The sequence below is a fragment of the Zootoca vivipara genome, chromosome 3 (genome assembly GCF_965207765.1).
Source record: "Zootoca vivipara chromosome 3, rZooViv2.hap1.1, whole genome shotgun sequence".
Taxonomy (NCBI): domain Eukaryota; kingdom Metazoa; phylum Chordata; class Lepidosauria; order Squamata; family Lacertidae; genus Zootoca; species Zootoca vivipara.
The window spans coordinates 17,072,087-17,140,911 of record NC_142586.1 but is presented as its reverse complement, the minus strand read 5'-3'; the positions used below and the strand labels follow the sequence as shown (position 1 = coordinate 17,140,911).

The 68,825-nt window shown below is 44.5% G+C and overlaps 1 protein-coding gene across 1 annotated transcript; it reads left to right on the top strand.

Moving 5' to 3' along the window:
• Positions 1-9,129: 9,129 nt before the first annotated feature.
• SDC1 (syndecan 1) lies at positions 9,130-41,075 on the top strand. Its single transcript, XM_035110015.3, has 5 exons — positions 9,130-9,326; positions 35,303-35,384; positions 36,283-36,821; positions 37,060-37,207; positions 38,914-41,075. The coding sequence occupies exons 1-5, from the start codon at positions 9,258-9,260 to the stop codon at positions 39,078-39,080; spliced, it is 1,005 nt and encodes a 334-aa protein (XP_034965906.3). The 5' UTR covers positions 9,130-9,257; the 3' UTR covers positions 39,081-41,075.
• The last annotated feature ends 27,750 nt before the right edge of the window (positions 41,076-68,825 follow it).

Sequence of the window (68,825 nt, the reverse complement as noted above, 5' to 3'; positions counted from 1 at the left end):
GTGGACATGCCCTAAGATAAAAGGATTCTGGGAAATGATTTATAATGAAATGAAAAAGATTTATAAAAATACATTTCTGAAGAAACCGGAAGCCTTTCTACTTGGAATAGTAGGGGAAGAAATTCCCAAAGACGATGTTACTTTGTTCATGTACGCCACCACAGCTGCTAGGATTTTAATAGCAAAATATTGGAAAAAAGAGGAATTGCCCTCGTTACAGGAATGGCAAATGAAAATGCTGGACTATATGGAGCTGGCAGAATTGACAGGAAGACTCCGGGACCAAACAAGTGACAAAGCTGAAAAAGAATGGAGGAGGTTTAAAATATATATAGGGAAAGTATTTGATAATTAGGACTCTGAATATCCAGGGAAATAAAGAAGTTAAGGCAATAGGGAGAAAATATGAGGTTAAAAGTAGTAAATTTTGGTGGATGGTAGAAAGAAGAAAATAAGAAGAGTTAAAGGGATTATGCGATGGGTAAGAAAGATGAAATAGAAACTGCTACAGATGTATATAAAAAAGGAAAATCAGATAGTGGGGAATTGGGGAAGCCAAAAGACAATGAATATAAAAATGGATTGAAGAGGATATGTTTTTGTTTTGTTCTGTTTGATGTTGATGTATTTTTGTATTTTTGTATTTTTGTATTTCTATGTTTTTGTATTTTTATGTTTTTGAAAATTTGTGTTTTATAAAACAATTAATAAAAATATATATGAAAAAAAACAATCTCCTTTTCCCTTCCTCCCCCACAACAAACACTCTGTGAGGTGAGTGAGGCTGAGAGACTTCAGAGAGAAGTGTGACTAGCCCAAGGTCACCCAGTGCTCTGAAGACTCAAAATTATTATAAACCCCCAAAGTAGATTTACTCCCATGTCAGACTCTGGTTTACACCTCCTTCTTCCTAGTCCATCAACACCATCATTTGCCCTCTCTCCTCTTCATTCTCTGCCTCCCTATTCTTTAGCCTTCTGCCACCTCCATCTGGCCTCTTACATGACCATAGTCCTGCCCACACACTTTCCATTGTCTCCACCTCCTGCCTTACCTAACTCAACTTGAGCCAATGCCAAGGTGGTTCTATTGAGAGATGCACAGGAGTCTTGGCCTTCCTCATCCTTTTCACCCCACTCCACTCAGCCTTACAGAAAGGGCATTAGACAGATGACTCATTAGCGACAGGACAGTAGGCAGACTGCCTGCATGGTGATTAAGCTGCATTGTTTCAACAGGAAACGCGAAATGCACGTTCGCCTACCAGATGGGAGACTGCTGCTAGGCAGACTGAAGGTGAGAAATCCTAACAGGTTGCATAATTTGATAAGCCAAAGAAAGATGGAAAAATACAGTTTTGCAATGGACTGCGCTAGTACCTTCTCCTGCAAATGCAGTCAGCCACACACCCATCTGTCACCATGTTTAAATATACCGGTACCAGTTGCGGGGGTGCCTGCAATGTGAAAGGGCCATTGCCTTCCTCCCCTACTTGTAAATTTTCTGGGAATAATCTGGTTGACTTCTCTTGAAAGCCTGATGCTGAGATAGGTGGTCTGTTGTTCTGGTCCTGCAAGACCCTTTTTGTGTCTATTAGACACGGGCAAAAGGGAGAATGGAGTAGTAGTCTGAAACTTGTCTTTCTTTCCGAGTTGGATCCAGACTTTGCCTTCCATGGAGGGAAAGGTGCTTTCTATCTAGTGGATTTGACAGCGGGAGATAACATGATGTTTGCCAATTTGCCCTTCTCACTGCAGCCTCCAGCGACACCTCCCATGCTGTTCCAGAACGTTCCCTAAACTTTTGGGGAATAGTTTGGGATAGGGGGGGGGATATGCAAAACTCTCCTCTTCTCCTTCTGCCACCAGAATGGCTCTTGAGTCAAGGAGTGCTTACCTTAGCCAGTGTGGTGTAGTGGTTAAGAGCGGTGGACTCGTAATCTGGGGAACCGGGTTCGTGTCTCCACTCCTCCACATGCAGCTGCTGGGTGACCTTGGGCTAGTCACACTTCTCTGAAGTCTCTCAGCCCCACCTACCTCACAGGGTGTTTGTTGTGGGGGAGGAGGGGAAAGGAGATTGTTAGCCGCTTTGAGACTCCTTCGGGTAGTGATAAAGCGGGATATCAAATCCAAACTCTTCTTCTTCTTCTACCTAATGAACCTAGTTCCCCTTTCATGCTGGACCCAGACTAATTTACGACTTGCTTGCGGCTTATAATTTTGTACTCTGGTTCCGATATCACAAGTACGAAAGGTGTACAGCACAGGTGTCAAACACAAGGCCCGGGGGCCATATCCCGGCCCGCCAGACCTCGTCATGTGGCCCGCCGAGCGCCCCAGCCAGCGAGACCCAGCAGCGGGACCTTGCTGCTGAAGCGCCGCGCCGACAAAGCGCCGACAAACAGCTCTCCCCTCTTTCCTTGCTTCCTCTCTCCCTCCCACTCCCTCTTTTCTTCCTTCCTTCCTTCCTTCCTTCCTTCCTTCCTTCCTTCCTTCCTTCCTTCCTTCCTTCCTTCCTTCCTTCCTCCCCTCCCCTCCCCTCCCCTCCCCTCCCTCTCCTCAGAAACATAGGATCCTGCTTTATACTTCTGGCCCTTAAACCCTGGAACCAGGAGAGCAGCTCCAGTGAGTCAACCTCAGCCAGTCCCTTTGGTGAAGGGTGGTGGCTCACTGGCAGAACATCTGTCCTGCATGCAGAAAGACCCCAGCATATCCAGGTACTAGTAGCTCTGCAAAGGTCCTGCATGAAACCCTAGCGAGCCTCCACCACCCAGTGCAGTTACCAAAAATCATTTTTCAATAAATTGTACAATAATTGTACATTTGAATATCTACTTGCCATTATTCTATGTTTCTGCTTTCAGAGCTAGTTATTACTTACATTATTACAAAAAACAGTAATAATTGAATGCAGTGACAATAATTTATGATAATAAAGAGTGGACACATAGTCCTACAGATACAACCGGCCCTTTGAGGGTGACCAAACTGCTGATGCGGCCCCCGATGAATTTGAGTTTGACACCCCTGGTGTACAGTATCTCATTTCTGAAGAGCGCACAGGTGGATCTTTCAAATATGTATGAATAATGAGTCAGAAATTTGCATGTATTTTAAATGGAAAGTGGCAAGCCTCCGCCTTGTGTAGCTGGTTGTTGATACTGTAAGTACAAACTGTAAAAAGCAGTTTTTAGGTTTGTTAGTAATTCAGAATCAAGAGTCGAGGGCTTACTTTTTTTAATGCAAAACGAGTAACTGAGAGGCTCATATTTATTTATGTAGAATCACTGTTTCACATTAACGTGCCCTGGAAACAGAGTGAGCTGTATAAATCAAAACAAATACCGTTTGTTGTCCCAGTTTGCATGATGCAGAGGTATTTCTAGGTAAATTTGATGATCTCATAAAATTGACTATTAAGATGCAAAACCATGCTTATCTTTTGTAGGATTCTCATGCCACACCTCCTATTGGTTTGGCCGAGAAACAGAACCCACTAGCTCAACCCACTCAGAAAGGAAGGTTGCTCCTGCTGCTTTTCAATTGCAAAGAAGCAAACCTCCACTGGTGTTAAAGTCTGGAAAGAAGAATTTGAAGGAAGGAAAAGATAATTAAGAAGCAGGCCTTAAAACATAATGATAATGACACTTTTTTAAATGCACTGCGGAAAACATGTTGGCCATACACTTACGTACATGGCTTGGGCCATCCCTTATATTTTAGTTAGATTTGCTAAGTCATCATGAGCGTCAACAAGAAAGGAATGTGGAATGTTAGCACTCAAAATATTGTCAAAATACTATCATGTTATCTGTGACAAATAGTGGAGGAATGCTGTTCCTTTTCATGCCCAGCTTATCAGCTGCCAAGATGCATTTTGCCAGCTGCTACAGGACCAGATGCCCGCCCTTGGTTCAGTCCAACAGACTTCTTATGCTGTGAATGAACAATTTTTGATGGCAGTGTCAGTATTCATTTACTCAGTTTGACAACTTACAAGGCTTCATATACGCACTGTCCAAATTAAAGTATTCATGGGATGCCAACAGTACGCACAGGAATGTCTTATTTGGGATTTTGATTTCAAATGCAAAACTTTTCATTCAAAATGTCAAAGTCCGCTGCCTATCTTTCTTTTCTTTTTTTCACATCTTCATATCAGCGCTAACTGGATTGTATTTAGGCATATTCCTAAAATGTCTACTAGCACAAGTGTCTTGCAGAAACCAAAGCCATTACTTAGCCAGAGAGCCTTCCTCAGAGACAAGAGCATGCTGCACTGTGACTGATGGATATTTTGATCACTTGTTGGAGGGCATCTCCAGTGACTTTCCCATCTCCCCCAATCTGTCAATTTGTTGGGTTTCCTCCCTGCCACCCCCACTAGGCGGCCTGAACCACAAGGGTGATTATCTCCTGAAAGGGCTTTGTACAGGTATCCCCAAACTGCAGCCCTCCAGATGTTTTGGCCTTCAACTCCCATGATCCCTAGCTAACAGGACCAGTGGTCAGGGAAGATGGGAACTGTAGTCCAAAACATCTGGAGGGCCAAAGTTTGGGGGTGCCTGGCCTTGTATCTGCATACTAATTGCTCGAGGTAAAGGACTGGAGCAACTGATAGCCCTCCCTAAGCATATCTCTTTGAAGTAATTTACACTGGGATCAATGGGGCTGAGTAAAGGTATGCTGAGCAAAAATACAAAACCGCAGATTTGCAGCCTTCTGAGTACAGTGGTACCTCGGTTTATGAACACAATTGGTTCCGGAAGTCTGTTCATAAACTGAAGCGAACTTTCCCATTGAAAGTAATGGAAAGTGGATTAATATGTTCCAGACGGTCCGCGGAGTATTTAAACTGAAGCTAACTTCCCCATTGAAAGCAATGGAAAGTGGATTAATCCATTCCAGACGAGTCCGCAGAGTACTCAACCAGAAGTGTACTTAACCCGAAGCATGGGTGTAATTGGTTCCGGAAGTCTGTTCATAAACTGAAGCGAACTTTCTCATTGAAAGTAATGGAAAGTGAATTAATCCGTTCCAGATGGGTCCGCGGCGTTCGTAAACCGAAAATTCATAAACCGAGGTGTTCATAAACCGAGGTTCCACTGTAATCATAAATCACAGAACTGTAGAGTTGAAAGGGATCCCAAGGGATTCTCTAGTCCACCTCCTTGCAATACAGGAACCAGAGCTAAAGAAGCAGATAGCCATGCAACATGCCTGGTCAATAAACAACTGGGGGACAGTTTGGATTAAAATCTGTTGTTCAAAGTACAGTAATAATTTATTTTTTAATCTCCCTAGGCATGCCCACGCCTTGGGTCTTGTAGCTTGTTTGCTACACTTGTTAATACTGAACTATTTCAATACAGATTGCAAGCTTCCAATGTGTGAACCTAATGCTGTAAACCTATCTTACACATATTAGGGAGCAGGTTCTACTGAAACCAGGCTTCGTTGGGATGGGTAACCTGCGGCCCTTCAGATGTTGCTGGACTACAACTCACATCATCCTCAACTACTGGCCATACAGGTTGGGGCTGATGGGAGTTGGAGCCCCGCAACATCTGGAAGTCCACAGGTTCCCAACCAATACATTCATGATGCATAGCTGTACAACATTCCCCATCTCTCTTATTCTCTAACATAGTAAAAGGGGGGTGTAGCTATCCATACAGTCATACCTCGGGTTGCGAATGGTGCAGGTTACACATTTTTGGGTTGCCGACTGCGCCGAACCCGGAAGTACCAGAACGGGTTATTTCCAGGTTTTTGCGCTCGCGCAGAAGCACAAAATGACATCACACGCATGCACAGAAGTGCCGACTCATGTAATGCGTGTGCACAGACGCAGCGCTGCGGGTTGCGAACGCTGCAGGTTGCGGACGTGCCTCCTGCACGGATCACGTTCGCAACCCGAGGTATGACTGTAGTCAACTTGGAAAGAAAGCAACAGATTCTATAAGCCTATGCAGGATGTCTCACCCCCCATCTTCGTGCAGAGCATCACCAAACTATGGAAACTGATCCACCAGGAGGTAGTGATAGCCAAGCAGCTTTAAAAAAGGATCATTAGACAACTTAATGGAGGAGAGGGCTTGTGGGCAGTAATGCCTCTGAATACCAGTTGGCTGGATTCCACAGGAGGGGAAGAGTGCTTTTGTGCTTATGTTCTGCTTACTGGTTTCCCACAGGCATCTGGTCAGCCCCTGTGAGAACAGAATGCTGGACTAGATGGGCCATGTCTTATGTTCTTATCTGGAAGCAATAAAACTGCACCTGGAATTCCTGCCTAATAAATTTGGTGTAAGTGAAACTCCCATAGGTTTTCAGCTCAGTTTCTGAGCAAATATCTCCCCCCCCCACTTTGCCATTGTCAGTTTATTTTCATGCTACATTTTACACAAATATACTGCGCTCCAAGCCTTCACGGAAAAGAGGCAGCAATTTAAGTGCTTTTGACAGCGCAATTACCATAAATACACAATGAAAGCTATAAAGAATTTCAATATAAATACTGGGAATTCAACAAGGCATTAAAGTGAGCAGGTATTGTTGATTTGCAACTCTCACCGGCCCACACCCAGCATGGCCAAATGGCAAGGAATGATGGGAGTTGTAGTCCGGCAACATCTGGAGGGCCACAGGATCCCCCATCCCAGTAATTACTTGTAGTCCTGCCTTTTCGTTTAACTGTGTTTTTTATTTGTTGTTGTTGTTGTTTAGTCGTTTAGTCGTGTCCGACTCTTCGTGACCCCATGGACCATAGCACGCCAGGCACTCCTGTCTTGCACTGCCTCCCGCAGTTTGGTCAAACTCATGTTCGTAGCTTCGAGAACACTGTCCAACCAGTGTTTTTTTATTTAGTTTTGTATAAAAAAAGGCAACTAACAAATACAACCATACTTAAAAGTTTATTTGCATACCAGAAGTTTAATCACAAAACATGCCAATACTGTAGTTCAGTGAACAATACATAGCACCGATAATATCAACATTCCTTGTTTTTCCCCTGAAAAAGGTGCAGTGCTCCTTGAAAGAGTGTTAGAAACATATATAAGTAAGGTGCCGAATGGCTCCTTAAACCAAGGTGGCAGTCACCAAAACGGAATGACTACGGTAATTGCTATTTTGGGGCAAGCCGTCTCTAGCCTTATTTTCCAAATGATGGTCCACCTACGATTGATTCTCAGTTAAACAACTGGCTAGTTCAGATGACAATGTTGAGGAGGAGGAGGAGGAGGAGGAGGAGGAGGAGGAGGAGGAGGAGGAAGAAGAAGAAGAAGAAGAAGAAGAAGAAGAAGAAGAAGAAGAAGAAGAAGAAGAAGAAGAAGAGGAGGAGTTTGGATTTGATACCCCGCTTTATCACTACCCGAAGGAGTCTCAAAGCGGCTAACATTCTCCTTTCCCTTCCTCTCCCACAACAAACACTCTGTGAGGTGAGTGAGGCCAAGAGTCTTCAAAGAAGTGTGACTAGCCCAAGGTCACCCAGCAGCTGCATGTGGAGGAGCGGAGACGCGAACCCGGTTCCCCAGATTATGAGTCTCAGAGCTTTGCGAATTTAATTAAGAAAAGTCACTTGATCCAAGGACAGTCCACATATATATTGGCCGATTCCGACCTCTTAACCGATGACTACTCCTACTCAGACTGCACAGAAGAAGCATTTCAGTTCCAGAAATTCATACTGACTCTGCTAATAAAATATAACTGATAGAATTCTACAGGGTGGGGCATTAGTGTGTGAAAACAGCCCAGATCCTGGCACCCAGGCACCTTCACTTGGGCACAAGTGGTCGAAACCCAGGTGCAAAATGTGCCAATTTCGAACACTATTGAAGAATCATAGAATCGTACAGCATCAGGATTCCCGACTTTCGTAAATAAGCAGCTCACGCGAGACACAACAACTGCCATGCTTTATTTAGGAGCACTGAATATGCGCTGTTGCTGCCAATAACCTTACATCCATCTCTTAGCTCCAGTTATTTATCTGTTTGTTGCGCATTTAACAGTTACCTGACAGCTGAGCTGGCACAGCTTTCCTCACAATTTAACCTCCTATCCAAAGAGGCAGCTTTTCCCAAGCACAACACACTTGGCAGGCAACAACCACCACAACATGGCAACCTAGCAAGAGAGATTGTGTTACCATGAGATTTCTTCTCCTCCAGCCAGGTCTGGAGCTTCTGCACCTCTAGAAAATCCACTCTGCAGAGCATGGGAAGGCACCCAAAGAGATATAATTTGGCACTGAATATTTGGCTTTTTTTGAGTGCATCATAATTTGGAATATTTTAATGTGGTTTTTATTGGATTGTTAAAATGGAAAATTTAATAAATATTTTTTTTTTAAAAAAATAGAAAATTCACTTTGCAAGTCACCCAAACGAAGGGGAATGTTTGCAAAATCCACAAGCAAAGGACGCTGGAGCAGAAGCTGGAGGGGAGGAAGGAGCCGCCTCTTTTGCTAGACGTGACTTCGCCAGCTTTCAAAGCCCTCAGAAACCGGCCCGTCTTGTGGGGCCATTAAGGAAAGCGAACTCTCCAGTCGCGCATGGCAACAAGCCTCCGAGCTTGGTCTCACTTCAAAGTCCTCCTAAGCGCAGGAAACAAACGAGGGGCACCCCGAGTCGCGCGCCACAAACCTGAGGCGCCTGCAGCCTCCGAGGCGTCGAGGCTCCCTCGCTTTTCCTCCCGCCCTCAGTAACTCCCTGCTCTTTTGTTCGCTTCGCCTTATTGTTCCCAGGTGCTGGAGACCCACTCTTTTACCTTTAGCGTTTTTTGCAATTAATTGAACGCACACAGGGACCTAGGGACCGCGTAGCCGGGGCGGGAGGGGGCGGAGGGGACTTTGCACACATGCTCGTCCCAAGCTATTCTCCCCAAAATGCACGGAGCCGTCGGGGTTCGAAGCCAGGGTTCGGCGGCCCACGTGACCCGGCTGGAGGCGAAAGCGAGGAGGGAGGGGACCTCGGCGGGGCGAAGGAAGCTCTCCTTATGGTCCGAGAAGCACACAGGAGGGGGCGTGGCGGGCGGGCCGAGGGGCGGCGCCTCAGCCGGCCCGGGGGCGGGGCCTGGGCTCTAGGTGAAGGTTAGATTTATATCAGAAGGCAGAAGAAGCTCGTCCTGCTCCGTCTCGGTGCGTTTTGGTTCCGCAGCCGCCGGTGGCGAGAAGGCAGCGAGGAAGAAGCAGCAGCAGCCGAGGGTTTACCTGCCTTATCTACCTACCGACCTACCTACCTACCTACCTTCGCGATGGCAAAGGCGGTCAGCGCGGCGCGGCTGCTGTGCGCTTTGGTCTTTTGCTCGCAGGCGCTCTCGGCGGTGAGTAGGCAGCGCGGGAGGCGAGCGGAGCGTTTCCGAGCGCCGCCTGGGCTCCCCGGCAGGGAGGGAGGGAGGCAGGCGGGGATGCTTGGCTTGGCTACACGTGGTCGGCGGAGAGAAAGCCCAGAGCTCCGGTGGACTCGGGAGCACTTTCTTTTTCGCGGCTGCCCAGTCCTCCTCGTTCCCCTCTCTTGGCCTGAACTAAGAGGGAAACGCGGGACCTCCCCCTCCCCGCGCGCCTTTTCCTTCCTCTGCCCTGCGCTCCCGCGCCTGGAAAGCGGTTCCAGCTGGTGTCTTGGGAATGGTGGAAACACCGAAGCGCCTTTTGCCTCCTTCCTTACACATCCCCCTCCCCGCGCCGTCCGCCTCCCGGTGCGCCCTCTCCTTTCAACAGGTTCTGGGGCGCAGAGCCCTCTCGAAAAGCCCAGCTTAGCGGGGTTCAATAATAGCCTATTGTGTCGGCGGGGGGATTCCAGAGCCGCGGCTGCCCCTGAAGGCTTTAATTCAAACCAGACCATGGAGGCTCATAACCTGATTGGAATTTTTCTCCCCTCCACCTCAAAGCGCCTCTCTCTCTCTCTCTCTCTCTCTCTTTGCCGCCCTGCTCCTTCTTTCCCCCTCCTCCTCGTCCCTCTCCACCTCCCTGTTCTTAGCCGGATATTTGCCTTGCTCTGGGAAGCGGCCTGCCCGCTTTGCTCCCTGTTTTTTTTTTTGTGTGTGTGTGTGTTGCTGTTTTTTTTAACTCCGAAGGGCAGGTTGCAACTCGGCTACCTAAGCCAGGAGTTGGCACGCCTTGTCCCCCTTAACGGCGGCTCTCCCTCTCTCCCCTCCCCCAAATAGTTGTTCAATCATACTTTTTTTCTTTTTGGTGTGCAGAAGTCCCCGGTTCTCTTACAGGGGCTTCCTTGGAATAGGCTGCTAGCTGGAGAAGTAGCAAGCAGGCACGGCGGGCTGTGCCAGTTCACACGTTACAAAGCTTCTCTGTGGGAGGCGACTCTGGAGGCGCTGATGTGCCATCATGGGTGGGGAAGTTGAGACACATGGTAATCCTACAGATGATGTGTGAAGGACTTGAATTTTTTTCACATGGAGGGGAGCAAGGGTTTCTGGAACTGAGGCAGATGGGTGCAAATGCACTTTTGCTAATTCATGCCCCTGTAAGAACTGAAAGGATGAGGTTGCTTTTGGAGTAGGCAGACTTCTTCCTATATGGCCTGGGGGAAAGAGCGCTGACAGAGCCACCACAATTACTTAGTCTTGCCAAGTAGATCTTGGGAGATGTTTTGTGACCAAAGTCATCCACACAACTTTCTTGCATTTCCCTAGCCATTTGACCTGAGCTACCATTGGCTTTGTTCCCAAGCGGTGTAGAATCTTACACTTCTGAAATTATAATATTCCCAAGCAAAGTAGATGCCAAGGTTGCAGGTTCGATCCCTGTGTGGGACGACTGCATATTCCTGAATTGCAGGGAGTTGGACTAGAGGATCCTCAGGGGTCCCTTCCAACTGTACAATTTTATGCTTGTCCTCATGACTGATGGTGGGGTAAAAGAAGAGCTTCTCACATCCTTATTGAGATGCCTGGATCCTTAAGATGGAGCTTGAATTTTGTTTCAAGGGTCCAAATAACAAGGGGCAGGGCTCTGGTTTTCAAAATGCCTGAAACAGCGGAACTGCTCAACACCCAAGCTTGAAGGCAGAACACTAATAGGTCTTCAAAGAGATTCTCTTTCTCTCTCCCCCCACCTTTTGCTTGCACAAGCAAGAATTTTCTCTTTTATGCCTAAATGAAGTAATATCCCTCTCCCCCTCCTTTCTAAGATGGTTTAATCAAATAGTTCAAGTACCAGCTGATAAAATGACACTTAAAACTAGATTGCAGACAGGATAGTTCTCAAGAACACTTTTTTCCTAGTGTCGGACAGGATTAAACTTAATGATTATCTTGGTCCCACAAGTTATAATCAAAAGAGGGCATAGATAGTTGTTGGGTACCCGCAGCTTTCTGCACTGGTGGCTCTCGGCAGATGCAATACTGCATGACTTCAGAATCTGTTGGCTTCTTTCTGTGCCTCATGTGACTCTAAAAATCTGTTTCTATGGCTTGTGCAGTCAAAGCCTGTAACCTGGGTTTAAAAGCTTGAACGGACATCCCTATCTTCATAATACCTGATGCTTGCTGTTCCCTGTCATGGGCCACTTGACACCCCCTTTGCCTATTTACATTGCACAGAGAATTGCATCATCAAAAAGTTTTAAAATGGCACTATGTACTTTGAATTGAGCAAGCATAAAGTTCCAGGCAATCATTCTGGATACTTGTACAATTGCAACAAAACTAAAGACTTTTTTTTTTTTGGCGGCTATACATCCGAAGCAAAATAATGAGTTGTCTGCTTTGAAAATTACAACCACAGAACATTAGTGTGTAAGTGAAAACAGACAGTATTCAAACTCTAGAACCTAGAATAAATCTTAATACTATCTTCCCCCCCCCCTGAGCACTGCACCAGCAGATGTCGCTACTGAATAAACAATGCCCGTCTTGTGTCTGCCACTCCCATAGCGTCTACTTTGACAAATCTGGAAATTCACATGCTTGTACTTTTACAGCATGTCTGTGTCCTGTGCAAAATTTAATTTGTTTCGCTTGTACAATCTTAAAATTGATCTGTACCATTGCTCAACCAAGGCAGTAAGTACTGTAAAGAGAGAGAGAGTGAGTTTGGTGCGTGTGCTCTACTGACCTGCATGCAATAAAACACGAGAGCCAATGGTTGAGCACTGGTGGTGCAAATTTCAGTCTGAACATGACTCAGTGTAGGTGAGAGCACATTTTTCCTTCTACCATGGGTGGTGGCAGTGGCAAGGAAAGTGCCTCTCTAGCAGGCCTTTTTTTTTTGAAGTGGCTTTTAATTACCTAGCTAAGTGTTGCTTCGACAGTCTTGGAAGTCTGCTGCGTCAGTTTTGAATTAGGCATCGTAATGAGGAATCTGGAGCACTGTCTTTTCCATCTGTGCTGTGTCACTTTTGACTGAGGATGTGAGCAAGCTGCTTGGAGAAGTGTGGTCAACCACCCTCAACCTGCATTCTTGTCATCTTAGAAGTAGCTGATGGAGATTGACTGGGTCTAGAGGGTGAATAATGCATGACTGCAGGAATGGTAGGGTAGAGTTCTCCCTTGCAGAAGGAACTGGTGGGTCTTTTCCGTGAGCTGTTCCTTGGCCAGTGAGGTTCTCTTATCAGCTATCACACGTGTCACACAGTGGCGACTGTCCCCTTTGTGGTGGCAGCCCACCTTTGGGTATGCTTTGAGGAAACCGATTATCTTGGCCCATTTCAATTTAGTTTCTGACCTGGCCATGGCACTGAAACTGTCTTGGTTGATAATATTTGTTGGAACAGAGATGGAGGAATGTGACCTCCCTCCTTGTTCTTGACCTTCTTGAATGGTACTGAGAGGTGGGTGAAACTGCATTAAAGTGGTTCAGCTCCTGCCTTCAGGTCTCTTTTGAGAAAGGCCTGTTGTTCAGGGCAATGGGGATTGTCTCGTGACGTACTGCAGGGCTCCATCTTGCCCTCTATGCTACATAACATGCTCACATGTTCCCCATGGGAACCGGCATCAGATTTGCCATGTCAATCTATAGCTGGTTCATCAGCTTCGACTTCTTTTGAACTTCCTGCTAGATTATTGCAATAATGCTCTATCTTGGTCGGCCCTTGAGGACGATGCAGAAACTTCATTTGTTTCAAAACACGGCAGCCAGTTAATTGACCACAGTCCTATTTACAGTTCCTAAAACCAGCTGCACTGGTTGGTTGCTACTTTGTTTCTGGGCCTAATTCAAGAGGTTTACATTGTTGAGAGCATGAATTCTATATGTTCACATTTAGAGCCTTAAGTGACTTGTGTCCCAAATACTGTATCTGAAAAACCACCTTCCTACCTTGATGTTTTGACACCTGAGATAAATATATATAAGATGCACTCTGTTGAAATCAGTTAAAACAGTTTTTGATGATGATGATAATGATGTGTTGTAACCCCATGGGTAGCCAGCAGCATTAGCCAGATGTTGTTGAACTGCAAGTCCCGTTGTCCCTGACTGTGTGCTATGCTGGCTGGGGCTGAAGAGAGTTGGAATCAAATACTGTATCATCTTGCAATGCATTATACATAGGGCTACCTCTGAAAACGGTGCAGAAACTTCAGCTGGTGGGCAATTCAGCAGCCAGGGAAAGATGGTTTGAGCATATTACTGTACACTGCTGCCAATTAGTTTCTGGGCCCAATTCAAAGTGCTGGTTTTGACCTATAAAGCTGAGGAACCACAGTAGCCCAAGGACCACCTCTCCCCATGTGAACTACCCAGACTTTGCAATCACCATCTGAAGCCCTTCTTTGTGTGCTTCCTCCATGAGAGGTCCAGAAGGTGGCAACGCAAGAAAGTGCCTTTTCTGCAGTGGCTCCTTGTTTGTGCCATGCTGTCATGTTACGCATTTTGTATTCTCACTTTGCATCTTTCTGTTGTGAACAACCTTGGGATCTTGGGATGAAAGCACAGTATACAAATTTAATAAATAATAATAATAATTATAATAAAAACACCTGGAAGGCAACAGGGTTGGTTGCGTTAATTGATCCCTCTGTTTGCCATTTTGGCAGGTTGCATGAAATTTCTCTCTGCTGATCTGGCAGAGCAGGGTTCATTCACGCATGCAGCTCATGACTCAGCAGAGCAGGCCATTGTGATAAGAACACACATATGTTAACTAGCTCTTAGGATCATTGGTGCCAGTACTATTTACATCAAGTTAGAAGTAATAAATCTGGAGTCTTGCTGTCCCCAAACTGCTTCAAGGGTTAAGCTCTTGGCTTGTAGAATGCACATCTCGAACAAGTTCATCTGTCAGAGCCATGCCACTTGGCAACTGTGGGTTAAACCACATGTCTAGGGCTTGCCGATCAGAAGGTCGGTGGTTCGAATCCCTTCAACAGGGTGAGCTCCCGTTGATCGGTCCCAGCTCCTGCCAACCTAGCAGTTCAAAAGCACATCAAAGTGCAAGTAGATAAATAGGTACTACTACAGAGGGAAGGTAAACGGCATCTCCGTGTGCTGCTCTGGGTCACCAGAAGCGGCTTTGTCATGCTGGCCACATGACCTGAAAGCTGTACGCCGGCTCCCTCGGCCAATAACGTGAGATGAGTGCCGCAACCCCAGAGTCGGCCACGACTGGACCTAATGGTCAGGGGTCCCTTTAGCTTTACCTAGCTAGACTTGACTCACTTACAAATCATCCCCATTTTAAGTCGCCTAGTTTCAACTCTAGTTAGGCTTTATCAAAGAGCAGGGGATGATTTGCTGAAATATTGTGGAGGCTCCTTGAATGTGATCCTGCTTCTCACAGGAAGAGTCATGCCCACAGAAAGTTGACTTCCTCCTGCCCATTCAAGTGGACAGATAACCTGGCAAAAGGTCTTAATAAACGTACTGGAAGTTTAGTTGCTGCCAACCCTTCAGACTCCTCCTACTCAGTGTTGGGCAACAAACTTGCCTCATTTATTTACTGAGGGAGATAATACACCAACCTGTTCTTCCTTGATATTGTTTATATGTAACCTGGCATACTCATGGCTTGTCTTTAAAATACAGTATGTTTGTCTTTAAAATACAGTAAGTATGCCAGGATTGAGTTTTGGGCTCTGAATAATCTTTCCTGTGATCAATCAGTCTCTCTCTCTCCCCCATTTATATTTGCATTTGAACATTCCCACACTAAAATCCTTACTTGCTGCCAAGCAAGTCCATTGATTTCTCCAGTGAAGTGCCTTTCCTGTAGAGTGGCCTTGTTAAGAGTTGGGTTGTAAAAAAATAAAATGGGAAGTGGCTGTGAATCTCTCTCTCCCCCCCACTGCCCCCTGCATTCTGAGCTTCGTGGTGGTTTGAGTGAAGGTGAATTTAATTAGCAGAGGACCTTAGTAAGGAAAGGTGGTACTTTTCTAGTGGCACCATTACCTGGGTATTGGGTGTGGTGGAGGCCTCTTTAGACTTTGATCCATCTCTTTTACCCTTATGTAGGCCTATATAGCCTTTCCTTGTATTTCCCTTTAAAACATAATTTCGACTGTAGTGGTGACTAGACATTTTATAGCTGCCCAGCTATACAGACTGAGTAGTGTTTGAAACTGAAAGACTCCTTACTGCTGCAACCTTAATGAGTCTGAAATGGTTAGATCTGTTTTACCTGGGAGTCAACCAAGAAATCCAGTACAGTATTGCTTCCTTATGGACAGAAGAGATGAAGCAGTAAAGTTCTACCATTTTGGTAGAGAGGGAAACTGTCCTGGCGCTCTCTGGATGCAGAACGACAGCTTCCCCTATTCCTGACCAGGGTGGATTTGATTTAAATCAAATTTCTTTTTTTGCCCATAGGAACACATTAATTAAATTTCAATGCATTCCTATGAGAAACCGTGATTCGCAAGACGAATTTTTCGCAAGATGAATTCGTTTTGCGAGTCACCCTCAGATCGCAAGACGCATTCATCTTTGCGAAAAATTCGTCTTGCAGGGCATTCGTCTCGCAAGGTACCACTGTACGTATAATCTGTGGGTGCACCTGGGAAATTGAGTTTAATAATAATAATAATAATAATAATAATATATACCCCGCCCATCCGGCTGAGTTTCCCCAGCCACTCTGGGATCCCAATTGAGTGTTAAAAATAATACAGCATTAAATATTTAAAAACTTCCCTAAACGGGGCTGCCTTCAGATGTCTTTTAAAAATAGGATAGCTGCTTATTTCCTTGACATCTGATGGGAGGGCGTTCCACAGGGCGGGTGCCACTACCGAGAAGGCCCTCTGTCTGGTTCCCTGTAACCTCACTTCTCGCAATGAGGGAAGCGCTAGAAGGCCCCCGGCGCTGGATCTGAACGATGGGGGTGGAGACGCCCCTTCAGGTATACAGGACTGAGGCTGTTTGGTTGAAGCCAGTATGAGTTACCTTTGATTTGGGGGAGATCACTGGATAATAAACAGGACTTCTGAAAATCTGGATGAATATAATAGTGCAATGGAGAACATACTGCAAGGCTTGTCCATCAGTTTCAGTAGAATATTAAAGGTATCTCTATTAAACAGTACTCCAGTCCGCAGTGTTCCAGAAGCAGCAGGGGAAGAACTTGAAACACCCCATCAAATTCTGTTTCTTTAAAAAAACAAAACAGGTTCCTGTGTGGAATGTGGGTACAATAAATGACCAAATTGGTTATTCCCCTGTCTTCATGCCTCCTCAAAATTACCCCAATTCTCTACACTCTCAAGAAATGAACTCTTCCCTCATTCTTCAAACCTTTGTTGTTGTTTAGTCGTGTCTGACTCTTCGTGACCCCATGGACCAGAGCACGCCAGGCACTCCTGTCTTCCACTGCCTCCCGCAGTTTGGTCAGACTCATGTTGGTGGCTTTGAGAACACTGTCCAACCATCTCGTCCTCTGTCGTCCCCTTCTCCTTGTGCCCTCCATCTTTCCCAACATCAGGGTCTTTTCCAGGGAGTCTTCTCTTCTCATGAGGTGGCCAAAGTATTGGAGCCTCAGCTTCAGGATCTGTCCTTCCAGTGAGCACTCAGGGCTGATTTCCTTAAGAACTTTACAACTCCAGATTCTTCCAACCTTCTTCCTTATTTTGCCACAGTGCAATTGCAAACTTATAACAGCATAAAACCTTTTTAGCGATTGTAGAAATGGCAGTGGCATTGCACTTCTGCAACTTTCATGCTCGTTTAAAGGTTAATTTCCCAAGGGTTACAGACGGAGCCTAACTCGGTCAACAGTTAATTAGAGAAGAGATCGAAGCTGCTTAACTTAATTGGGAAAATAGTAGTTTAGGGAGTTCTGCACACTTGACATAATTCTGAGCCTTCATATATGCACCCGTCAGTGTATTATATTGTATTTGTGTGGTTAGCAACATGCCTGGCTGATTAAATGGTAACACACTCATGCTACTGTGTGGCCCAGGGTTTCCCAAACTTTTGCATCTCTAGCTGTTTTTGGCCTACAACTCCTACCACCATGAGCTAGCAGGACCAGTGCTCAGGGATGATGGGAACTGTAGTCCAAAAACAGCTGGAGACCCCAGTTTGGGAAACCCTGGCATTTTAAAGACTAGCTGATTGTATTATGGCATAAAAGCTTTGTGAACTATAGTCTGCTTCATCAGATGTGCCTGTGTGAAGTCTCGTCTTCAGTTGCAGGCATACAACTCGTAAGGGATGAGGGGAGATTTAAGTTGTAAGCAGTAGGACCAGAGGGAGCTGAAAGGCATGGAGTACAGATAATGATTATTCAATCAGAACTAGAATGTGTTCCTGTAAAATAAGGTCAGTGTCCTTTTGCAACAGCAGTGGCTAACTAGCAAATCAGTCAGTTTGGGATTTTCTGTGGTGGGAGGTGAAACAGTTGCCTTTATACAGACTCAAATAAATACAATTCAACTTTGCAATTTTGTGCTGATGTCTCCTTTTGAAATAAATTGCTTTGTTCAACTAAGATCAGTAGCAGAAATTCTCTCCTAGTCTATGATACATTATTTTTAATGTCAGATTTGTGTCTATGAATTCTTTTCTATAGAGACTATCCTGTTGTCCTGTGGAACACAAAAGGACACTGTTGGCAGGGGACCTAAACAGAAGCTGTCAAGAGTTGGTGAAAGGAACAGTTCAATTGATGAATGGACACTTTTAATTTAATGATTCTCTTAGTAATATCACTGTATGCCTGGCAAGCAGGCCCAAATTTTCTGAAGTGTGGGGTGTGTGTGTGTCTTGCATAGCATAACCCAGGTGCCTCAGAACAATAGGTAGAGGGTTACTTGGAGCTTGAAACACAAACACCAGCATGTACTTGGTGTCTTCCAGCCAACAAAATGGCATCATAAAATAATTACATCTTCATATGACAGTGTGGTAGAAACATACCAATCTAACAATGCTGGCTTTTGTGTTCCCCAGTAAAGTTGTGTAATTTGTGGATTGGATTAGCCTTTCTGTTACCTTGAGAAAATGTGCAAGACTAAAACTCTTGAGAAATCTCAGTATGGTAAGCAGAATTGCCACACGTTCTTGAGCTCCAGGAATGGGAGTTTCCTGTCCTGTGTAGATTGCCTTCATGCAGGCCTGTTTTTAGTACTATCATAGGGAGCCTGATTTTAGTAGCTGGGAGTCCCCGTGCTCCATGTTCTCCAAACATACCTCATAGTTGAAAGCAAATGTTGTAGGCTGTTGGCTAGGAATGAAGTTTAGCTCAGATTTGCACCTAGGTGAACTGGTTGCAAGACTTCGATCGCCCAAACTTTATTTTCTCAAATGCTCAAAAATTGAGCTTTTGGGAAAGGAAATCCAGCAGTGTATCTAAACTCATCTCATCTCCTGGGATTTATTTCAGCCTGGATGTTGTTCCATGTTTATGCATTTGTTTGCATTCTTTTTTTCCATCTTACAAGCCACCTTGGGGATGCTGACTTGCGCCGAAGGCTTTTATTAAAACAGTTTGATGGTTTGGTAACATGGGAAGAGAAAGACCACTGTCAATTACAGTCAAAGCTAACTAACTTCCTGGTTCAAACGTGGTGGCTATATGAATCATGGCTTAGCTAATCCTGCCCCCTGTCCATTTTTAATATGTAGGGAGGAGAAGAAAGCAACTCTGCCTGAATGCTTATGAATCTTGAAACTGTCTTTATAGTCCCATATAGATGAAGAGTCTGTCCAAAATACTGTGTGCAGGTAACACCAATGCATGCTGCTTAAATTATAAAGGGTTTGCCCCATCCTGTTTTGATGGGAGTGAATTCCTACATCAGGCATCCCCAAACTTTGGCCCTCCAGATGTTTTGGACTACAATTCCCATCATCCCTGACCACTGGTCCTGTTAGCTAGGGATCATGGGAGTTGTAGGCCAAAACATCTGGAGGGCTGCAGTTTGGGGATGCCTGTCCTACATAGTCTCCCATTAAAAAGTGTGATCTCCAGCTGCTCTTCCTCAAAACAGGAAAGCAAAAAGAAAAAGGATCAGGGATATGGTTTGTCTTCCCCTCCCGCACCCTTTTTCAGGAAACAATGTTTGATAGCTTCTAGTGAATGAAGTCTGATTAGTGAAAACTATAGAAAGCACAAGAGCAGCGACTTCTGAAACCACCTCTTTTTTGCTTGTTGTGACTGAGCACAATGCCTCTTATAAGGAGGGGAAATTCTTGGGAATATTGTGTGAACAGTTGAGAAGTAAAGCATATACTTCTGACTACCCTACTCTAGACACTTCCATTGGTATTTGCCTTTGTGTGATCTTCATAAGGTAGTGTGACTCTTTAGCATACTGCACAGCCAAAGCATACAGAGTGAGACATAAAATTGGGGGAGAGCACTCAAATGCAATCAATAAAGCTCCACGGAGCATCCTTTATCATGCTTCCTTAGTAATATGAAATGCTTACAGGAGCAAAAAATAAATTAGTAGTTGTTTTTAAAATTTGATATGGGGTATCTAAACCACAGAGCCTAGGGCCTGCCGATCAGAAGGTCAGCGGTGCGAATCCCAGCGACGGGGTGAGCTCCCGTTCTTCAGTCCCAGCTCCTGCCCACCTAGCAGTTCGAAAGCACGTCAAAGTGCAAGTAGATAAATAGGTACCACTATGCTGGGAAGGTAAACGGCGTTTCCATGTGCTGCTCTGGTTCGCCAGAAGCGGCTTAGTCATGCTGGCCATATGACCTGGAAGCTGTACGCCGGCTCCCTCAACCAATAAATCGAGATGAGCGCCGCAACCGCAAAGTCGTCCGTGACTGGACCTAATGGTCAGGGGTCCCTTTGTCTGAGAATTTGTCAGGGTTAAAGTCTTGCAAAGGAAACATTGGTCATGAAAGCACCATTTTAGTCCAAAGTTTAGGCTACTGTACTGAGCAAACTGATAATACCAGTTTCTACCAATAACCAAAAATCAGCTCTAGGCTGCAACACTCCCACAGTTGGAACTGCTAGGCATTGTGGGAGTTCAGCTGATCTAGTTTGGCATGAGATAACCCCTAAGGTGCTATTGGATGATCTAAAGATTGTCTAGCAGGCAGTGCTTGTTCTTTTCTGATGTAAGCCTGTTTAGACTCGATGGTGAAGCACCTTCTGGCTTCTAGGAACCTTTTGGCTAACTTGGCGTAGAGGCTTTCAACACATTTGATGGGAAGTGATTGATAAGAGGCCTTGCACTCTACCAATTCATCTGACAAAGCAGACTAATCTATAAGCATTCTAGCTGCAAAAGAGGAGTCTAAGGTGACACACAACTCCTTGTTATTGGAAAGTTCTCCTGCACAGTATAAAACTCTTGATGCCATTACAAATTCTGGACATGTACGGTATGAGAATGGGGAAGCTACTTGATTAGATATCAAAAAGTGCAGCTCTCCCATGCCATCTTAACTGTTGGTAAATGATAAGGAAGCGCTCAAGAGGACATTGCACTTTACCAAGTTTTACTTGAAGGGTCCTTACAGTTTTTCTATGAAGAGCCTTGGAGCCAGCTTTTTTCATTGGTTTTCTTCCACTTTTGTACAAAGGTGGGTGGGATTTCCAGCAAAGTGGGGAGGACTCATTGCTCAAAGCTGGATGACAGTGCAATCCTGTACATGTTGTCTTGGAAGTAAGTGTCCCTGAATTCAATGGAACTTGCTCCCAGGTAAGTTATGCACAGATTTGCAGACTAACCCCCCCCCAAAAAATCCTTTCTTACCCTACAGCTCTTTCCATCTCAAGCTTAACATGGTTTTTATTATTATTTAATGTCTGAGTATTCTGCAAATATTGCACCTTGTGAAATGTGAATGCAAGAATATATGGCGTTGAAAGGCAGAAGTAAGCTTTGCTGAAAAGGGCAGCACAGTGTTATAGTGGTGAGCTATACAATTTTGCAACACAGCTTCAAAGTTGTTCCAAGAGAGACTGTTGACTCCATAAGAGTAATGGGATATATGGTGGCTAACAGGGTAGAAGAGTCTCATAAACGGTTTCCACAGGTGAGAGTGCATGACCTCTTGTTTGCCTGAAAATACAGATATTGACCATAGATATCGGTAATACATGGAGGTTGCATTATAACAACAAAAAAAGGGGGGATAGCACTGAAAACTTGTCTTTTGTAGATTGCCTCAAGTGATTTGTAGGCTGACACATATTCCTGCTCAAAACGCCATGCATGCTCCAGAAGTAAATTCCATTGAACTCCATGGTATTTTCTTATGAATAAACAAGCATGCATAGGGTTGTCCTGTTAAGGGAATGGTAATGATGGGGAGTGAAACTTCACATGCACACTCGTTCCCGACTTTTGTAGTATTTTAGATTTACTTGGTCTGTGGTTATTCCTCCCCCCCCCCACTTTTAAAAACAGCTATTTGAATAGATTCCCCATGTGATGGCAGCAATTTCAGATATCTCACAGACGAAAGAACCTTGTTTGCAATTTCATATCAAACACTGGACCAAACTAGTGATGATATAAGAGTTCTTATCATCTGTCATGATTTTTTTAAACAGCTGCAGATTCTCCCCTGCCCCCAAATTGGAACTGTGAGGAGAGTTTCAGCCTCCCACATCTGTTTTGCAATGGGGACAATTTTAAGCCAGGGAAACATGAGGGGTGAATTATTAGCACTCAACACACACAGCCCCATCCTTACATATTAATTTAATGACATACAGTGCTAACTGCAGATACTGCATATCACGTATTGATATTTGGAAAAAAAAAACCCATCATCAATTTAGACAACAGAACAAGTATATTTACCAATGTGGTGCTTGGGTATAATGGATGTCTTTTAAAAATGAAATAAATAATGCTCCATAGTTGCATGAAGGCTGCATATTATGGGTAACCTACCGGTAGAAGAGAACGAGGGATTATAGTTAAGGATATTTGAGATTTAGATTCACTTCCCTATTGACCAATAGCAGAGAGTATTGAATGTTATTTCAAGTTCGTCTCCTTTAGTATTTTGTCAGTACCTGCAATTGTAGCTGCCTCAATGCCAAGTTTGGCCTCTTATGTTTTGGTTGCATCTGAAATTCCCAATTCTCGACCCCACCCTTCAATTGAGAAGCTTAGAGGCACAATGAATGTTGTACTCTTCTCTGCACTAAATTGAGGGCTTTACTCAATGAACTGTGGCTTAAAATGGCATGCTGAGGCATGACTAAATACACAATAGTCCTTCACAATGGAACTCATTTTTTATATACCTTAAGTCTATCAAAATGTCTTCTGACTCGAGGTTAAAACTAATTCAAGAGAAAATTGGCCTACATACTCAATCAGCACCGTGTTTAATTAAATTCAGGAGGGGTGTGTGAGTGAGTAGATGAGAATCTGTTTCAGACAGCCAGTCTGCAAGTGTCCAAAAAGTAATAAAAGTTTACCTTGGCAACACTTTGTATACTACCTGCTTCTTGGTGGGACTAACTGATTAGAATATCGCAAGGGAAAAGATTACGTGAGCTCTCAGAACAAGCACCGATGCCAAGCATGGAACCTATGCATGCAGCATGCTGAAGGTACTATCAGTGATACAAGGCAACATCTTGTTTATCATCTGAATCACTCCTCTAACATTTGAGTAACATTGCAGTTTGAAAGCTAAGTTGTATGCTAGACACTGAACTCTTAACCTGTCAGAAGCTTCCGACATGTTTGTAGACTGGATACAAGCAAGATGGTATCTTATTGAGGGTGGGCCTCAGGAGTAGCTTCTTATTTCGACGAGCCTCCCTCGGACCCTTGTATTGCAAGGCTTTGTACCCCAGTCCTATGCACTGTGCATGGTTAAAACTGGAATTTGCTGCCATAATTGTATGACTGTAAAAGGGGGTTAAAGAAATTCATGGAAGATGAGTTTAAGTTATTTCTGCCTCCAGTGTCAGAGGCAGCATGCCTCTGAATACCAGTTCCTGGGAATAACAAGTGAGGAAAAGTGGTGCTGCATAGAGACATAGGACCTAGGTCCTGCTTGGTGTCTTTCTACTCAGGCACCTGTTTGGCCACCGTGAGAACAGGATGCTAGACTTGATGGGTCGTTGGCAAGACTCTTCGTATGTTCCTCACTGTGCTAACAACTATGACCCAAAGCTCTCCTCTCCTCTCCTCTTATGGCCAGTTCAGACCCCATTAGCATATATGTGAAGTTAGGATTTTTATATTTGCATCCCAGTGTGCATCGCTTCACTTTTGCTTACACCGAGCAGCGTTTGCCATTTTTATTTCCCAACTAGCTGGCCCAGCCACGCGTTGCTGTGGGTTTTGTGTTAAATCAAACTTTTCCTGTTAAATTGACCTTCAAGTCTCCCTTCAGAGTCCCCTCATCTGCCCTGTCCCAACCCTGACTCCCCTACTGTAAGTTTCAAAAATAAGACTCCCCCACCCACACGTGTTCCTGAAAATGTCCCCACCCCCACTGCTTTTGCTGACTCAGGGTCCTACCTCCCCCCCCATGGCTATGTGTCCCCCCTCCCTTTGTTGTGCCATATCCCTGTGAGCCCCCTCCCTTTGTTGTGCCTCATCCCTGTGCCCCCCCCATTGTGAAAGGCCCTATTCTGTTTGTTTTTGCCTGTGGCTTACTGAATGCTGCAGCCTACTCAGTTTTCCCTGCTTGGCAATGCTGCGGCCTGTTGAAAAAAGCTGGGCCTTGTTGCTGCAAAAGGACTGTGTTCAGTTGGTTGCTGTGGAATTTTGTGATGTCATCTGGCAGTGCAGCTTTGGAGGCGACAGGGTGTGATCTGCCTTTCTATTGGATGCTGCTGGAGTTTTCAGAGCTTCTGGTGGTGACGTCTAATTTGGGCACCACTTTTTTGTGTTTAATCGTTATTTTAGGTGTGAAAGGTGTGGTTTTTAGGGAAAAAAATAATGCCAGATCCCTCCCTGATGGGCATGGAACATTGTGGCCAAATTTGTTACATTACGGTTCAGCAGTTATGGAGAAAGGCTGTGATCTCCGCGCGCGCAATGCCTACATTTATATATAGATAGATTCATCCAGTTTGGAGAGTTCCTTTTTGAATTCCTTGCAACTGCTTTACTTTTGTGCAGTTGGCCAGATTCTACATAAACTCACATGCCCCCTTGCTATCCTCTATCTAGGCAATCGAAAATAATTATCAGAGGTACAGACACATTCGTGCTTAAGTGTGTGAAGCAAGGCAAGTGAGGAATCTGGCCTGGAGAGAGACTCAAGGGTCAGGCAGAGGCCTGGAGGGCTTAATTGGGGCCCTGGAGTAGTTAAAAAGGATCCCAAATCCAGATCCTCCATCCCTCCATTGTAAGAACTGTCAGCTTTTTCCCGTTTCTTAACCAATTCCTGGTCCATAAGATCACCTGCCCTATTTTCCCATAACTGCTAAGCTCACTAAGGAGTTTCTGATGAGGACTTTGTCAAAAGCTTGTTGAAAGTTTAAGTACACAAACGAAATAAAACCAGAAGTCAAGTTCAAGCAAAATGGCAGCAGAAGAATTAGGAATTCCAGTGTGAGAGTTGTCTAATGTTCTCTTCATGCCCCAAAACCTGGAATGGTGCAGGAGAAACCTAGTAAGGGAATTCCATAGACAAAGTGCCATTACTGGAAAAGGTTGTTCTAGTTGCCACCCACATTACTTCTGATGGCAGGGGACTTGGAGAGCCTTCAGAATATAATATTAATGCACAGGTAGAATTGTGCAAGAGGAGGGTTATTATTATCCAGGCCACATACAGATGCGCTCAGGTTGTCGGCTTTCAGCTTATCCATTGTTTTGCGGGTCAGATCTGTTTCTCCCATAAGCATGATGGTGCCACATCAAGCTTGCAGAAGGTGGCTCCTTGTGAAATTGTTAGTTCCAGAGCCTTAGTTGTAGTAAGCCTTGGGGGTTGCTTGTGGAATACATCAGCAGAAGGTCCTTTGCCTACGTAAACAGGTCCCCAGACTGCTCAGTGCCATGCAGCTGGCTTTGCTGTGCTCAGATCAGAGATAACCTTCACAGCTCAGCAGGCCTCACAGAGCTGAAAGATAAGAGCATGTGGGTGTGTTTGTGTCTTCATCTGTGAGGGCTGATGGAAAAGACATCTGTATATGCTTTGTTCAGTAGAAAAGAATCAGCGGTCACCTCTGCTGGGAGGAGTCTTAAGGTAAAAAAATAATAGGTTACCTTGATGGGCTTAATGTGCTTTTCCAACCACAGAGGATAAGTGCAGCTTGTGATCGCCCTTTCAGCTCTGTCATAAAATTTGCTGCAAACCCTTAGCCAGTTTCGGTGTCTTTTCTGCTTCAGCCCTTGCTTTCTAAAAGTTGAATACTGGCCTAATTACCTCTGGGGTGGTGAAAGGGATTACTTATGTAATAAGGGGAGATGTTCACACATCACTTTTTGTAAGATTATGCCCCTAGTGATGTCTCTTTCATCCTTTTTACTCTAATTGAGTTTGTGTTAACTATTGGCCTTGATCCTCAGGTCACTAAGGGATAATTTTGTGGTGATTACTAATGCACTTCCTGTGAGCCAAAGATTCTGCCTGGTCCTCGGCATAATGGGACTTGCGTGCCAAGCACAAAAAGGGGAGGGAGGTAGCAGAATTAAATATTTGGACCTGACACGGGTCCAGGAGGCAAAAGGAATCTGGTTGGTTGAAGGAGTAAGGGGGACTAGTAGGCCCGGTGTCTCTCAAAGCTGGGTCCCCAGCTGTTTTTGGACGACAACTCTCATCATCCCTGACCACTGGTCCTGCTAGCTAAGGATGATGGGAGTTGTGGTCCAAAAATAGCTGGGGAAACGCTAGGATAAATCGGGCATGGGCAGACCTCAGGCTTGTCAGATACCCTTGTAATAGATCCACAAGAGCCAAGTGCAAAGGAAATGCAGTTTTAAAGATCAGGGTGCCTCTGAACACACTCTTGAATCTAGTGCAGGGGTCAGCAACCTTTTTCAGCCCTGGGCCGGTCCACCGTCCCTCAGACCATGTGGTGGGCCGGACTATATTTTGAAGGGAAAAAATGAACCAATTCCTATGCCCCACAAATAACTCAGAGATGCATTTTAAATAAAAGCACACATTCTACTCATGTAAAAACGCACTGATTCCTGGGCCATCCGTGGGCCGGATTGAGAAGACGATTGGGCCACATGTGGCCCACGGACCTTAGGTTGCCTACCCCGGTCTAGAGTTTTTCTTTCAGTACCAGAACTTAACTGAGGTCAGCATCCACATCATGCATTTAAAACATTGTTGTACCACTTCAGCAGTCATTGAGAATCCAGGGGACACTAGTGCAAGGATGCTAGCTCTGCGAAGTCAACAGCCTCAACAAACTGCAGTTCCCTGGATTCTTAGGGAGGAAGCCATGGCTGTTAGGTCACACTCACAACATACATTTAAAGCACTGAGTTGAGCTCCCAGCTATTTCACATGGGAGTCCTCTCCTCCTTAGCTTCCTTCATATCGGAAGCCTACTTTAGGGGAAAGTACTTCCGTTGCTTGCGGACCTACTGGAAATCATGCAGAGATCCATCAGTAGATCTGCCCCCTCCCCCTGGGTCAAATAGGCAATGACAAGGGGTAAATAGATGTCTCTGATTCAGGTGACAAAAAAACTCCAAACACTGCAAGACTTCATTTCTAGGTTGTCTAATACTTTTGTAGCCTGGCGTACACAAGAAGCAGGTGGTAGAAGACAATGCTTCAGATTGCAGGCAGGAATCCTGTGCTTATTATGGCACCCCATTATTATTCTAATATTACAATTAATTATCACCCATCCTTCAACCTAAGGTCCCGGGGTGGATTGCAGAAATTAAAACATGGTTAAACACGCTAAACACAACCCTGCCCAAAACCAAGCATAGCAAGAAGAGGACTCCTCTCTCAGCCCACTTCTTGCTGTGCTAGTTTTCTACTTGCATGGAATCTTTTATGCAAGGGAGCATTTGAAAACCACGACCGTCCCACCTGCAGTCTGAAGTGATATGCTACCTTCTCTCGTGCCATTTTGCAGCATCTGTAAATCATGACTCAACTCTTGTTTGAAATGCTTAACTGTCTTTTTCTCCTCTGGGCATACAAGCTCAGTGGGAGAGAGCAGAACTTGCTGTGAAGTTACACACACACACACACACACACACACACACACACACACACACACAGCACCCGAAAAACCATAATATATTTTATTGATGACTATATTGGGTTAAATTCAATTTCTGCCATCACTTAGCACATTATGTGGAATAGGCTATGTTACCTATTATTCCATTCATTCTTGGCTTGTGTTCAGGAGAAACTGGGAGGTCCGTCCATGTCTTGGTATATGTTTCTCAAAGAGCAGAGCTTATTTAACAGGCAAAACTATTAATGACTTTTGCTTCATTTTAGAAGATCATTTGCGAGGGTTGGGGGGCAGGGAGGTACTTAAATGCCACAGCTTTCAGAGGAACGAGTTATAATATGCCAAGTCCTTTCTTTGAGCTTTTCGAACACCCCAGATGGAGGTCTGCATAAGGAAATGGCACCTTTTAAAACTGTCTTTTTAAATGTACAGCTCCATCCTGCTGAAGCCAATGACTAGTATATGGTGCTTCCTTAACTGTAAGTAGGAACAGATGACTTTAAAAGGGGGAAATACTGTATGCCCACTGTAGAGCACTGGCAGTAGAGCATTGGCACTGTAGAGTTGGCTGGCAGACTTAGAACAGAGACTTGTACAATAGTCACACTCCTGGTCACCTGTGGTGAGTAAGAATTGCCTAGTTGTCATTGAAACCAGATACAACTGACGCTAGCATCTGTGGCCATGTGGGCTAGTTGAGATTCTTGGGAGCTAGTTAACTTGAAACTTCTTAACAAAGCTGTCATAATGTGTCCACCATGACACCTATCTATAACCTGATCTGAACTGTAACTATCAGTTTTGGAAACTTAAGCTAGGTGCCAAATGGCCCCTTAAATTGAGGTTAGTCACCAAAACAGAATGTCTAGTTGCCATTTTGGGGCAAGATAGCTCTAAAGTCTTATTTTTCAAATGAAGGACTGACTGTGATTGATTCTCAATTAAACATTTGGCTAGTTCAGATGACAACCTTGAGCTAGCTTAAGAACTTAGAGAACATAAAGAAGAAAGTCACTTGATCCTTGGCCTATTTCGACCTCTTTTTCTTAATGGTGACTACTCCTGCTCCAGCTGCACAGAAAAAGCAATTTGGTTCCAGAAATTCATTCTGATTGTGCAGATAAAATATCACTGATAGAATTCTACCGAGTGGGGTATTATGTGTGAAAACAGTCCAGATCCAATGATCTGGCGCCTGGCTAATTTCAAACACTGGTAACTACATTCTCAGGTTCCCAGGATAAAATATTGTTGACGTGCAAACTAGCATAAGGATAGGTCCTGGTTGGACCAAACTGGGCACTCAAATAAGTGAAAACAGGGCCTGGGAATAAGTGCAGGGCCTGGGAAATGGTGAGCTTCCAAGTAAGTAAATCTTTATTACGGTCACCGACCAGCTTCCAAGTATTCGTTAGTGGCACAATGAACTACAGTGTCTTGGTGAACAACCCCATGTTTGCAAGTAGTTGGAGTGTTCCCACTTGGCTTTTAACTTTGGATGACCTGGCACACTCTTGGCACTTGTGATCTCAACAGTCCATCTTGCCACCGGCCACGTGGTCTGTGCAACCACCAGAATGATAGCATGTGGAAATGTCGCAAGGAATAGGGTGGCTGCTCTCTTGTGTCTTGTGGGAAAAAGTGTGGGCTAACCTGCCTCTTCCGACATACTTTTTGTCATACTATAATTGTGCTGTACCATCTTGACCTATATAGCATCTTAATGGTGTACATAAAAGCTATGGCTTTAACGTACTGTTGGAAGAAATGGTGAATTATCCCAGTAAATTGCTTTTAAAAGTGTTTCCCTCTCACCTTTGAATGAAAGGAATGAAGATAGCTTAGTCGGTAGAGCATGAGACCCTTAATCTCAGGGCTGTGGGTTCAAGCCCCATGTTGGGCAAAAGATTCCTGCACTGCAAGACTCGATGACCCTCATGGTCCCTTCCAACTCTATAATTTTATGATTCCATGAATGGAAAACCTCATTGCATCAGCCTTGCTTACTCCTAGGTCATGCTTCCTGTTTGTTGCAATAAGTGGTGAGGTAAATCTTTCAGGTGGGAAATAATCTAAAGATTGAAAGTCATGGCCAAAGCTTGACTAGGAGGATGTGGGTGTTGTCTGAACATCCTAATCCATTGCCTTGATGGGCTTTGCTCACAAGAGGCCATATCTGCCAAAACATATCCTGATATCAAGTGTCCAGGCTTACCTTGCAGTGTCAGAGAGAGATAGCAATGAGTCAGCATGGAAACTGCGTGGTGTCTCCCTCTCAAGGACAACCTACTGTCTGGATCAGACACCTGCTAAAATGTTATTCACGTGGGAGGCAAGTCTAGCAGTGTCACAGCAAAGCAAGCAAGGACAACACAGTACAGTGGTACCTTGATCCGTTCCGGAAGTCTGTTCCAAAACCAAAGCATTCCAAAACCAAGGCGTGCTTTCCCATAGAAAGTAATGCAAAATGGATTAATTCATTTCAGACTTTTGATCCATAAAATGAAAGCGATAAACAATGTACAGTGGTACCTCGGTTTGCTGCCAAGGAGTGTGGTGGAGTCTCCTTCTTTGGAGGTCTTTAAGTAGAGGCTTGACAGGCATATGTCAAGAATGCTTTGATGGTGTTTCCTGCTTGGCCAGGGGGTTGGACTGGATGGCCCTTGTGGTCTCTTCCAACTCTATGATTCTATTCTATGATTCAAGCAAATTTAAACACTTTTAGATATAGTTAAATGAAAAAGGTGTAGTGCTGTCCACACTCTTCCAAGCCCAGCTAATGGAGTTTCTGGTATTCCTTCATCTACTAACTCAAGCTTGAGTTGACAGAAGCCACTCAAGCATGTTCAGTCTCCATACAAGATCTGAATGGTTTGTACATGTCACAAGATGTCTTTGGCCTAGCTTACAGTAATAGTTGATGGGATGATAAGATCGGTTTCTGGATAATGCCACATCAGACTACAGCTGCCAGATCTCATGGTTGAAGGCTCCTCTGTATTAAAGCAGCTGAGGCTAGAAAATTAGATACTGTGAAGAGTTCTCATCTAGCTTCTGCCTCCCGATGTGCAAGTACAGGATTCCACCTACCCCATGGGATGGCTTCTAACTATGCAATCTTCCTCAGGCAGTTTGAAGTGGTAGAGTCCAAGCACCGATGTGTCAGCTGCTTTCACCCAAAGGCAGCTTGTTGCTTCAGCCAAATAACTTTCTAGAACTTGTTTTCTTCAGAGTGGAATTATCAGCAGGCAGCTAAGGGAGGGTTAGAATTTCGAGATAATCTTGTTAGAACCCCAAATGACAATAGATCTTCTTGTTGTTTTTCCCCCCTTGAAGGCCAGCTGCTGCTTAATAAGCAACCCACATTAAGAGCCACCGATTGGTCTAAGCAGTTGGACCTGCTCTGCTTGAAGCCCAACAGGCTGTAGCTGAGCAAAGTGCATGGCACTATAGCTCATTAAGAACTTGCACGCTGAGTAAAACGAGCAGCTGCACAGTTTGCAAAGTGGTGAGTTAAAGTGGTGAAGCTTGCAAAGCTTTCTCAATCGCCTTCCTTGTTCTTGAACTTCAGAATCTTTTGAAAAGTTGGAGCAGCTAAAATTAGCAGATGGTGACCAACATCACCACACATACAGCTGTCCTTTATTGAAGCTCAGAGACAGCTGATCTCAATCTTAAATCCTACAAGATAATACTACAATATAATTTGCTGGTGTTTTTTTTTTAAAAAAAAGACTAAATTGAGAAGAGAATTTTGGTTGCATTGGTCTGAACGCCACAAGAGTTCTGGCTTGAACTCAATAGAATATATTCTTGGAACTCCAGTGATGGAGTTGGCACCAATCCAATATATTTTGGTGCCTGAAGCAGAGCCCTAGTTCCTAGGGCCAACACTCGTTTTTCTGTACCTTTTTGGACACCAGTTCTTTCCTTCAGTCAGCTCTCCACTTCATGGTGCTGTTTGAAATAGGTTCCTTGTGGTCAACCTCAAGGCATAATCCATGGCATAATGACCTACCCCAGATATTTAGTGTGTAGCCTGTAAAATATTAGACCACCACCCCCATTTCGATGTAAATACTATGGGCATAACTCAAGTTGATAATCCAGCTGTTTTAGGAAAGCATCAAGAAAAATCATGTGTGTCTTAAAATACTTCCCACACATGTCTCATTTGAAATAGGGTGGGGAAGAAGAGACTATTACTTTGTCTCCACCTGGAGAATATATATCCTTCCCATCCACTGCCCTCCAGTTGAGACATCCTTGAAATGCATGTATTCAGAGTGTCTTCATAAATGCTGCTGGAAGTACAGTATAGGGGGAACCCGGCAAAAACATGTGCTATACCAAAGACAGCATTCAGAGACTTGAATAGGAAATAGTTGTGTCAATCTCTTGTTATCAAAGAAACCCAGCCAGAGAGTAGAGATGTTCAAAGAACTTTCTGCAGATTTCAATTCAAAGAGGCTGGATCCACAACTCCTGCAATAATGTGCGTGTTGGGGTGTGCTGATCCTTTGGAATTCGTGCTTGGAAATTCAACATGTATTAACGGTTTCTGATAAAAATGTGATATAATTAATGTGTCTCTTATGTGAGTTACATATTAGTTCATGCTTTTCAAAATAATTTTAAAAAGTTGTCACCCCTCCCCCAATGAAAGCGGTGACTAGATAATCTGTTTTGGTGCCCACAACCTAGGTCCCAGGAACCATTGGGCTCCTAGCTTTTCTATCCCAGTTTCTAACACTGTTTGATATCTTGAGAGCCAAAATCATAGGACCTGTAACACTATATATTTTTTATTTTTAAAGGTATGCATTTGCAGTCAAATTGCCTGGAGGTGAAGAGTAACAAGCGCTTCTCACAAGTTCATGAGAAGAGTGTAGGGCTACCAGAAGTCTCCCCTGTGGCTATCTACCTCCAGTATAGAGATGCTTTTTTTATTTTAACAAACTGAACACCTGCATAGAACAAGCTTCTACAAGAAAGTGTTCAGAACAGCATCCACATTGCATGCTTTTGTATCACTGAAAAGTGTCTAGTATTTGAAACTTTTCACTTGATATCCACGAGATGAGGGAAATTATCCATGAGATAAGTTCTAAGAGAGCTTCCAATACTTCTCATTGGGAATGAAAACTGCCAAACATCCCAGGACTGTGTTTGGCTTCTCATCCTCAGGGGAACTTCCTCTTGATCTTCTGGGCAGATTTAGACCTCCAAAGCAATGATCCATAACTAGCTTTCTTCAATGCCAGCAGAATGGTTTGTGTATGCCGGCTTAAGCATTTGGTGCTGCTAGCCCAAATGTGAAAGGTTGCCTTTGTAAATCCTGTAGGGTTAAGGACATTAAAAAAAAAAACAATGCACAAAATCGGTTGCCTCCTAATCCTTGCCTCAGGTGTCAGCATTGTGATGCTGCAGTGGAGGTATGTGAAAGAGACAAAGTGCTATTTCAGAGGCCATGCATTGACACACAGGGTCTGTGATGTAGAACTCCTATGTGGGACATGATGCGGAAATCCTGTTTGAGGAGAGCCAAACGTGAGATCCAGAGCTGCCAAGACTGTTAACTGTACAGTGGTACCTCTACTTACGAATTTAATGCGTTCCAAACGCACATTTGTAAGTCGAAAAAAATTGTAAGTCGGATCCCATAGGAATGCATTGGGAGAAAAAAATCGTAAGTCGAAGCAACCCTATCTAAAAATTCGTAAGTGGAAAAAATCCTATCTAAACCGCATCCAAGATGGCGGACGGAGCTCCATTCGTAAGTAGAAACATTCGTAAGTAGAGTTATTTGTATGTAGAGGTACCACTGTATATGGAAACAACTTCATGCAGATAGGATCATCTGTCTTGGTGCTGGTGACAATTAATCCCAACTGATCCTTCCCTCCAGTGGGCAACCTTTTTTCCACTACCACCACCCAGCCTAATTTCATGTGGCCCTCCAGGTGTTGCAGGCCCACTTTGGCTTCCCAGACTACCCCTCTGGGAACCCTCTTTCTCACTGTGTGCCAGAGGGAAGGAGGGATTGCCAGAGGGAAGGAGGGATGTGGCGATGGCACGGAGTAGCACAGGGCTGCAAATTCTGCCCACTTTTTGCTCCGGCAGCCCCTGGCAGGATAGCCTGGAAGATATGCACCCCTCGAGAGTGAAAAGGTTCCCCAGCTCTGCTCTAAGCCTAGTTTGATATCCTCTTGAAGGCAGGAAGACTGCTGTTCCTTTAACAGTAGAAAGGATGCTTAAAAGGCATGCTGACATAGCTGGAACACAATGGAGAAATGCAATCAAACCATATACCGTAGATAAGATAGCCCTGCAGGACTGTCTCTCTCTCTCTCTCTCTCTCTCTCTCTCTCTCTCTCTCTCTCTCTCTGTGTGTGTGTGTGTGTGTGTATCTTGATCTTGATGTAGCAAAGAGTGCAGATAGGCACTCATACAAAGGGGAATATAACTGTTAAGTTTGCAGAAAATAGCCTTGCAGCACTCTAAATAGAGGATGAGCCCAACATACATGTGAAAAGCTGTCATTACCTACCTAACCTGTCTGCCCAAATGAGGACATGTTGTGTTTCTGTAGTGTCCAGTGTTTTGTGAAAAGGGACTTGGGGAAGGAGTTCATCTGATGCTCGATCTCATCATCAATAAAATGACCATCATTTAGCAAGGATTGTAGGCTTGTTTGTGGATAAGGAAGTTTGTGTTGAGGGCTCTCAGTTGGCCAAATGGCTTGAAAGGAATCTCTGTAATTTCTATATTTGATATAATGCAGCCAAAGAATTTAATGGCTTCAGGGGTATTCTGAACACACATTCACCACAAGCTCTAATATCAGAGTAGAGTTTCTGTGTGCCTTTTTCATGGCCCACAGGCAGTGATGCAGAGCAGAAAAGTTTCCAGTTCTTTTATTTTTCCACACACACACTCCCATGCATTTCTTAAACATGAAAAGATGGCAGTTGCAAGTATGATATTGGCCAATCTTCTCTGTTTCAAAGAAAGTAAACCTGCTAAATTAGATCACACTCTAGGGCATCAGAAAATTTTACATAGCAAACCAATATTTTTTTCTAATGAAAGTTGCTCTAAAATTTTCCAATTCTTACTTTCCCCCTGCTCTTACTTACTTTCTTATTTGACCATGTGTATCTGTTTAATTACACTAATTGCATCTCTTCCCTCGTGCCAATACTTTTCTAAACAAATAGTGGAATGAAATGATTCCGGTATTGCTTGTGTAAGTGTCTAAAAGACACATTGCAGAAAAGAATGTAAATTGGCACCCTTATACAAAACTTCCATGTGTGCCTTGCATGACTCTGAATCTTTGTGTCTTATTGCTATGCAAAAATGAATCATAATTATAAGTTCCTCTGTGGCTCTTCTAATCTCTGTTCTGCAGGTAATTATTATTCACTATGGCTGTGCAGCAAGCTTCATTTTTGTAGTTTACAGTATGGGTATATTCAGAAAGGAGTAGGGAGGTGGAATAAAGCAGTGCAGTTTACAGTGCAACTAACTGCCCTTTGTTCTCAATACTGAATGGTCCAGCTTTGCCAAGAAAGATCTATCAGGGTTTATACGTGTTTGTCTTTGTAAGGGTATTGCAGACACATACTGTGTCCTCTTGCCCTACCCGTAGCCCTAGCAGAATAAAAAGTATTCATCTATATGGCATCCCACCTAGCGTAACGATGGGGATTTTGCTAGGTTATAGTAATGTGTGCAGGAAACAATCAACGGGAGAATATTCTAAATGTACTTTGTTTTCTGTTCTGTAGCAGCCAGCAGACATCAGTTTCCCACCTGAAGACATGGATTCATCTGGTGATGATTATGACTCTTTTTCTGGTTCTGGAGCAGGTATGTTTGCTTCTGTGTCTGCTTAGCTACGAACAAAGCGCTTCCTGAACTCTTGGGTTCTGAACAGCTCTAACTCTGTACGCTTATAGTTAACTAAAGGCCAAATGCCACACTGCTTAGTGTTTATGGCTCTGCACACGCTTATTATTTTCACAACTCTGTGAGGTAGGTTAGGCTGAGAGAGAGAGAGAGAGAGTGATTCTGGTGAGCTTCAGGCTGAGTGGAGATTTGAATCTGGGTCTTTCCTGCTTCACAATCCATCCTGCCTCTCAGTGCTCCTTAGAGTAACTGTTGTGCCTTTATTGCCTATCAAGTTAGGCCGGGACTCAAGGCCGCCTAGTGAGTTTGACAGAGGCCATGTGGCAGGTCTGGGGAACTTCTGGCTTTCCAGATGTTGCCAAACTACTACAACTACCATCATCCCTGGCCCATTAGCCATGCTGCTGAGGTTGATGGGAGCTGTAGTTCAGCAACATTGGGATGGCCAAAGCCTCCCCACACCTATTAAATGGGGCCATCCAGATTTTGTAGTGCCTGCCGTAACCAGAATATAAAAATGGCTATTATAGTTAAATGGTGGCTAGTTCAGATTTCATTTAAAATTGACTGCATGTTAAAATCTTAAGACCCTGTAAGTAGGGATTTCATTTTTCTAGAAAGAACATTAACATAAATAATGAAAAAAGTACCCTGACAGAGACCAATATAGTCAACGTGTGTGTGTGTTTTCTACAACTGGAGAGGGGTGTCATAAATAGTTGGTCATGGGGTGGGCATTGGCTATTGAAGAGAGAGGGATTCCTCAGACTTCTTGAACCACTTGGATGAGCTTATGCAATTTTTGAGGCCTCCTGTGTACTGGCTAAAACGAATACTGATGCTTTGGGTTCTTTGTCAGGCCATCCTGCAACCTTCGATAAAGTTTCACTACAAGGAAGCACAAATATGTCGTCGTTGCCCGAATCCACAACTGACTTGGAATACAAGCAGCCTGAGGTACAGCAAACAGACAGCCCTACAGAAGACTATCCAGGAGGACCTGTATCCCAAACAAGCATACCTTTAGTCCCACTGATGGATCTGGTGACCGACAGTACAGCAGTAGCTACAGAATATGAGCTGGACTCATTTACTGAACAAGGAACAACAAGGTCTCCAGTCATAACGACTAGAATCCCTGCGACTCATCACATTTCCACAGTCAGAACCACAACGTCGCAAATTTCTAGCACACACTTCATTGAGGCAGAAGTCTCCCAAGATGTCCATCAAGGATCTAGCACTGATGATGCAACACCTGCTTTGGACTTTGTGCCGACTAGTGAGAGAAGTCTGGATACTGCAAGTCCCACTACAATACCCTCTGGTGACCAGAATGAAATCCCTTCTCTGCCCGATGACGGAGTCATCCTAATTGATGATGGTTCTGGAAGTAAGGTAAGAACGAGACGCTGTTCACCATGCTGCTACATAAATCAAACTCTTACGCTGAAATGCAATTAATTGCCCTGTGCTGTAGCTTGCAGACTGTTTAAATGCAGACTTCGAGCATATGTCATGATAGAACTTTGAGTAGCAACGGTGCCTCAGAAACTCTTGTGACTGTGTGAACAACATACATGCACTGAATCTGTGGAAGGGAAATTTAAAATGGCGTGGTTGTTCTTCTATGCAGGATGACTTTTCAATTGAGCTACAAGGAGAAAATTCAGTACTAGGAGTGGGACCTCAGCCCGGTGATAAAACAATAGATACAGAAACAAAGAATGCAAAATCTGCAGGAGCCGCCCAAGGAATAATGGACAGGAAAGAAGTTCTAGGAGGTATGTGAAAGTAGATGATCTCTCTCTTTCTCTCTCTTTCTCTCTCCTGGTCCCTCTCCCTCTCCCTCTTCCCCCCGCTTAGTTTAAACTACTTATTGTGCAACCTCTAGCACTATCTCAGTCAACTGTTACTGAGCTGCCATACTGTTTTCTGCACAGCAAAGCTGCAGTATGAACTGAGCCCTACATTTGTCACAACCTCAACAGCTGCTGCAGAGTAGCTGCTCACATTGGCATCACTGTGTGGTTAGTTATGCCCAGGGCAACCCAGTACTATGGCAAGCACCTTACGGGCTGAAGTTACTATACGGCTTTGTGACAACGGATGACAAAGCCTAAGCACAACTAGTGCATCCCCACTCTTGCTTCCTTAGCATGTGGAGGGTGAGCAGAGCCTTTGTGTAGAGGGCACATGACCGGGACCTTAAATACGTGTTCAGAAGGCTGTGCTCAATGGAGAATACTGTCATATGCCCCATTCTTAGCAGCTTGGAGGAAAAAGATTAGCCCCCAAAGGTGTACACTTGGATTGTTTCATCTGGACCAGAAATGGGGAATCTGTAGGCTCTCGGACCTTGTTGGGCTCTCAACTCCCAACCAACATGGCTGATGATGGGAATTTATAGACAAAACAATATCTGGAGGGCATCATGTTGTCTAGCCCTAATCCGGACTGTAGATTCCACAGAAACAACTCTCTTTGTAGCATACCTCAGGCTGGCTGTTCTTTTTACGAAGCGTTGGTCACTCTTGGAGGAACATAAGAAGCATCAATGGGCCCAACCAGATGCCTGTGGGGAACTCTCAAGCAGGGTCTGAGTACATGGGCATGCTTCCCTCCTGTGGTCTCCAGCAGCTGGTATTTGGAAGTGTTAGTGCCTCCAGTTGTGGAGGCAGACCATAGCCATCATGGATAGTTCTCCGAATGGAGAGATGGAGAAAGTAGAGTCCCTCAAGGATTGGTGTTGGGGCCTGTGCTTCTTTTAACTTGTTCATAAATAATCTAGAATTCGGGGTGAGCAGTGAGGTGGCCAGGTTTGCTGGGGGGGAATACTTTATCTTTTTTAAAAACATAATCTTTATCGTTATCACACATTAATGACATAAAACTCAACAGATATTACACAATACACAGTACATATATTTCATACAGTACCTACCCTCGTACCTTTACATTGGACATCACACCACACACATTTGACTTTGCACTTTCCTCTTAATGCTATGTTATCAATCTTAACTCAATACGCATGTCACAGTGGTTCTTCCACGTTTCCTTTTGTTTGTCTATACATATTTTACCATATCTTCCCTCTATTTCCACATTTAGTCTGAATCTGCTAGGAGATTTGCGTTGTCCATAGAGTTTTTAAGATATTCTTTAAAAATTAACCATACTTTATTAACTTTTTGAACAGTGTTTCATTTTACTCCCCCTGTTAGTTTTGCAAGATGTGAATATTCAATCATTTTAGCTAACCAGTCAGATTTGGTGGGGATTATGTTGCTTTTCCAATTTTTCGCTATGAGAATTATTGCCGCTGTGATGGCATACATAAAGAGTGGTCTACACATTTTCTTGATTTCTGAGGACATGATACTGAGCAGGAATGCTTCTGGGTTTTTTGCGTGTGGAAAAAAATACTTTATCACTTCGTTTATTTCTAATCTGAATATATCTAACTCGGCACTTGCTTTTTCCACAGGGGTCATCGCTGGTGGACTAGTAGGTCTGCTGTTTGCTGGATTCCTAGTTGGGTTCATGCTGTACAGAATGAAGAAAAAAGATGAAGGAAGCTACTCACTGGATGAGCCAAAACAGTCAAATGGAGGCTATCAGAAACCACAGAAACAAGAAGAATTCTACGCATGAACAAAGAAAGTTTAAAAGACATTTGGATGTCACCTGGGCATCATGAGTTCTCACTGCGTTTTAAAAAGGGGTGGGGGAAACTAAAAGCCATAGGACTGAGCTGAAGCCTCTGCCTCCTTGCCATTGGGAACGCCTCTATTTTTCCAAAGTCAATCTGGATTAAGTAAAACCATACCTGCTTTCTTGCACAAAGATTACCTTTAAGGTGGAACCTTAGCCCTTAGGACTCCTGGGGAAAAGATAAGGAACCGATTGTATATAGTCTTGACGTCCTAGGAACATGCACCAAGAAATTAGTAAGGTATAATGTGCGTGTGTGTATGCTAAAGACATTTCGGGGCCCCAACGCTTAGTAGCCATCCCTGTGTGCATTAGAGAATGTTCTTTTCTTTTTAAAATAATAATAATAAAACAGGTTATTATGTGGCTTTCAATGTTCCCACCCCTTTTTCAACGGTAACACTCGGTCACTCTATTGCAGCTGAATGGTGTGTGAAAGAAGACCCTCCTCCCCCCTCAAATTAAAAGGTCTGTCCAAAGTGTTGGAGTTCTTAAAAGTTAGGCGTATGACTCCTCTGGAATTCTAGTGGGAGAAATTTTATACACTGTGCTTTGTAAAAATATGAGGGAACGTAGAGGTGGAAGCATGTATTTGAGGTGTGCACACTTTTCCAGTTACTTCTGGTCCTACTGGCTGTAGTGTTGTCCTTGTTCACTGTGTACCAGGTCCACATAGTAGTCCCAGAGCCACCGTTTGTTATCTACCTCTTCTGCATTGCATTTTTTTTTTATAGTGGCTACTTCTCCACTGGATTTCCAAACTCCCTCTGCCACTCGGTACCTAAAACGCTGGGTGTGGCATTCAGCGTACAGGACGGAGCCTGTTAAGGGGTGATGAGAGCTCCTGTTGCTGCCAAGTCCCAGGGACTAGAATCATATTAGACTGGCGTTTGTAGTCGGCGTTCTGGGAGCGCAGGCTCAGCATGCAGAGCCTAAGGGAGTTAGCATCTATTAATGTACGTGGCTGGCTTTTATCTCGGTCCAACTTGTGTCAGAGCGTTAAGAGAGTTTGGAGAGCAAATGCCTTCAGGAGCTGTTCTGTGTAGAAGATGGGGTCAAAGATGGACAGGGTGCCTTTATCTCCTTTGCATGTCCAAAGTGTAAAGTTGGGGGTCTTGTTGGGATGTGTATCGATAGGACCAAACCGGTGAATGTCAGCACTTCCAAAGCAGTATTTAAATGTGTGTTAAGTTACACTGTGTGTGGAGGGAGGCGGAGCTCTCTTGAAAAACAGCTAGCTGGTGTAGAATAAGTATAAGTATATGATTTCTGTAATGTACAGGATGACATGGATGTGAATTATCTCTCTGCTGAACAGTTTTTTTGTGTTTTTTTTTGGTAAAGGCTTTGGGGTTTTTTAGCGGTGGGGGGAAAACCACATACATCACCGTTTTAGGCTCTTCTTTATTTCACCATTTACACTTGTTAGCTTGCAAGACGCTTCTGTAGGCAGAAGAATGAGTTGACACTAGGGCACTGTAAATACATACAGTAAAGTAAGAACCTTTCAAATAAAGCATAATTGTGAGTTTTCAACCAAACAATTGGTGCCTTCCATATATCACTGCCACAAAGATCTATATCTTTGATAGGCTAAACACTTTTTTTTCAGCGTTTGAAACCAGGCTGTCAACTCCTGACTTGCATTCAATACAACTCAGCTACCCATAAGTACCTTTTTACAATGAGGTTTTAAGTGATTGTGTGTCCCTTTTTTATGTACAAAAAGATATCACTGCCTGTCTCGGATCTAGGAAACACACTTCTTTTGGGCAAGATTTAAGTGATAAAATTGGCATGTGCATTTTTAACGGTCGAGCGGAAACTGGAATTCTGTAACTTGCAAATGGCTAATTTTGAAATGCAAGTCCTTCGGTTGGTTCTTTTTGTACTTCTCAAACAGAACACATGCAATAAAAAGGCAGTCTGCCAAAATAAGCTGTCTCATGTCATTACCTGAACCACCTGTCCATACCCAAATTTTTATTTTCAGCGGCTTCTTTTGAGTTGCAAGCCTCAGAAAATGGCACTAGAAACACAGGGTTGCAACTCTGTGTACTGAATGCAGCCTTGTCTTGCCCTCTTGGTTTACTTTTATCTTTTAAGACTTCTATATTGCCCTTCTATATTGCTTATTAATTCTCCTGGGCACCTGAACCTCAGAGTGTGTTGGCAAAGTATTTGGAGCTGGGAATGTCTGGCCCTACAGATGTTGTGTTTAGACTCCAACCCCCCTCAAGCCCAGGCAGCGTAGGGTTGGTGCAAATTGTATTCCAGCCATTTCTGGAGGCCCAGAGGTTGGCCATGCTATGCTTTGGCTGCTACTGAACATGCAGAATGTCAGTGACAATGAAGGTAGGGGAATGGGACAGAGACACACACAAAACACTGCCTGACCAGTCTATATCCAGACCACTGCTCTGCTATGAAGATGGAAGAACTGGTCTGAAACACATGGAGCCTGGACCTATCTATATTTGCTGTGCAGACAGACCTGCTGACCAGTTCAATAAGACCAGTAAGCATGCCTAGAATCTGCTGGGTAGCTCAGTTGGTTAGTGTGTGGTGCTGATAATGCCAAGGTTGCAGGTTCAATCCCCATATTGGACAGCAGCATTGCAAGGGGGTTGGACTAGATGATCCTCAGGGCCCCCTCCAACTTTGCTACAATTTTATGATAATTGCTGCCTTGAATTGCAAAGTATTCTGCTACATTTTCTTTCTAATAAAAATGAAAGGGATTTACAAAAGCAGAGTATGCGGTGGTGCTGTTGGGGAAACACAAATTGTACCACTTGCGGTATTGGCCATTTTGGCTGCTTTCTGCATATTTGATTTGGGGAGTGGAAATGTGTATATGTGGAATGAGGGTAAAATTGCTTCATGTTGCATCTTAGATGAGTAAGATTTAAAATTATTCACACTGCTGTCCTTAGTCCTCCTAGACCTTGGGTTGGCTTACAACAGTAAAATAAAAATAAGGTAAAGGGTAAAGGGACTCCTGACCATTAGGTCCAGTCATGACCAACTCTGGGGTTGCGGCGCTCATCTCGCTTTATTGGTCGAGGGAGCCGGCGTACAGCTTCCAGGTCATGTGGCCAGCATGACTAAGCCGCTTCTGGTGAACCAGAGCAGCGCACGGAAACGCCGTTTAGCTTCCCGCCGGAGCGGTACCTATTTATCTACTTGCACTTTGATGTGCTTTTGAACTGCTAGGTTGGCAGGAGCTGGGACCGAGCAATGGGAGCTCACCCTGTTGCTAGGATTCGAACCGCCGATCTGATCGGCAAGCCCTAGGTTCAGTGGTTTAACCCACAGCGCCACCTGCGTCCCAAAAATAAAAAGCATTAAATGAAATAATAACAGTTAAAAATGAAATAATAAAATAGTACACAACAACCAAAAGGAGCATATATTTACCACCTGGAAGTACTAATATGTTCAGGGCAGGTAACAAGAAACCATGCTCCAATGTTTCAAGCCTGACAGCGCTACAGTTGCAATAAAACATTTTTTTCCCTTCTACTGTGTGGTAGACAGTTGCTAACTTAAAGCTTTAAGTGAGCTTGCAACACATGGGGTTGAACTTGGAAGCATTTTTTGTGGAAAAACAACTTTCCCTCTGCACACGGACAACTTTTCACTATTTGCTAAGCCCCACTTCTTCATTGGTATGTGTGCTCTTGGGTAGTAAACAAAATTCTTTGCTGCAACAAGGCTAGCTGGATTGCGTTCCTTAATTACGATTGTCTGGTGGTTCCCTTCTGGTCCAGAGTGATCTCTAGTAGTTGCAGAGTAACCACATTCATACCACTCATTGTCCATTTCTCTTTGAGAATAAACTATGAGTCCATAGTGTTGGTCAATTGGGACTTTCAACTTATGGCAAAATTTCTTGGTAACGAAGACCGGCAGTGCGAGCTCTTAAATATCTCTGTGTGATGGGGTTAGTTGGGTGAGCTGTAGAAGGATTTATTGAGCCACTAGCTAGGAAAGGAGCCCTGCAATTACTTTATCAACATAACTGCTCTCTTGAAGAACTCCTGCCCAAAATGCACTTGTCCCATTGCAGGTGTGGGTGACTTGTGGACCTCCAGACATTGCTGGACGTCCAGTACCCAACAGCCCAAGCCAGCAAGTCAAGTCAGTTTATTGTGCTTTAGCAGACAGCTGTTATACGCATGAAAATGCTAAGTAATAATAGAGATTTACATTTCTGCTCCTTAACCCTTAAAGGATAAATCATTTCCCATACATCCAGATCTGTAGAGCCTTAGCAAGAAATTTAGATATTCTGAAAGATATATACTTCTCTACACCGGACAGCAAAAAACAAGTCTTTGCTAAGGATGACCTTTCCTTCTTTGATCTTAACAATGGGTTAATATAGTCGTTTCTAAGATTATTTTTAAAAAGGGCATTCAAGGAGCACATGAGTTCTATCTTCTATTGACACAGAGTTGCAACAACGGACTCTGTCCTTAGGAATTCCTTTGTGCCATCCCATCCAATCTGCTAGTGGAAGGACATTTAATCTTGCCTGTGTAAAGGCTACCCTCATTTTAATGTTTGCTAGGTCTACAAGATATCTTGGAAGGGATATTCAATAGAATATTCAATGGAATATTCAATGGAATAAATCAGGCACCCCCAAACTGCGGCCCTCCAGATGTTTTGGCCTACAACTCCCATGATCCCTAGCTAACAGGACCAGTGGTCAGGGATGATGGGAACTGTAGTCCAAATCATCTGGAGGGCCGAAGTTTGGGGATGCCTGGAATAAAGGAAGCATACAAATTATTAGATTGACAAGCCTCGAGTCAGGGATTGATGGTAGATGGAAACGGGCAGGTTATGCATCCCTGACTTAACTTTCCCAAGCAACATTGTACTGTGGAACAAATGTTCCTGATTGTCTACACTGCAGGGCTGAACACATGTTCAAGCTGGAGTTGTGTATCTGCTTAAAACTACGGTCTACACCTTGTGTGTTGCTTTGGTGTGCCCCCGGTTATGGTCTGTTTATCCTCAAACTGAGTGGTGAAACATCTCAGGTCAACACATATCTGAACACCATGTTGAATATGTGGTGGTAGCAGCCAGAGCATAGCTGTCTGGTTCTCCTCCACCCTCATGCATTCTGGGCTCACACTTACGCAAATGTATATCCAGGCCTTATATATAATTGTTGGTAGTTGATGTTTCAGTTCTTCTTTGTTTGTTCCCTGTTAACATTTTGGTTTCAGCCTTTCCCAACCTGGTGCCCTTCAGAAGTTTAGGATGACAATTCCCATCAGTCCCTTCCAGCATACTGTTTGGGGTTGATGAGAGTCATAGTCAAAAATTTCTGGAGGACACCAGATTGATGAAATGTCCTGTGGTATGTGCTGCCTTTTCTTTTTAATTTTGGTAGTACTTCTGGTGCTGGATTTTATGCAAACGGAAACTTTTCTTCAGTGGGTAGAGCACAAGACTCTTAATCTCAGGGTCATGGTTTCAAAGCCCACATAGGATAAAAAGATTCCTGCATTGCAGGGGGTTGGACTAGATGACCCTTGTGGTCCTTTCCAAATTCAAAGATTATTTGATTTGTATACCCATATGCTAAAGTGATGATATAACATTGAATGTGTTCTAGGTTGGGTTCCCCAACCCTCTCCCCGCCTCCTTACTTCACTAAAGAAAGTAGGTGAAAATTTTGGGTGGTCCGCTTGCAGGGCTGGAGAGCTTGAATATTTAGTAATTATTTGAAGGAATGTCAGCTCAAGAAGAAAGCTGACTTTATTACTGCCATTAATATTTGCTTATATATAAGTCAAAGGCTTCTTGCTTTTACTTCCATGATATATGTCATAAAGTAACTGTAGCCAGACCTAATGGTTCATCATAAAACATGCACAGCTCAAACCAGTAAAAAATAATTGAGAATCATCTTACATTTTCAGCAGTTGCCCTTTCAGTCTATTCCCATCCCCCCCCCCCGCCGCCACCACCCCCGCAACATACTAACGAAGTTTCCCAGTTTTTTAAGGAGTGGTAATAATGTGGTTTACTCCACAGTAAGGATTAGTCACACATTAACCACAGCTGTAAAAACACGTCTATGGGAAAATTGCACCCAAGCTGTAATGCTGAAGCTCATTACTCTAAGATGCAGTTTTCTGGATTAGACTCTCGAAAAATTGTGCAACCGTCTCTGCCGTGGCCTGTTTTGCTGTGGGAAGTCATCACCAGCCCAGACTCTGTTCCCAGCCAGAATTGTGTCTGATCCTCAGTGAGGTCTTGACTATGACTGTACATTCATAGAGATGAGTCACACAAGAATCCCATGTCATCCCAGCTCTGCACGACCTTTGCAGAGAGGACGGCTGGCCCTTTCAAATCAAATGGCAATTTATTTTAGAATAGACCATCAGGACTCCGGTGCCTTTTAATGACATTGGCACTGTGATCTTCGGATGAAGAGCCGTATACAAATTTAATAAATAAATGAAGTAGAATTGTAGAGTTGGAAGGGACCACGAGGGTAATAATAATAATAATAATAATAATAATAATAATAATAATAATAATACTTTATTATTTATACCCCGCCCATCTGGCTGGGTTTCCCCAGCCACTCTGGGCGGCTTCCAACCGAATATTAAAAACTACAGCATCAAACATTAAAAACTTCCCTAAACAGGGCCGCCTTCAGTTGTCTTCTAAAAGTAAAGTAGTTGCTTATTACCTTGACATCTGCTGGGAGGGCGTTCCACAGGGCGGGTGCCACTACCAAGAAGGCCCTCTGCCTGGTTCCCTGCAACTTGGCTTCTCGCAATGAGGGAACCGCCAGAAGGCCTTCGGTACTGGATCTCAGTGTCCGGGCTGAATGATGGGGGTGGAGACGCTCCTTCAGGTATACAGGACCGAGGCCGTTTAGTCCAACCCCCTGCAATGCAGGAATCTTTTGCCCAACGTGGGGCTCGAACCCACAACCCTGAGATTAAGAGTCTTGTGCTTAAAATAATAATAATAAACTGACAAATATCAGAGACGTAGCAAACTTGTGTCACAAATGCAGCAAAAGAGTCTTGTGGCATCTTAAAGACTCCACAGCTTCATGTAAGCAAATTCACAAAGGCAGAGACAACCTTACTATTTTTAAGAGGATATATTTGGTGGCATGCAGAAGTAAACAGCTGGGAATTGGGTGATGTTCGGTAGGAATCTACTGCTTTAAGAAGGGCTACGTTTCTTACCGGGAAGGGTAGTCAGTGTGCTGCCATTCAGATGTTGAACTACAACTTCCATCATCCCTGCCCATTGACCACCAAGGTAAGGGGAGTTAAGTCCAAAAACTTAGAGAGCGCACCCCACTTTCTACCTCTGCTATGTAGTACAAGTCTAGTCCAACCCCCTGCAATCCAAGAATCTCAGCTAATGCAGCCATGACAGATGGTCATCCAACATCTGCTTAAAACCTCCAAGGATGGAGAACCTCCCAAAGGAGACTGTTCTACTGCCAAACACCTGTTACTGCCAGAAAGTTCTTCCTGATGTTTAGTCGGCATTTTCTTTCTTGTAACTTGAAGCCATTGGTTCAAGTCCTGCCCTCTAGAGCAGGGGAAAACGAGCTTGTTCCCTCTTCCATGTGATAGCCCTTGAGATATTTGAAGATGGATATCTCATCGCCTCTCAGTCTCCTCTTTTCCAGGCTAAACATACCCATAAGGAATGAAGAACACACAACCCACTGATTTACAGGATAACTCAAAAGACAGTGAAAGCTTTCTACAGCTACCATGGTTCCTTCCTTCACTGTGTTAGCAAGCAGATGGTCCGCTGTTTGCAGGTGTGACCAGTGGTCTTATCCCTCCACTAACTGGAAGGAAAATGTCCAAGTTCGGATAGGGAAGGGAGCAATCTTTTGCAGCAAGGCACAAGCGAAAGTTGCAAGGGAGGTTGGGCAACATCCACCTGAAAGGGCTTAGCATCTGTTGACTTCTTAACAAAGGAACAGCTTTTCTCAGAGGAGATTTATGAAGGTCAACAAGGTAAGGCTCACACGCATGTTTATCGTTTATCACTGACAATCATTGTGATGGATTGGGGATTAGACGAATCATATTTTAAGCAACAGGAACTCAACCCACATGAGGAGAAAGTTGAACTTGTGCTAGAATCATGCTTTTGGAGAGAGACCAGGGCCATCAAGAAATCTGAAACTCCTTCGCTTCAGGTTAGAAGATGATCCATGAAAAGCCTTCTATGAAAGGGAGTTTGATGATACTACTTTTTCAGCTAGTACTTTTTCCAAATTACTGTAATCAGCATGCTTGCATCTCCTCCCCTTTTATCTTCACAACAGCCAAGTGAGGTTAGTTACAAAGCTGAGAGAGAGCTGCTGTTTCCCAAACTTGGGTCACCAGCTGTTTTTGGACTACAACACCCATCATCCCTGCCCACTAGTCCTGCTAGCTAAGGATGGTGGGAGTTGTAGTCCAAAAACAGCTGGAGACCCAAGTCTGGGAAACCCAGCACTAGCCCAAGGTCAGCTGGAGATTGGAATAAGGAGAAGAACTGCAAACATGTTATAATCTCCCCTGAGCCTATGATGTATGTTTTGAAGTTAAATAGTTTTATATTATTGTAAATTTTAAAAATTCTATCTCAGACCTATATGGACAGCCTGTGCAATAAATCTATCCTTAGCAAACGATTTGGGGGAATCTTTAATTTCTGGAAACCATCAAAGCACTCTGTTGATAAAATTTTCATTTGTTGAGTTTTGTTCTTATGTGAGGAGAACAAAACACTAACCAAAATTTTTTACTTTTTCTGTTTTGTTGTTTGTCCCCCTGGTAGGGTTGCCATATTTTGAAGAGGTAACTACTTTTAACTATGGATCTTTATGACGATTCCCATCGTGAAAAAGAGGATGTGTCCTGGAAAAAGAGGACATATGGCAACTCTACGAAGAATGGAGTGTGTGGGGAGAAATGCCATACCTCAGAGATGGGGAGAATAGCCAGATTTCCAAAAACTACTTTGGAAAGAAAGCCAACAAATGTAAAATACAATTAAATGACATGTCACCTTTTACAGCTTTCCCCAATCTTTCTTTTTTATTTTTTAAAGTCACTCCTGCTATATGTAGAGCTATTTCCTTATAGTGTTCCCACCAGATATAACAACCAAAGCAAACAGACATAACAAGGTTGCCAGATGAAATCCAGAGCTATCAATGCTTTCTTGGGTTAATAATAATAATAATAATAATAATAATAATAATAATAATAATAATAATTATTTATACCCCGCCCATCTGGCTGGGTTCCCCCAGCCACTCTGGGCGGCTTCCAACAAAATATTAAAATACAGAAATCCATCAAACATTAAAAGCTTCCCTAAACAGGGCTGCCTTGAGATGCCTTCTAAAGGTCTGGTAATTGTTGTTCTCTTTGACGTCTGGTGGGAGGGCATTCCACAGGGTGGGTGCCACCACCAAGAAGGCCCTCTGCCTAGTTCCCTGCAACTTGGCTTCCCGCAACGAGGGAACTGCCAGAAGGCCCTTGGTGCTGGACCTCAGTGTCCGGGCAGAATGATGGAGGTGGAGACGCTCCTTCAGGTATACTGGACTGATATAGGTTGCATTGATCTCAACACCTGTCCAAGTCCAATAGAGCTGAAGCATTATCATGTCACTAGAGAGGTTTCTCCCCCACCCCCCACCAAGCATGCTAAACGATTTGCAAGTGAGGGTTGGACTCCAGCGAGATTTCCAAAGATCTTTTCAGGATGCCTGTGAAAGGCAGGAAGAGGTGCTCAGCATCTGGGTGCAAAGAGACAGAATTGCACATGAGGCCTGGAGAGAAAAGGTGTTTGTGTGTGTGTGTTCCCTAAACGTTCCTCAATTTTGCCTTTCCTGAAACTGCTTATTAGCATTCAGTCTCTGTTTGTCATAAGCAGGCAGGTACTTGCCTTTAATCTACCGTGTATTTTTTCTTTGATACTCCTTTCAAGAGGAAGTAGTAGCATGTCTCAGCTGGATTCCTCCATGAAAAGAGGGCTTTGTTTCACTTGTCAGGATGTTTATTAGCAAGCCTTTCTTCCCCCCCTCCTTCCCTTTTTGGACTTGCAGATCAATGATCCATCCAACTCCTTCAGTAGGTAGACTTTTGGCCAGAAAACCAAAGTGTACGTCTTTGAGATTTGAATTTCGAAGGTTGAGATTTAAAGTTTAAATCTCATGTAAACCACAGTCACCTGACACCATTTTGCTGACTTCTCCCACCTCCCTTGCGGAGAAAGCCTCTAGACTCTAGAGCCCCCAAGTTAAAATCTGTAGATCAGGGAGGCATGTCTGCCTTACAAGGGTGTGGAGTCTGGCTGCCTTTATTTCCCTGTTTGCAGAGTTATCAGTCTCCCATCTTGAGTAATTGAAGATTATGTATCCAGTGTGGCAGCAGATGGTTCAGGGCAATGAATGATCTCATGGAAAGGGAGAATTTACATGTACGGTTGGCTCTGCCACAGCCTCACACCAGAGGCGGATTTCGGGGAGCATGACTGGTTTGCCCACACCAGGTGCCGAGCCGAGAGGGCACCCCAAGGGCCACCGCAACGGAAGGCGAGAGGTGGGGGCGCCAAATTTTGGCACCGCACAGGATGCTGCTGAAATTTTAAAGCCCAAAGGCTGCTCCTCCTCACACATTGCACTGAGCACAACTAACAGGTTTAGGTTGTCCTATGGAGCCTGGTCTTATGGCTCCATGTTCAGAGATCAGGCACATCTGATCCCTTCACACTTTGAATGTATTTGGGGGCACTGTCAAGCCAATCTTACTTGGCTACGAGTGATCGCCAAAAAGAATTGCATTCTAAGACGTTATCATAATATCCACTTAGCTATGGAGAAGAAGCACACGGAAGCAACATACACTTGCATGCGGCTTTTTGTTTTTGCAAACTCAGAAGCGTTTATGGATCAGATCCACGCTGGTCTAGCAAGCCACAACACCAATGTTGCAGTGCTGCATGCTCACAAACCATTCGCTGGACCCAGTGAACTAGTACTCAGCATCAAATTCAAAAACCATCCTTGATTGGTACAACATCTGTTCTGTCTTCTGCAGCGAAGTCATTGGGGCTGTGACGTGCCCGGCTCTCTGTTTTGGTGTAAATTCATTTTTCCATTTTGGATTGTTTTTATTGAACAAATGTTTTGTCACATTTTTAGCTGTTCTAATAAGCTATGGCTCTTCCCTGGTTAACAGTCAAACACCAACTGTTTAATTGTTATTTGCTGATGATGATCTGCCAACATCTTCATGGCAGATTTAGAACAACGTTTCCTTAACTCCTACCCACTCAAACCTCTCCTGTACCTGCGATACATTGACGATATTTTTATTATCTGGACACATGGACAACAGACCCTGGAAACCTTCCACCAGACATTCAATGACTTTCACCCCACCATCAACCTAACAATGAACCAATCTATGCAAGAAATACATTTTTTGGACACTACTATAAAAATACAGGATGGACGTATAGACACCACCTTATACAGAAAACCAACTGACCGACAAACATATCTACATGCTTCTAGCTACCATCCCAAACATACCAAACAATCCATCGTATACAGCCAGGCCTTACGTTACAACCACATCTGTTCCAACTCTACAGACAGAGAATCTCACCTAAGAGATCTACAGCAAACCTTTTTAGAACTAAAATATCCACCTGATGAAGTTAAACAACAGATCAACAGAGCCAGACAGATACCTAGAGAGAACCTGCTGCAAGACAGACCCAAAAAAGAAAATAACAGAACACCACTAGTCATCACATACAGCTCCCAAGCTAAAACAGTACAACGCATCATCAGAGATCTACAGCCTCTCCTGGACAATGACCGCTCCCTTTCTCAAGCTCTGGGAGGAAGACCTTTCATTGCCTACAGACAGCCACCCAATCTTAAACAACTCCTCACCCACAATAATACAACCACCAGACTTAACATGGACACTGGTACCAGAGCCTGCAATAAACCCAGATGCCAACTTTGCTGCCACATACACCCAGACAACACCATTACTGGCCCCAACAACATCCAACATACCATCTCAGGACTATTTAATTGCTCATCCTCTAACATTGTGTATGCCATCAAATGCCAACAGTGCCCTTCAGCTCTCTATATTGGACAAACAGGCCAAACCCTACGCCAAAGGATAAATGGACATAAATCTGACATCAGGAACCAGAAGACAGAAAAACCAGTAGGAGAACACTTCAATCTCCCAGGACATTCTATACAAGATCTCAAAGTAGCTGTCTTACTACAAAAGAATTTCAGAAATAGACTGGAAAGAGAAGTTGCTGAATTGCAACTTATCACCAAGCTCAAAACCATGGAGGGACCTGGTTTGAACAGAGATATCGGGTTCTTATCTCATTATACATGATAAGCGATCTTCAGCCATCTCAACCCTTGCTTTTTCATGCAAAACCATTTGCAGTCGTTTGCGGTCATCAACAGCTATCAGTCAGTCAATCACCCATTTCCACCACCCTTCTGAGTGATCCCCCCTCCCCTCCCCATCCCCACCCCTTCTCTACATAAGTGCCTGGAAACTTCCATTTCACTGTATCTGAAGAAGTGTGCATGCACACGAAAGCTCATACCAAAATAAAAACTTAGTTGGTCTTTAAGGTGCTACTGAAGGAATTTTTTTAGTTTAATTTTACTGTTTACTATTAGATTCTGAAGGATGGTTGAATGTTGCTTTGTTTGGTATAAGTTGTTTATTTTGAAGTTATTGTGACTTTTTATATTGGATCAGATCGTTACTATTAATGTTTGATCTTTTATTATCTTTTTATATATGGCTGGGGTAACCCAGCCAGATGGGTGGGGAATAATAATAATAATAATAATAATAATAATAATAATAATAATAATAGAATAGGATGTCCTTATTTTCATCGGAGAAATGTTGGAGGTTATGCCTTTGTCTGAAATCATTGAGATCCATTGCAAGTCAGTATAGTAAAGGTAAAGGGACCCCTGACCATTAGGTCCAGTCACGACCGACTCTGGGGTTGCACGCTCATCTCGCATTATTGGCTGAGGGAGCCGGCGTACAACTTCCAGGTCATGTGGCCAGCATGACAAAGCCACTTCTGGCGAACCAGAGCAGCACATGGAAACGCCGTTTACCTTCCAGCTGTAGCGGTCCCTATTTATCTACTTGTACTTTGACATGCTTTTGAACTGCTAGGTTGGCAGGAGCTGGGACCGAGCAACGGGAGCTCACCCTGTCGCAGGGATTCGAACCGCCAACCTTCTGATCAGCAAGCCCTAGGCTCTGTGGTTTAACGCATAGTGCCACCTGGGTCCCGCAGGTCAGTATAGACAATTCCAAAGCAGACAGAACTATGTTGCAACTCAGCAGAAGGCAAATTCCTATGCTCCTAATTGTTTGATGATATTTGCTTTTGATCCACTGCTCTAAGCCTTCAAGGGGGAAACAGACTCCCAATCTTAATGCATAGAGGGGTTGGGGGGAGGTTTTTTTAAATTAAAAAAACCCAGTAATTAAATGGATTCCCAATGGCTTTCAGCCAATCAGTGTTTAGAAAGCAAGTGATCCATGGTCCAGCGTCAGCTGCCTCTGAGATGAAGCAGAAGAAGATAAATAGATCCTGTGCTTGCATGACACGCTGAGGTTTTTGTGGGGAAAAATATAAGCTATTTTTAGATGATTTCCCAAGTACAGACAATTTATCACATGCCTCGCTTGCACTCAAAGATCTTCCCTTTCCTCTGTCACTGCATTCCCCTTGATGTGATGTCATTTCCATGATCACATGGTGATGTTGGGCTGGGGAGCGTCTGAGGCTAGCCTTCTGCCACTGCACTGGCAAGCTGGAGAAAAACCGTGGTCCCATCCACACCACCATTATTACTATTAGTAGTAGCAGTAGTATACTCATAGATCTTAGGGCAGTTCACACCATACATTTTGAGGCACTCTTATACTACTTGGGCACAACTTTAAATAGAAGCAAGGAGAAGAAGACAATAACATATTAACAGCAGAGGTTGCAGGTGTTGTGTCAATATTCCCGGCTTCCCCAGTTCAGTTTAGTGCAGAGGTGGAGAACCTTTTCTTTTAGCCCAAAGGCCACACTCCCATGTGAGCAGCCTTCAACAATGTCTGCAGAGACGCAGGTTTCCCCAACTCTACTTTTGATGGAGGCAGTGGCGTAGCGTGGGTTGCCAGCATCCGGGGCAGTGTGGAGAGCATAGCTGCCAAGTCTCCCGCTTTTCACAGGAAACCCCCGTATTTTAAACCGTTTCCCGCTGGCAGCCCAGATTGAAAAAAATCCCGTAAATCCCCCAGATTTCCTACCTGCCAGGGAGGCTCCATTTTGGGTCGTGGCGCTGCCCGATTTCCGGTGCCCATACATGGGTAGCGCAATACCGGAAGTCGCTTCTACGCACGTCTAGACATACGTAGAAGGGACTTCCGGTGCCGCGCCGCTGCTGATCCCCGCATTTTTCAGCGGGAGACTTGGCAGCTATGGTGGAGAGGGGGTGGGAAGGAGGGAAATGGACGGAGTACGCATGCGCATTCAACTGCCTAACTGGCATCCATGTCGGCCAGGAGATTGCAGCAGTCGAGATAAGAAAAGAAGAGTCGTTCCATTGTCTGGAGAGGTCACTTCCTGGTTTGCATGGAGAAGCCCTTTTCAGCAATGGAAGTGCACAGCTGCATTAAGCCAGCACTGGGTGTTAAAATTTTGCACCTCTAACAATTTTGAGCCCAGGGCAAGCACCCCTGTGCCCCCCTACACTACGCCACTGGATGGAGGGCCCCTGCTCACCCTCCACATTGAAAAAGAGAGCTGCAGCGAAGGGGTCCTCTCTAGATTCCAGAGGCGCTGGCAGAGAGAAACACTTTCAAGTTCAGCTCTCATTGCATTTATTCTCATGTGCTGTACAATCCACTGGTTTTAAGAGAGAAACTCAAGAGACACTGTCAGAGGACTGATGCCTTAGGGGAGTAATTATTTTTAGGCATCAGGTAGGGAAATCTTTGATTATTCAATAAAGCCAAGTCTGGAGTTGATCTGAAGCGGGGGGTGGGGGTGGGGAGATAAAAGCAAATATTATTAATCAGTAATTCAGAAATGTGCTCAGGTACCCTTAGGCAGTTGGTTTGTAGTTCATTTTCATGATAGTCTTTTCACTGAATGCTCTCATAGGCAGAAAGTGACCAGGATTCCAAGCGGGAGGGGGAGGCATCAGCATTAACAGAAAATCCCCTGCACTAATCTGAAAGTTTTGCCTTGCCAGGTTGCAGCTCAGAGATCACAACATTACCTTTGATACACGGGAAGTGGGAGAGGTCATTGATGCACATCTCTCTCCCTCCCCAATCCTCTAAGAGGACCTTTTGTGCAACAAGTGAGCGAACTGGTCTATAGGAGAAGAGGAAGAAGGATGAACGATGGAATAGAAGGAAGGAATGGGCTGGGAGGCACAGCAGCAACTTGAAGCTTGCAACTGGTCTGCATTTTTAAGCAACCTGACTCACTCTTTCCAGACTTAATTCCTTTGTTCTTTGCGGGGGCGGAGGAAGGGGGCTGCAGCAGGGGCGGAGGAAGGGGGCTGAGAGGGGTGACATTTGTAGGGTGGCGGGCTCCCTAACCCTGCATTACAAAATGATTGAAGCAATAGTGGTGTGTAAAAATCCCCAGTGCTTTAACTAAGGTCACCTTAGGGCAGGGGTCGGCAAGGTTTATCTTGCCTGGGCCGGATCAGCCTCGCGGAGATCCCTCTGTGGGCCGGATCGTGCGAGCGTGCGCCCACAATTTTCAGCATTTGCACCTGCACAGAGGTGATTTTCGGCGTCTGTGCATCTGCAGTCGTGATATCCAGCGTCGTGGAAGTGAGTCCCCGTGTTGCGCTGCACTGGTTTAGCACAGTGCGCAAGTGGGCAGTTTGGTTCGGGGGCGGCTCGTGGGCCGGTCAAACGACCTCCATGGGCCGCTTCCAGCCCATGGGCCTTAGGTTGCTGACCATAGCTGCCAAGTCTCCTGTTTTTCGTGGGAAACCCCCATATTTTGTTACCGTTTCCCGCTGTTATCCTGAATTGATTATATCCCGCAAATATCCCGTAAAGCTCCTGCCGGCGGCCATGTCCCGGCTCCCGGCTGTCTGCGCATGTCTGGACATGTGCAGAAGCGATTTCTGGTGCCCAGACATGCAGACACGGGCAGCCCAGCACTGGAAGTCACTTCTACACATGTCTGGACATGCGTAGAAGTGACTTCCGGTGCCGCTCTGCCCATGTCTGGGCACCGGAAATTGGGCGACTTCGGGTGCCATGCCGCCGCATAGAAGTGACTTCCAGTGCTGCAACGCCACTGATCCCGGATTTTTCAATCCGGGAGTTGGAGGGTATGTTGCTGACCCCTGCCTTAGGGGATTCCCTGCTCATGTCCTTATTCACTGCACCTTCATCCCTAGGATGATGCCAAGCCACCAGGCCTATCCTGAAGTCAAAGTACCTCTAGAGATATTTCACAACTCTGTACACTTGTTGGCTTACAATCCACTCCAGGATGAAAAGAAACATTCATGAGGAGTTGGTACTGTAAATCAAGTGATATTGTTTTACTCTGGACAGCTGCCTTGTCTACCTAGGACAGTGGTATTCAACCCTGGGGTGCCTTGAATTATGGTCAGGGGTGCCGCGGGCAACTTTGTCCCTCTTTCCTTCCCTCCCTCCCCTGATGCCATCCCATGTCTCTGCCTCCCAAAGGCCTGCACATCTGTTTGTTGCAACAGTGCTGGCTACAAATGGCGCCTCTGGGGCTGGCCAGGGAGTGCATCCCAAGCCCCTGTGGGGCAGTGTGAGGAGGCACCTCTGTTTGTGGTGGTGGTGGGATCTCAGAGACCAGGGGCAGCAGCAACGGAGAGGACTCCCAAGGAGAGGGAAGAGGAAGCTGAGGGAACCCTCCGCAAGGGAGGGGGTTCAAAAAAAGGGTGAGAGACTGCTAGCTCCTCAGGCAAGGGGTGACATAACTGGACTCATGAGCCCCACAGGGGTGCCGCAGAAAGAATGTAGTTGGTCAAGGGAGCTGTGGACTCAAAAAGGTTGAAAACCTCTGACCTAGGAGTTAATCTCTCTCTCTCTCTGTCTCTGTCTCAGTCTCCGTCTCCGTCTCCGTCTCTGTCTGTCTCTCTCTGCATTGGTCCAAGATTTTGACCTTTCATCTTTTGAAAGCACTTTCCTATTTGCTTCATGGTGAACATTCAAAGGCACCTCATGCAGTCCTTTGCTGTGCTTCATATCTAGGGAGGGGGAGAGAGAGAGAGGAGCCTGTGCTTGCTTACTTGCGGTAAAAGCCAAAATAAGTCTGATGCAACCGCAGAGGTGCTAACAGCAGCATTTGGTGTCTGTAACAGCAGCAGACGCATCACTTAGTGGGGATTTCTGTCTAGTCGTAGAGTGCGGTGAATGAGGAGTCTAAGCCATGCACATCAAGGGCGTAAGGGGGAAACTGAGCAGTGCCTCCCCTCTCCTCCGCTTTGGGGAACATGACGAATATGTGATTATACGCAACCTGGACATCTTTTACCCTTGTAATTCTTCCATGCTAATTCAGAATTGATGCTTTTGAATTATGGTGCTGGAGGAGATTCTTGAGAGTCCCGTGGACTGCAAGAAGATCAAACCTATCCATTCTGAAGGAAATCAGCCCTGTGTGCTCACTGGAAGGACAGATCGTGAAGCTGAGGCTCCAATACTTTGGCCACCTCATGAGAAGAGAAGACTCCCTGGAAAAGACCCTGATGTTGGGAAAGATTGAGGGCACTAGGAGAAGGGGACGACAGAGGACGAGATGGTTGGACAGTGTTCTCGAAGCTACGAACATGAGTTTGACCAAAGGCAGTGGAAGACAGGAGTGCCTGGCGTGCTCTGGTCCATGGGGTCACAAAGAGTTGGACACGACTAAACGACTAAACAACAACAACAACAACAATTCAAAAGGCTTTTCCGGATCCAAAGGAGCAGGGAAACTTCCATTTTTTTCATATATTTTTAATTGATTTTCATACCAATCAACAAATTCCACTCAGTGCCCATACTATCTTCCCTTAACATTTTGGCTTCCCACCCTTACTTCCATGATGTTTCTGTTCAAATCCATTTATCTACTGCCTTATATACTTATTTCTATAACATATATACTATACTATATTGCATTCCTTTATCATTCTCATTCCATTGCTTATATTTCCAGTTCATTTGGCTATAATAATTTCTCAGATAATCTAAAAAGGGTCTCCAACCTTTCACAAACATTTCATATTTTTGGCCTCTTATTTTTGCCTCCAATTTTGCCTTCTCCATATAGTTTTAAAGTCCACCCCTCTTTTGTTGGAACTTCTTATTTCCATTTCTGCACATACAATATTCTGGCTGCAGTGGTAGCATACATAAACAATTTAACCAACTTTTTTGGGACCCCTGCCCCTATTAATCCCAAAAGAAATGCTTCAGACTTTTTGGAGATGACTATTTTAAACATCTTCTTCAATTCATTGCATATCATTTCCCAAAAGCCAGCTGTTGTTGTTTTTTACAAGTCCACCACATATGAAAAAATGACCTTATGGACTGTTTGCATCTCCAGCATTTATTTGATACAGAAGTGGAGAAACTTCCAAACCATAGCTCAGCTGCAGCTCCCTCCTCCTTTGAGTTCTGCTTCTGCTATAGACATTGGACCCGTTTGTGTTACATAGAAAGTGTTGCTGAAAACAGATTAAACATTCCCTTATTTATTGCATCATTAGCTTGGGCATGTATCTTCCCATCTGTCCCCCCCCCCCCAAGGTGGGAAATTTGGGAATGGCAGAGTTAGGAATTTCAGCTGCCCAAGTTGAGGCAAGGGCATTCCTGCATGAAAAGCAACGAGAAACACATGGGCTGGTTTCTTACCCATATTAAGCACCACACCCAATTCTCTGCAATGCGACAGAGGATTCTGGATGCGCAAGGAGCCATCCCTGCCAGAAACGATGTGAGAGGCTCTACCTGCACATGGGTTCTGGTGTGGCAGGTGCCTCTTCAATTGTCCTGCCTCAGGGCCAGGCAGACGCCGAGTCTCTTCATGTGGCTGAGCCAGTTGGGTGGAATGTGTCTTCCCACCTTGCTGTAGCTTAGTGTGTAGAGCTGTTCATGCAAAAGGTGCCATGTTTATCGTGTGACATTTCCAGGTAGGACTGGGAAAGACCCCCCCAAAATAGGGATGGTGTCAGGCTTTGGGGGCTCGGCTTCCTCCCCCCCTTGGCCGTAGATAAGTAGTACAAAGAGAAGGGAGTCTCTTACCAGTAACAGAAATGTTTAATGAACGCGGCAAAAGAAGAAGCCACCATTCTCAGAGCGCAGGTACTCTCAATTCCGCCCACTTCCCTTTAGTCACTTCCGTCCTCTTGTCTCGCCACCTGATCTCTCAACCACTGAGCTTTTTGCGAAGCCACCTTCTCTAATCTCCTAGCCTTGGGACTGAGAGGCTGCACACCTTCTGGTGAGAAAGAGTCGGCTAGCTCACTCTCTTCCCATTCTTCTTTTCTCTGTTCACCTCCTAGTTCTGCCCAGCTATTGTCTTCCGAGCTGTGCCCCTCAGCGAACCACTGTTCCAAATCAATACTACTCCACTGCTCCTGTGGAGTTTCAGGATCCTGGCCATGAGCAGAGGGAGGGGTAGGCTCCCACCATTCATCACCAGAGTTGTACTCCTCAGCCTGGTCTCTGACAGATGGGCACCATATTGCTACAAAACTTGGGTGCCACTCCATGCCGAACAATAGCAAGACTCCAGGGAGGTTTCAAGCACTCACCCAGGATATGTGTTCCTTTGGAGCTTTAAGAAATATAGCTTATTCACCTATTTACACCATCAGTCTACATGGAGGGAGTTCAGATCTTACACCATGGTCATTTCAAGAGGGGGTTGTTCCTCACAGCAGTGCAAGCCCTGGAGTCCAAGGCATCTCTCCCAGCCAGCCTTCAGCCAGCCTGCCCAAGATGGATCACAGTCTTTTCTCTCCATTCTTCTTGCCAGAACACCTTGCTCAAAAACCCTCTTCCCCTGTCACTTCAAACACACACCCCATCACCTTGGCAACATCTGTCTCCCCAGGCCAAAGGATTCCTCTCAGATGGCCTATCAACCCCTTTTGTAATGTTAACAGATTTGTCCTTCAGTAGGCCAGTCAGGCTGGTTTGCGTTAGCCAGGGATTCCTTGTCTGGCACAGTTCTTCAGCTTGTACTTCAATCCATATCCCAATTAATCAAAAGCCTACCATTTATTAATTTCTATATCACATATAACAATATGTTGGACTCCCTTCATCACTGGGTATTGGCTGGTTCAAATCCCCCCTCAGTCATGAAGGCCACTGCATGACTTTGGGCCTACCTGAGGCTAACCTACCTCACAGGGTCGTTGTGAGAATGAAATGGAGATGGGGGGATAATCCTGCATGCCACCTTGAAGGAAAGGTGGGAAAGAACTGTAATAATAAACAAACAAATAAAGAAGAGGCTGCTGGTCTCTAAAAAGGACTATCAGCACCCTCAGAAAATTACAACGCATTGCGTCCTTGGGCAATTAAACTACTTTCTAGCTGATTTGAACATATCCTGGTTGCGTAAGGATTTCCCACAGCAGAATTCCATCTTGAGAAATTGTGCATGCCGTGGTGAAGAGGGAAGGAGTTTGTGCTAAATCTGAAGTAATGAATCTGTGCCAACACAGCCCGGGTTGAAATGCGGGCATGCTCTCAAGCGCTTATTAATGAATTAGCAAACAATGGTGATTTGTCAGTGGCATGCAAGGCTGGGAGTGAACAAATCAATTGTGAGTCAACAAGCAATCCATTTCTGCTGTCTCAAGCACCTCCTGAGAGCCCGACAGGAAAAAGCTTCGAAGTTTGGCTGCCATGGAAACGTTATCACTGTGCTTGACTTCGTGTGTGTGTGTGTGTGTGTGTGTGTGTGTGTGTGTGTATCTTGGCAGCCAAAGGCCCTTTGCATGCCGTGCATGTGAAGAATTGGCTGCCACTGGTTGTGTTTCAAGGTACAGCTAAATGATTACATCGGAAATTGTTCGTCTTGAAAGGAGTCTTGGGACTTGAGAAGGCGCAAATGATCTACATATTGCATCTCAAGTGTGAGGCTCTTCTTTTGCCTCCCCCAGCATGGGTGAAGCGGGGGGGGGGGGGACAATTGCCTCCCCCCCAATCAAGTAAATAAATAAAAATACTCAACTAAAAGTAGAAATTATCAGCTGGCAACCCAACTGAGTGATAGAGCCATACAAAGGATGCTGATCGGTGGGTGTCCTGCCCCCACTAAAATAAAATCTGGCTTTGCTCATGCCCCCCAGTCTACTATATTGATTAGCTGTCCTTGAATTTAGAATCATAGAATTGTAGAGTTATGTTTTAGGGTGTGAGAAATTCAAATCTGCTATTATTTTGTGATTGGACAGAATTCAGCTTTGCAAGTCTACATTTGATGAAGAAGCACATGAACTGCTTTTGGAAAGCCAAAGAATTTCAGTTTTACCTTCCTAAAATGTCAGATAATGCTAAATGAAAATAAATAATGTTAACACAGGCATCCCCAAACTTTGGACCTCCAGATGTTTTGGACTACAATTCCCATCATCCCTGACCACTGGTCCTCTTAGGTAGGGATCATGGGAGTTGTAGGCCAAAGCATCTAGAGGGCCACAGTTTGGGGATGCCTGTTTTAACACATAACTGCAAGTACTTGGCAATCTTTTTAAATGAGATTTATTTGTATTATTGTTGTTGTTAAAAATTTGTATACTCGCAGGTCTCAGGGTGGTTCACAAGAAAAAAATCAAAATATAAAAAACATAAAAATACCTAATAAAAATAAAAACTAAATTAATAATAATAATAATAATAATAATTCTATGCAAATTTACACACATTTTTACTTACCAAGCAAAAGTGAATCACGTTGATTTAGCCAAAACATGTTTTGATTTCCCAAGTTAGGTTAGAACTTTTAAGCACCCCTCTGTTTGGGAATTTGAAAGTTGAAAAATTTGACCCACCTTGTTAAGGCAGGGGATTGGAGAGCTGTGGGCATGTGTGGTGCCCATAACAGTCTCTCTTATTTTCAGGTGTGCCCAAGTGGTTGAAGATCCTCAGCATAAACAGATACCGTATTTTTCCGTCTATAAGACGCCCCCATGTATAAGATGCCCCCTGTTTTGGGGGACTCTGATTTAAGAAAATGGGGGGAGATACTATCCGTGTATAAAATGAGCCCACATTTTAAACATTATTTTAGAGTAAAAAAACATAGTCTTATACACAGAAAACCCCTTCATGGATCAATGCCTTGTCGTGGCGAAGGGGCTTGAATAACTCAGAGAAGCTATGAGCTATGCCATGCAGGGCCACCCAAGATGGACAGGTCATAGTGGAGAGTTTTGACTAAACGTGATCCACCTGGAGAAGGAACTGGCAAGCCACTCCAGTATCCCTGCCAAGAAAACTCCATGGACAAAGACAACAGGCATATAAAAGTTATGACGCTGGATGATGAGCCCCTCAGGTCGGAAGGCGTCCAACATGCTACTGAGGAAGAGCGGAGGACAAGTACAAGTAGATTCAGAGCTGATGAAGCGGCTGGGCCAAAGCCGAAAGAACGCTCAGTTGCGGATATGCCTGGAAGCGAAAGGAAAGTCCGATGCTGTAAAGAAAAATATTGCATAGGAACCTGGAATGTAAGAACCATGAGTGGAGGTAAGCTGGATGTGGTCAAAAATGAGATGACAAGAATAAATATCGACATCCTGGGCATCAGTGAACTAAAATGGAAGGGAATGGGCGAATTCAGTTCGGGTGACTATCATATCTACTACTGTGGGCAAGAATCCTGTAGCAGAAATGGAGTGGCCCTCATAGTCAACAAAAGAGTGGCAAAAGCTGTAATGGGATGCAATCTCAAAAATGACAGAATGATCTCGATACGAATCCAAGGCAGACCTTTTAACATCACAGTAATCCAAGTTTATGCACCAACTACCGGTGCTGAAGAAAGTGAAATTGACCAATTCTATGAAGACCTACAACAACTTCTAGAAATGACACCAAAGAAGGATGTTCTTCTCATTACAGGGGATTGGAATGCTAAAGTAGGGAATCAAGAGATAAAAGGAACAACTGGCAAGTTTGGCCTTGGAGTTCAAAATGAAGCAGGGCAAAGGCTAATAGAGTTCTGTCAAGAGAACAAGCTGGTCATCACAAACACTCTCTTCCAACAACACAAGAGACGACTCTACACATGGATATCACCAAATGGGCAGCATCGAAATCAGATTGATTATATTCTCTGCAGCCAAAGATGGAGAAGCTCTATACAGTCAGCAAAAACAAGACCTGGAGCTGACTGTAACTCAGATCATCAGCTTCTTATAGCAAAATTCCAGCTTAAACTGAAGAAAGTAGGAAAAACCACTGGGCCAGTAAGATACAATCTGAATCAAATCCCTTATGAATACACAGTGGAAGTGAGGAACAGGTTTAAGGATTTAGATTTGGTGGACAGAGTGCCTGAAGAACTATGGATGGAGGCTCGTAACATTATACAGGAGGCAGCAACGAAAACCATCCCAAGGAAAAGGAAATGCAAGAAAGCAAAATGGCTATCCAACGAGGCCTTACAAATAGCGGAGGAGAGGAGGCAAGCAAAATGCAAGGGAGATAGGGAAAGATACAGGAAACTGAATGCAGATTTCCAAAAAACAGCAAGGAGAGACAAGAGGGTCTTCTTAAATGAGCAATGCAAAGAAATAGAGGAAAACAATAGAATGGGGAAAACCAGAGATCTGTTCAAGAAAATTGGAGACATGAAAGGAACATTTCGTACAAAGATTACCATAATCAAGGACAAAAGTGGTAAGGACCTAACAGAAGCAGAAGACATCAAGAAGAGGTGGCAAGAATACACAGAGGAATTATACCAGAAAGATATGGAGGTCTCATACACCCCAGGTAGTGTGGTTGCTGACCTTGAGCCAGACATCTTGGAGAGTGAAGTCAAATGGGCCTTAGAAAGCATTGCTAATAACAAGGCCAGTGGAAGTGATGATATTCCAGCTGAACTATTTAAAATTTTAAAAGATGATGCTGTTAAGGTGCTACACCCAATATGCCAGCAAGTTTGGAAAACTCAGCAATGGCCAGAGGATTGGAGAAGATCAGTCTACATCCCAATTCCAAAGAAGGGCAGTGCCAAAGAATGCTCCAACTACCGCACAATTGCGCTCATTTCACACGCTAGCAAGGTTATGCTTAAAATTCTACAAGGCAGGCTTAGGCAGTATGTGGACCGAGAACTCCCAGAAGTGCAAGCTGGATTTCGAAAGGGCAGAGGAACCAGAGACCAAATAGCAAACATGCGCTGGATTATGGAGAAAGCTAGAGAGTTCCAGAAAAACGTCTACTTCTGCTTCATTGACTATGCAAAAGCCTTTGACTGTGTCGACCACAGCAAACTATGGCAAGTTCTTAAAGAAATGGGAGTGCCTGATCACCTCATCTGTCTCCTGAGAAATCTCTATGTGGGACAAGAAGCTACAGTTAGAACTGGATATGGAACAACTGATTGGTTCAAAATTGGGAAAGGAGTACGACAAGGTTGTATATTGTCTCCCTGCTTATTTAACTTATATGCAGAATTCATCATGCGAAAGGCTGGACTAGATGAATCCCAAGCCGGAATTAAGATTGCCGGAAGAAATATCAACAACCTCAGATATGCAGATGACACAACCTTGATGGCAGAAAGCGAGGAGGAATTAAAGAACCTTTTAATGAGGGTGAAAGAGGAGAGCGCAAAATATGGTCTGAAGCTCAACATCAAAAAAACCAAGATCATGGCCACTGGTCCCATCACCTCCTGGCAAATAGAAGGGGAAGAAATGGAGGCAGTGAGAGATTTTACTTTCTTGGGCTCCTTGATCACTGCAGATGGTGACAGCAGTCACGAAATTAAAAGACGCCTGCTTCTTGGGAGAAAAGCAATGACAAACCTAGACAGCATCTTAAAAAGCAGAGACATCACTTTGCCGACAAAGGTCCGTATGGTTAAAGCTATGGTTTTCCCGGTAGTGATGTATGGAAGTGAGAGCTGGACCATAAAGAAGGCTGATCGTCGAAGAATTGATGCTTTTGAATTATGGTGCTGGAGGAGACTCTTGAGAGTCCCATGGACTGCTAGAAGATCAAACCTATCCATTCTTAAGGAAATCAGCCCTGAGTGCTCCCTGGAAGGACAGATCGTGAAGCTGAGGCTCCAATACTTTGGCCACCTCATGAGAAGAGAAGAATCCTTGGAAAAGACCCTGATGTTGGGAAAGATTGAGGGCACTAGGAGAAGGGGACGACAGAGGACAAGATGGTTGGACAGTGTTCTCGAAGCTACGAACATGAGTTTGACCAAACTGCGGGAGGCAGTGGAAGACAGGATTGCCTGGCGTGCTATGGTCCATGGGGTCACGAAGAGTCGGACACGACTAAACGACTAAACAACAACAATACACAGAAAAGTACGGTAAATAGAGCATGTGACGGCACATGTCAAAACCACATCTCTTAATGAAGATGAAAGACTAGAGCTAAGACAATCCACACCTGCAGATTTCATGTTCCTGTCATGATCTTTTCTTTTCTTTTTTTTAAAGTGGCCTAAAAATGATGGAAGAACCATGGAAAAAATGCAGGTCAGGGGTTTGTTGATGAAGATGTCATACACAGGGGCGTAGGAAGATAGGGGCGGTCGGGGCGGTGCGGCCCGAGCGATGCGATCCCAGGGGCACCATCGCCGCTGGCCCCCCGCCTCCAAAACGTGCTCCCCACCCCCAAACACGTGCCACGTCACTGTTCACGGCGTGCCCTGCCCCAAATGCGTGCCACGTCATTGCACACAGAATGCCCTGCCCCTAAAACGCGCGCCACGCCACTGGGGGCAGTGCACCTGCTCTCCGCCCCCGGTGACGGAGCATGAAGCTCCGCCGCTGGTCATACAGACCCTACATAAAAAGTGAGTGATCAAATTATGGCTATTCCACAGTACAGTGCGCCTTTGAAGTCGAACAGAATCCGTTCCGGAAGTCCGTTCGACTTCCAAAACATTTGAAAACCAAAGCGCGGCTTCTGATTGGTTGCAGTAACCAGAAGCCGCAGAAGCCCTGTCGGACATTTGGCTGCCGAAATTAGTTCGCAAACCAGAACAGTCACTTCCAGGTTTGTGATGTTTGGCAGCCAAAATGTTCCGGAACTAAGCTGTTCGAAAACCAAGTTACTACAGTAAATGTGGAAGCCCCTCCTGGGGTCATAAGGCTTCTGCCAAATGTCTAATTATCCGTCATTAAAAAGTGTTGCAGCAAATGGTGGCAGCCTGTTAAAATTTATGTCATAATGGTTGTTTTGGAACCTTCTTCATCAAAACAAAGGCTTCCAAAGCATGTTTTGAAAGGGTGCAGCTTGTTAGTACAATTTCTGGTGTCTCCAACCAAAGGGACACAGCTACGCTGTGGGCTATTCCTGCTAAAAATAGAAAAACTAAGAATGTATGAACATAAGAAGAACCTGCTGCAGGATACTAGTTCAAGTATCCTGTTTTCACAGTGACCAACAAGACGTTTAGGAAACTTGCTAGCAGGATTCAAGCACAAGAGCACTCTCCCCTCCCATGTTTTCCAGCAAACTCACATTCCCAACTGTAGATTAAATAAATCTGATATTGGTTTTTAATGGTAAAAAGAAAGAACAGATGCAGAAAGAAGGAGCAGCTCTTGGCTAAAACATGGGGGATCTAGTCACCAGGAGTATTAGCCGGAGCAAGATTTACAGAGCCTATTACTCCAATATTATTCCATCTCCACTGGCTGCCAATTTCATTCTCTCTTGGGTTCAGAATGCTGGTTTTAATCTTTAGTGTCTGTCCAGATGTCCTTTTTATTGCCCATTCATAGTGATTTGTGCTCCTGATGTTATCAGGGTGGTCATAAGTGATCTCACTTTCGATACTGTTTGTGACCGCAAAGGCTTTGGGGTAGCCGTACTGCTTCATTTCCAACCAGTCCATCTCCTGTAACGTCTGCTGAAATCCCATAGCTTTTGATACTACAAATATTCTGGTTTGGGGCTTTGTTTTGTTTTCCTTGACCCACTTTTGTTGCACTACAACTCCTCCAGACAGCATTGCAGAAACACCACAGAGCAGAATAATGTAATGTAAAAGGTAAAAAGTAAAGGGCCCCTGGACGGTTAAGTCCAGTCAAAAGTGACTATGGGGTTGTGGGGCTCATCTCGCTTTCAGTCCGTGGGTGCCGGTGTTTGTCCACAGACAACTTTCCAGGTCATGTGGCCAGCATGACTAAACCGCTTGTGGCGGAATGGAACACTATGACAGAAACCAGAGAGCATAGAACTGCCGTTTACCTTCCCACTGCAGCGGAACCTATTTATATACTTGCACTGGCGTGCTTTCGAACAGCTAGGTTGGCAGGAGCTGGGAAACAGCAATGGGAGCTCACCCCGTTGTGGGGATTTGAACTGCCGATCTTCTGATTGGCAAGCCCAAGAGGCTCCGTGGTTTAGACCACAGTGCCACCCGCATCCCCTGTACATTTGTCATGTCAAGAGCATGTTGCAGAATTCACCCACAATGCAACAAATCTGATCCCAAAAGACCTAAATGATATAAAAAGCCATCCTCATTCATATGTATAACCTATCCAAAATGGAATGATGAGGTTTAAGTCTTTTGACAAATCATTGTAAGATGAAGGCAGTTGGACATAAAACAATTGTTGTCAACTTAGAGTGCTGTAAGCAGTTTTTTGGGTGTGCTTACAATCTCCTGGGTCATTTGAGCAGAGAAGGACTCCTTATACAGACTCCCTGGAGAGATGGGAAGCTGTTTGTGTTATGCACATCTTGGAGGTGAATATAAGAACCACACCCACAAAACTCTCCCATGGAAATTGGCTTCATAGGCATGGTTGAAAATGGCCAGGACCAGTTTTCACCAATGGCTTGCTTGGGTGGTTCATGTTCTGACTAGCTGAATATTACTCTATTACAGTCATACCTCGGTTTGAGTACGCTTCGGTTTGAGTACTTTCAGTTTAAGTACTCCGCGGACCCGTCTGGAACAGATAAATCCACTTTCCATTACTTTCAATGGGAAAGTTCGCTTCAGGTTAAGTACGCTTCAGGTTAAGTACAGACTTCCAGAACCAATTGTGTACTTAAACTGAGGTACCACTGTACTATTACAGTGTACTATAGCGCTGTTCCAGATCTTCAGGGCCTTTCGGCATCTACTTTCCTTTGACAGTTGGCTGGAAATTAGCCTTGCCCTACTTTCTTCCTGGTTTGTTTCTTTTGCAAAAAAGGGTGTGTGTGTGTGTGTGTGTGTGTGTGTGTGTGTGTGTGTGTGTGTGTCAGGGCTTGTAAAAGTGGCCAGCTACAGTTATAAGGGGGAGGGGTGGACAGGTGGCAGAGTTCACTCCTACTTCTGCCACAGCAAACCTCACCCACCTGCCTGCTCATTCTGGTTGCATCTTGTCGGTGTTTTCTAACACAGCATGAGGTTGGCTGGAGGCTAAGGAGGATGCAGGGATTCTGCACTTTTGGAGAGTCATGCCGAGCAGGACATTTCAGTAGCTGCAGCTTTCCTCCACCTTGCATGACCAGTTGCACCTGCTGAAGCTACCTTTAAAAAGAAGAAGAAGACATTCGCACCCCACCCCTTGCTTCCTACATCTGCGGGGCGGATCTGTATTTGGCAGTCTGGGTCTGCCACCCTTAATGGACAGTTTGGGCTTTCAGTACATATTTTCCAGCATGCCAGGGAGCAGGGAATCCACTCCATCTCCCAACTTGGAACTGAAATCTCATCTCCTGTGTGCATTCCAGTTAGAAGTGCCACTTCTTCTTCTTCTTGCAATGAAATTCTACCATTTCCCCTCCGAATCCCAAGACTCTCGCGATAAATTGTGGAAGTCAGCAGCCGGCATTTTCTCTTGAAATGTCTGGTGGCAAGGTGTCGCTTCAATGCCTGTTCTTTCTTTCTTTCTTTCTTTCTTTCTTTCTTTCTTTCTTTCTTTCTTTCTTTCTTTCTTTCTTTCTTTCTTTCTTCGATTTTAAAAGCCATCTGGGGACTCCAACTTGCTTTATGTGTGGGTTCTTCAGGGGAAAGATATGATTGTGGGACCTGATTGCTTCAGATAGCTGCGGATTTCCCTTGAGAATAAATGGAAGATTGTTATCAGTGATTTACTGAGAGTGAGAGGAGTTGGTATGCTTGGCATGTTCCCATGTGGAAGGCAAATTAGCTCAGCACTGCAGGGCTGACATACACCAGAGGGAGCAGAAACACTGATGAGCAGATAGCCTATTTGATCATGGAAAGATGCTCTTCCTATCTAGCACAGGCTGGCTAATGATTGCAGCATTCTGCATTTTGTAAAGGATGCAACTCAAATATATGTAATCTACACACAGGACCCTCTGTGCTGCGATATACCTGCCGCCTACTGCTTTCCTGGAA

Coding starts and splice junctions, on each gene's coding strand:
- SDC1 (XM_035110015.3), top strand. CDS start 9,258: ATGGCAAAGGCGGTCAGCGCGGCGCGGCTGCTGTGCGCTTTGGTCTTT. Junction 36,822..37,059: donor ATGATGGTTCTGGAAGTAAG/GTAAGAACGAGA, acceptor TCTTCTATGCAG/GATGACTTTTCAATTGAGCT. Junction 37,208..38,913: donor CAGGAAAGAAGTTCTAGGAG/GTATGTGAAAGT, acceptor CTTTTTCCACAG/GGGTCATCGCTGGTGGACTA.